The 71,674-nt window shown below is 47.8% G+C and overlaps 3 protein-coding genes across 4 annotated transcripts in view; 1 reads left to right on the top strand and 2 right to left on the bottom strand.

The window, feature by feature from the left end:
* The window catches only part of zdhhc3a (zDHHC palmitoyltransferase 3a), a 10,139-nt gene extending 111 nt beyond the window's left edge, over positions 1–10,028 (bottom strand). The window contains exons 1-7 of one of the 2 annotated variants that reach the window (XM_084444371.1): positions 9,862–10,028; positions 8,934–9,311; positions 8,561–8,685; positions 6,961–7,057; positions 6,586–6,667; positions 4,770–4,900; positions 1–1,084 (exon numbers count right to left, since the gene is read on the bottom strand). The exon at positions 1–1,084 is cut by the window's left edge and continues 111 nt beyond it. In XM_084444371.1, the coding sequence (XP_084300497.1) occupies positions 875–1,084; positions 4,770–4,900; positions 6,586–6,667; positions 6,961–7,057; positions 8,561–8,685; positions 8,934–9,263 (975 nt within the window). In that variant the 5' untranslated portion in view covers positions 9,264–9,311; positions 9,862–10,028 and the 3' untranslated portion in view covers positions 1–874. Of the gene's footprint in view, positions 1,085–3,485; positions 3,651–4,769; positions 4,901–6,585; positions 6,668–6,960; positions 7,058–8,560; positions 8,686–8,933; positions 9,312–9,861 lie in introns of those variants that run through there. The other variant, XM_084444372.1, reaches the window with a different exon arrangement.
* Positions 10,029–18,901: 8,873 nt separating this feature from the next.
* Positions 18,902–19,834, top strand: mc2r (melanocortin 2 receptor; the record flags this gene model as incomplete). Its single annotated transcript, XM_084444516.1, has 1 exon — positions 18,902–19,834. One exon carries the CDS (start codon positions 18,902–18,904, stop codon positions 19,832–19,834), a length of 933 nt encoding a protein of 310 aa, XP_084300642.1.
* Positions 19,835–37,857: 18,023 nt separating this feature from the next.
* Positions 37,858–60,363, bottom strand: LOC311314181 (IgGFc-binding protein-like; the record flags this gene model as incomplete). The annotated part of the gene is made up of 27 exons (XM_084444517.1): positions 37,858–38,246; positions 39,742–40,101; positions 40,377–40,950; positions 41,151–41,761; positions 41,884–42,457; positions 42,561–42,901; positions 44,079–44,438; positions 44,710–45,283; positions 45,482–46,092; positions 46,215–46,788; positions 46,892–47,232; positions 48,410–48,769; positions 49,021–49,594; positions 49,793–50,403; positions 50,526–51,099; positions 51,203–51,543; positions 52,721–53,080; positions 53,372–53,945; positions 54,144–54,754; positions 54,877–55,450; positions 55,554–55,894; positions 57,072–57,431; positions 57,713–58,286; positions 58,485–59,095; positions 59,218–59,791; positions 59,895–60,235; positions 60,318–60,363. 27 exons carry the CDS (start codon positions 60,361–60,363, stop codon positions 37,858–37,860), a joined length of 12,735 nt encoding a protein of 4,244 aa, XP_084300643.1.
* Between the last annotated feature and the right edge of the window lie 11,311 nt (positions 60,364–71,674).

A 71,674-nucleotide genomic window follows, 5' to 3' on the forward strand; every position in this document is an offset into this window, starting at 1 on the left:
GTCCTCACTCATTCCTCCTTCATTAACTATGCAATCAAAAAGTGTCAACTAAATATTGCAGATTTAGTCGAGGATAACTGACGTAAAAGAATGTACGTCTTCTTCACAATGGAATAGTATTAAACCCAGCTGTTTCAGATGCACTTAAAAAAAAGTACCTGGGTGCCATTCCCTGTGATTATTCATTAAAAGAACAAGCACAAATTCGCAATAGCTGTGAAGTACATACAAGCATGTACAGTCAGACCCAATTTTTGAGGACCAAACAGACAGAGCAAGCTACAGAGCTGCTGCTGCCCCCCCCCCAAAAAAAAACAACAACATAAAAACTGTTCAGTTTCATTTGTATGCAAGTTCCCAGCTTGGTTGTTAAGGCAATTAGTGAGTAATAATAGACTTCCATCTCAACTCAAACACAACAAAGACACGACGTAATCATCCAAATATATCATTACACACAGCTTCCACATGTTTCCATGTGATGCTCCTGAATTAGACTGCTGGGGGGTGAGGAGGGGTCAGTCAACTCATCCTCTCTTTGACTTAAGAGGCTTTTGGTCGTGGTAGCTGTAGCAATGCCTGTGTACAGACAAACAACACCCTATCAACCTCAGCTCCTCTCACATGTGTATGAGGATGTCTAGTTTGGTATATGACATGCGCCATGATCAACCTCCAGGTCTGAGTGGAATGTTCTCCTTCTTGCTTTCTATATACAGGTACGGTATATCCAATCAGATGGTCCAGGTCTCATGGCTGACGCTCAGACCTATGTGGTACACAGTGAGTCAAGAGTCTGTTGCTTGAGCTAGACGAGGTCAAGAGGTTGGCTGACGGGGATGTGATTTGGGACTGAAGGTTTCTGTCGCCCAAGCTAGTTAAGTGGGATCTCGATGACGTCCTCCTCAATGATCTCTCCTTGTGGGACCGCCATGCCGTGGTCAGACGGGCGGTCCTTGCAGCTGAGGTCAGAGAAGGGGCTGAGCCAGCCGAGGGAGAGCGGCCCCCCGAATGCTGCTTTCATGGCCTCCCAGCAGGTGGTCTTCTCCCAGGTCACACTCTCCCCCTTCAACCGCTCGATACCCTGGGGACACAGTGACAAGTCAGCTGCATAAGGACAAAACCTGACCTGTGTTAGACAAGAATCAGGCCTGGGTGAAATACTGCAATTTGTTTATCCTGTCAGATACTTGGGGTGCATTTGGTTAACCTAGTCCAATGAAACTTATGGAACACTACCAAAAACACTGATCAATGAAATGCACCTCAAATACTCTATTAAGTTGACCCAGGTCTGTTATCAATAAAGGCAATGACTAAGTTCAAGAAACAGAAATGCACTGAGACCAGATCATGCACCCCAGGTAAAATATGAGAAGACAATTATCATACGCCTACTGAAGCAGAATGTAAACCAAAAACAGGCTTGGAACAGGCATGCCTCATGCTTTGTTTTTACGGAACCCCTTCATGCCTCAATCACATTTGGTTAAGTAGATACAAACGCCAAGGAATAAAAAAAAGCTTTGATAAATTACTTTTGGTAGATCAGCTTTGGCCTTCTAGCTCTGCATGCTTATGAAATGTGTTATGATATAATGAAACTGCTACTCATCATTCCTGCAGCAAGCTTACCTCAGTCCAATACCAAAGCAGCAAAGTCTAGCTCAAGTCTTAAGAGAGATAGTTAACAGCTTCAGTAAAAGCACTCGGCACATTCAGATATCAACCAAAGCTAATGGAAAGTACTGCATAGGAAAGGTATCGGAAAGCCAACAGCAATAGAACGTTAAGAGAATGAAACCTGAAAGAGAATGAAGTGGGATACAGACCCACCATCACACAAAGGACCTCTGCACTTACTTTGAGATAACCTCATTTAAACCAATACAGGCCAACACAGAATAATAGTCCATTGAAACGTGTAGACCACTTATAGAAACGTGTCCACCTCACACTGCTTTGTATAAACATTCTCTCTCACACACACACTCTCTCTTTCTCACACACGCGCACACACAGTACAAAAACAGTAAGATAACTGAGAAATATTTATTTTCTCTGCACCATAGTATTAATAAAGACAAAACATGTCAGTAAAAAAACTAAAACTCAATAGCCAGCTCATTCAAATCATTATCACGTATGTTATCCTTCAATTGTCCCGTCCAATCAAATAAAATAGGATCCAAAATAATGTAAACACAGTATAGAAAGAGAAAAATTGCATTGCTTCCTAAAGAGCACGAAACAAGTTACAGATGATGGTGATTAAAACAAGGTTAATTAAACCTTATATATACTGTATATATATATTCATATTTTAAGTGCATATAAGTCAAGTCAACAACTATGAATAGATGACTGAGAAGTTTGTTACAAGCTTGACATGTCATCAACAGGGTTGCAGTTGATTGTTTGAGTCTTTAAAGGCCCCTGAAATGAAAATGTTTTCCTTCTACTTATATGCCATCACCCACATCTGTTATCTAACAGTCCTCCCTTTTATGTTACTTACCTTAAAGAGATAACTCACCCATTTTACTAAAGTGTCATTGTTTCACACCACCAATGTGGTACATGTTCCTGATATGGTTCTTTAGCTTTGCTCTCCTGGCTGGATGCTAGTACCTTCACATCAGCATATGCATACTAGCATTTCCACCCTGCTAACTTCCAAAAAATGACCTTTTTATAATAAATAAATAAATAAATGGGTAAGCTATCCCTTTGTTTATTAATTTAGCCATTGTCTCTGCAGCTTTCCATCCCTCCTCCAACCAAAAATAATTATTTTTCGGGGAAAATGTTTAAATAAGTGCAAGTAGTCATCAAAAGACCCACTGAATTTGGCACAAACTGACTTCATCATCCATATCCCACTTTATGTACCATGTAGATTTGGGGGGCTGTTGTAATGGTAAGTGTTAATGCAGATAGTACTGCAACTGGAGGGAGGGAAACTACCGCCGGTCCTGAGCCCATTCTTAGAGCAGTGTTAATTTGTGGCCAGGAAACATATCTGTTGACAAACAGAATTAGCCAGTTCCCTATGCTGAGTTAGTCATGTATCAGAGAGGAATCAGGAGGAGGATGAACATGGTTCTGAATGAACAAACCGACAGGAAGACTCAGGAAAGGGGAGGAGTTAACCAAGGTTAAAGAGAGCATACAGCAAATTAAAAACCAGAAATAAACAAATAACACCACAAGATTTTACAGGCAGGTTTCAGACAAGTTGAAAGTAGTTTTTCTTTTTCTCTGCAACACCGAATGGTTCATTCACGGCAACAGAAGTTGAGCAAGTTTGGCAATGTTAAAAAAAATAAAAGACGAAAAAGCTATGGTTAGGGAGTTACAATCACGTTTCCAGCATTGTCAGGGTGGGGGTGGTGGAGTGTAGGAGTTGGTGTTTACACACCTCTGTCTCTCCCTTCCAGTTTGGTTTGACCTGGCGAAAGGGGGGTTTTACTGTGTCTTGCTTCCTCAGCTCAGACCACATATTGGTAGGGGTCTGCTTTCCCCTTGTCAGGCCTGGAGAACGGGCTAAACCACAATATCGAGAAGGGGTGTCCAAATACCGCCCTCATGTTCATCCACTTAGTTTTTTTAGCCCATCTTCGCTCTTCCTTTTTCAACTGCTCTATGCCCTGAAAACGAGAGACAACCAAACTTTAGTGTGTGAACGAATCACAAAACTAGACTAGCTGACTGTCATTTCGCTCAATAGTAATAACCGAACAGACTATTTTCTCCTGTATGGCTTAAATGAAATGACAGACACCAATAGGTAGGGTGCTGTTGTGATGTCAAGTTTGATGTTGTGGATTCAGACTCGGGCCATAAGAACCTAAGGTAGCTACAGTAAGCTACAGCTGTATATGGGATTACTGTGAGGTAAGTCCCTAGTAGAAGTGTCTTGTCTGCTAAGTAGCCTACCATATAGGCCAGCTTATTTTGGACCTATTCTTGCCATGAAAAAGACAACTAAATAACCTTTCCCTGACTCGGTCATCTGCCGTGAAGTTGCAGACAAAAATAAGTTAGCAAGTTTAAGTTAAAGAAAAGGAGTTAGTGTAACGTTTAAGTGGATATCAACACACAAGTGGACAAACATGCATGAAACATACCATAGCCTAGGCCTACAGTGCACACAACAGTATACTACTCCCTACTGTATCAGATGTAGTGTATGGTGTCTAGGTTCACCATACAGAGGACTCTGATTCTGATTCTCAGACTGATACATAGACTAGTTTTGTTCACCTCAGTGCATGTCTGTTTAGTAATGTTCATTCATAATCGCTTACAGAAACCCTGTTAGAAGTGTATATACAGGATGTATGTAGGGATATGCGTATTATTGTCTGTGACCGAGGTCCATTATGGACTTCCTGACACAGCTTTGACAGAGCATGAGTTAGCCATCAGAGACTAATTAAGTAGCCAATCAGTATACCTCTGATGGCACACAAAGAGACAGTGGTTGAGTCACAGGGTAACTTCTTTTGCAGTAGGCACTGAGCAGATGAACAGTCTGTTTCAATATATTCCTGAGCGGTTAAAAGGCTTCACAGTTCAGTGAAATCTGGTGTGCTGCGCAGGCCGACTGCAATGTTAGGGAGTTAGAAAACACATAGAAGCAAGAGATAGAGAGGCTAGGGGAGAGGAGTGTGAGAAAGAAGAGAATAAAGGCAGGAGAGGCAGTAGAAGAGGAGATGGAGGAGGAGGAGAGAGGGAGGACTAGGGTCACTAATTGGGCCACTTACTGTCTCGTCAGTACAGATGGAGTGGACCTGGGTTCCAAACATCACAGAGGTGAAGATGAGGAAGAGGAGGGCCTCAAAGCACAGGAGGATGAGGAGGATGACGGTCGCCGGAGGGGAGAAGGTACTGCACTCTGGGGAAGGAGGTGGGGAGAGGATGAGGTGTATGGGGATGAAAGTGTGAGGAGAGGTGAAAGCAGTTGGGGGAGTAGAGGGGTAGAAAGGGGGGTGGGGCAGGTAGGAGGTGTAGAAGAACAGGGGGTGGGGGAGGAGAGGGAACACGCATTTACACTGGGGAGTCACCATACAAGCAGCACATTCAAAGCTACAGTACATGTACAGTACGGTTGCTCACAGATAAAGATCTGATGCCGGCTGTATTCCAGACAACTGTTAGTCCACGCTAATGCGCTTGAGATGATTATTCTGTCAGATCCAATCTACTACAGTGGTGCACTGAGTTGGAATAGAGCGGTCTGGAATTCATCTGCCCATTGGGTAGGAGGGTGCCAAACATATTGTACATCACATCACGCTCATTAAACTGCCTGGAACATTTATAAAATAACTATAAATCAGTTTTGTTTTTTCTCTTTAGTTTTAAACCATTTGGTTGCTGTGAATAAACTAGGCTAAATAGTCTACTTCTTCCAGCGATGATTAGTACAGAAATGTGCATGAACAATATGCAGCGAACAGTCACATACAGAGAGAGGGTATGCTTACTGCCCAGCAGACTACAGTAGCTAAAGGCTCTGAGTCAGACAAAACTCTCTCTGTACTCACTCTGAGCTCCTGAGTCTTATGACCTCCAGCCCACTACAGAGTCAGTAGACAGCAGGGATGAACGGTGTCAGAAAAGATACAATGTCAACACTCAACGCCAGTGTCTGCTGTGGCCTGACTAGACGCACAGGAAACTAAGGCCTGGATTACACTAATGCATATTTGCTTGGCTACACTACGTATTCAAACAGCAAAAACCATAAGTGATTACGCTGGTGTTTTGGGCATAAACACTGCAACACAGCTCCGGATTTCTAGCCCGAATACGCAGCTCAGGGCATTTTCCAAGGCCTCTGGATTCGAGGGTGTTCGCCGGGGTAGTAACTGCTAGGCGCAAACGGTGGACTTATTCGTCAAATACGCGTTAGTGGAATCCAGGCCTTAAACAGATTCACGACATGTCTGACATCATATTGTAATACGTTTTAAGATCATATATGATTGCTGAAATCAAGTTAGTCATATTTTCATTATTTTAATTAGTTGTTTTCTATCTGTGACTCAATGCTCTATACACATCATGACGTGAGAAAAATGTGTCCTTGATGAACTGAACTCACCCTTACCTGCCTTTTTAATAAGTGATGCACAGATGTGATACATTGCTGCTGTATAAATGTAATTTGAAGGGAGTACTTTTCAGAGATTTTGCATTAACTCTGTGTATTGTCTCTCTCCATGTAAAAATAAAGACTGAGCCAGAAAGAGTGAAGACTGAGTTTTCCTCCACAATGACATGAATGTAACATTTAGTGGACATCTCTACTCAACTTTGTTATTTTCCATTATGGAAAAAAAAGAGCTGAATGAAAAATAATGTTTCTGTATAATGCCCTATTAGAACTTGGTCAAAAACAGAAATTAAATTATACATTTGCAAACTCAGCTGCAAGGTGCAAAAGATTAAAAGAAAATCAGATTCATGAAAAAAAAGAAAGTGTCTAACTGACCCAGGTGTGATCTCCTTTCTTGAGGACCCTTTCTTGATGTTTTGTTAAAAGTAAGTCAGAGCAAGTAAAAGACGACAACTCACTTGTCCAATCGTCTTCGAAACAGTAGAGGAAATGGAAGACAACCATCACCAGAGAGTGGAGAGAGATGAGTGCAATGTACATCTGGAATAGACATGATTCCGTCACTTACAAAGAGCAAGACCAGTTGAAAATTAATCTAGCTCACATTTCATAACAAATTTGACAAATCCTTTAGAGGAATACTTCTCTTTCAGAGCATATGTGTAGTTTTAGTTTCTTCAATTGTTTAGGTTCTATAAGTGAGTGACGAGTTTAAAGATTTCTATCAATAGTTCTTGTCTTGTCTATCTAACAGACTCCTGACAGATCATAGTCTCATCATAATTGATTCACGAGTTCATGTGTTTATCCAATTCAATACTACGGTAACTTACTGTGAAAAGCACAAAGTACTTCTGGTTGTTCTCTCCCACACAGTTATTGACCCAGGGACAGTGGTGGTCCATCTTCCGTATGCAGCGTTTGCACACACTTGTATGGACAGAAAACACAAAGCATGAAAAAGGGGAGGATAGATTTAGGGGTTGGACGATAGGACGCTGGTATCGTCCGTCGACAATGCCATGACAGACGATGTCTAGCCTATTTGAATTTGAATGGCACTCCATAGTAGAGCGAAGTCGGTGAGCGCAAAACAGGGCAGCATGAAGCAGACATACTGAATGCCTATTTGCAAATTTAATCAGCCTATTTCAATAAGTATTGAGAGAAAGCAAGACATCAAGGTACTAGACTCAAACCCAAGAGCATAAAATTGTGTGGAAAAGATGTCTGTTGAACATGTCTTGTGAGATGGCAACTCTGGTATCTATCAAGCTGTTTTAAATTCCCTTGCACTCCCCTTTTGTTGGCCCAGCCTATAGGCTACTCCATGATCAAAGATCAAAGTAGAGTGAGCTGGTCAGTGCACTGCACAACCAAGCAATGTACAGCAGGGTGAAATGCCAAAAGGCCTATTCATATTTACAATAGGCTCGCCTATATAATATAAATGTGGCAGAGTTTACGTTAGCCGTATGCACAGTTTTCACATAATGCGATCACTGAAAATTTAGAAAGGACAGTCTAGTTGGTGCGAATGAAGCCTGAAAAGCCATTTGATATATGCTACCATTGCAAACTAGGTTTGACAGTGTTTAGGCAAGTGCTATTATTTTAATAAAAGACAGTAGCCTGTACAAGCATTTGATGTCCGTGGAAAAGCAGCAGCCTATAGCGAGAAGCTTGGTCTGTGGTTGTCTGTCTTCATAACCGGAAAATAGACTATAGCAGTATGTACTATGTAGGCTATTATTAAACAGAGCTAGGCTATTGCGTCCTAAGAGGTAAACAGGGTTGATGCACTTCAAATGGCTGGTCCTAGTGTGAGAACTGAACTAGGAAAAAAGGCATTTAAATATGCTGCTCCATCGACGTGTAAAAGACTATGAAACCAGTTCTCTTGGTCAGTGCAACTGTGTTTGATTACTTGCCCTACAACAGATTCTTTCTGGGAAAGTATGTCTCTCTGTATTGTCTGTTATGATGTTTTATTGCTGTAACCTTGTTTCTGCTGCCTTCTTGGCCAGATCGCTCTTGAAAAAGAGATTTTAATCTCAATAATGCCTATCTGGTTGAATACAGGATTTGATTGATTGATATGTCACAAATGGAATAAATGCCTATTTCATAATTGTGTCATTCTTCAATGAGTAAAGAAGTACAGGAGAAATGGAAGCAAATAGCCAAAACGCTGGGTGTTTGATAAAAGGTAGAGTAAATCATTTCAAGCAGCCTTTATTATCAAAACTGAATGCCTTAACTGTCCCTTTTATAACAGATACTTTAGCCATTTTAAAGCTCCCAAAATTATCTTACAAATACAATATGTATTTTTATTGTATATCCTGTCTGGACATGACAAGGGGAGGATTGTGTAATTCCAGACATCATCCAACCTTGCTTTTCCAAGTGAACTACACAGGGACCCCTTACCTACAGTGGTGAGCCCTATCAGGCTTGATGCTACAACATTTAGGACACTTGTAGACCACCTGGCCAGGCTTCAGCTGCAGACTCTCGATGTACTCCTTGGTGGCATTCCCTTTTGGCACCGCCCCCTGTTAGAGAATACAATGGAACCTACCTTGATTTACCATGACTCTCGACAACATAAGGCATCAGAAAGTCTTTGCCATTGTAAGACTTATTGACATTTCATCGTGCATTACTGTATAACAAAATTAACTCCCTATGATAGCTTTGATTTAACCCATGCTTTTAGATCTGTCTGAGTTGTCAGGATCCTAGTCTAGTGCATATTAGTAAGGTCTCAGACAAAGACAGACTCATTTTTCCATTTACTCACAGGGTCGGTGCACATGGCCCTGAAATGGGAGGCCAGGGCTAGGAAGGCCAGGCTGTTGAATAGTGTCCCGTTGACAATGCTGTATGTCAGGTTCTTAGAGGGCAGAAGCATGACAAAAAACACCACGAATTCGGCATAGAACACCAGCAGCCAGGTTATGACGGCGCACACAATGCCACAGGCGTCTGTGATGAACCACATGGCCCCAGAGTTCTCCTCAAGGGGGGCAACTTCCCGCTGATGCCCCGGTTGTGGCTGCCCTGGCTGGGATGGCTGCAAGTAGCCAGCTTGCCTCTCCACGTCTCTGCAGTGGTGCACCAGGCTCTTCATCCTCCTACCAACCAGCTGTCCTGACAGCTGACCTGTCCTCACCACATGCTGGATATAAAGAGGAGTGGTGAGGTTAAATAGATGGAGAATAGAATTCCAACACTAGATGGCTTTGTTTGCAAGTTATAGGCGCCTCCAGCTAGTCGTTCTTCCTGCTGTCCTAAACGCACTAGCTAGGTAGCTATATAGCTTTGACAAAACACTGCATGGATGCAGTAGTCTGATTCAGGAGTATCTACCGCTACCAGTCCAGCCAGGTGCTGCCCTCGCTGCGTTGGCTGGCAATGACAACGCGGGGTTGAGGACAGGGGGAAGGTAACGTTAGGGATAGCTGGCTAGAAAACGTTAGCTAGTAATCCAGGTAGGTAGCTACTGCTACTTGACTGCAAAAGCCAGCAATAGTGGCCTTTTTAGCCAGCTAGTGAGTTGGGGGCCACTGACAAACACATTTGCAAATTGTACCTAGCTAGCTATTATCCATGGTTGCTATAGCTAGTGTCGCTAGATGGCTAGCTAAAGACTGGCTAGCTACAGCTAACGTTAGCACCATTTGTTTTAGCAAGGAGCATCCTGCTAGGTAGGAAGCAGTAGGACCTACCTCTTTCTCATCCACGTCAAGCTGTGACTCCTATTTAAAACGCTGACCGTCTAGCTAGTCAGACAGCTAACGTTAGCCAATATTTGGATAAAACATAAATACGAACAGTTTGCTAGCTAGCCAGCTTCTGACAAGGAGGGTCGCTCTTCTCTTCTGTCACCCAGAACTCGAACCACCGCCCCCTGTGTCGTATGACAAATGAGAACGTTTTTTTTTATTTTTTTTTATTTTTTACAACACCTCACAGCTCTAGCCTCGCGTCACCAAGCTCTCGTTTTTATTTTAGAGCCCGACTACTAATTTACATAGATTCTAGAAAACCCAGTTGGGGGCGGGGGGTATGTTGGAGAAGGATGTGTCACTGACACTGGATATTAAAAGTTTCGCTGAATGTGAAAGTAAACGTGATTGATGTTACATACATACATGTCTACATAATAGATTAGGCTACTGTTTAAAACACAGGGTTGAAACTTCAAAACGGCTTTATATCCATAATGGTCATGTTTTCCAGTAGGAGGCACTGTTAGACCGTCTACAGCTTTCCGAGTAGGTCTAAGCATGACATGGCTCCAGGTTATGGACACATTTCTTTGTATTTCCCTTTGCAACTTGCTGTGACTGCAGTTATCCAGACCTCTATAAAGTTGCAATAGTCAAGAATTAGACGTAGACTACCATAACAATTAAAAGAAAATCCATCCACAGAGCTGTTAGAAAGGTGTGGAATAAACATAGGCCATTCCCCCCCCCCATCCCCCCCTGAGATGACTGAGGTTTGGTTCCCACTTTTAACAAGGCTCGTGAGCTATTACAATGTTGGTACCACACGGTATCGGGAGTAGTCTGGGGCCATTAGGGCCATTCGCTCTGCATTTTAGAGCCAATCAAGGTGATGTTGCATCCCCCAGGTGACAGTTTTGGAGTTGCCTAGGTCGGCTGTAGATAGTCTTGGGCCAATTGCTTTGTATTTGACCAGTCTGAAGCGGGTCTAGGGCAAGTTGCATCTGCCGGATGACAGTTTTGGAGTAGGCAGTCTCAAGACAGGATGTGAATCTGATAGTGAATGGAAAACGCGGGTGGGTTCAGCCCCAAAAAAATGTTTCAAAATGTTTATTGAAACTGAAATGGCCTCCAGGACCATAAAACGGCCCAATAAGATCGTGGCTGACCCCTCCCATCCCGGTCATGGTCTCTTTGACCCACTCCCCTCTGGCAGGAGACTGCAGTCCATCTGGACCTGTTTTTGTATTTTATATTTGCACTGTTTTTGTACTGTTTTGCACTGTCATGTCTTTCCTGTCCAGCACCCTGTTTTGTCGTCTGCAACAGCATATGCCTTAAGCCTAGTCAAATTACTACTGTGTGAACCATATACATGGTTAATAAACAGATCTTGAATCTTGAGTGTGTTAAACAACCGCTACATGGCAGCTGAGAAGATATGCCGGGGTTTATACTGTATATCAGTCTGCTGATTGGGTAACACCCCTGACACACCCACCAAACAAGAGAAAATGTACCTCAAAGCCCGTTTCACACTGTTTTGAGGAAACATGTAATTCAACCCGGAAACCGTAGAAAAACGGTGCACACACGTTTTCAGATTGAACTCACCCCAGGCTCTGCTCCTCCGAGGAGAGCCTGGTGATATTAGGTTAGTCGGGAGGCAGCTCAGCTCACAGGCCTTTTTACAGTTGCTGTTGTTTTGTTTTGTTTTGTTTTATGATTAGTCTACATCGAAACCTTGACTTGCACCTTTAAAGTTGATGTTTGACTTTCATGTATGTAGCAAATTATTTCTGGACTTTACTTTTGTGATTTCTTTACATGCTTGGAAATATAGTTACTGGAAAATAACTTGACACGAATACATCCATGGACACGTTCAACACTTATTTTCCCCACTGTATCTTATTCTATTCTATACTGCACAGTTACTGTACATACTGCATAGATGTATATAGTCCATGTTATTCCTCTTTTTATGCTACTATCTCATTATCTAGTGTCTTTTTCATTACTCTGTATCTAGTCTCCTTTTCTTTCCAACCTTGCTGTAATTTCAACTGCTGAAATATCAAATTTCCCCCTGGGGGATCAATAAAGTGTCTATCTGTCTGTCTGTCTGTCTGTCTGTCTGTCTTTCTACCTATCTATCTTACTTATCTCAGGACCCCAGGCCTCATCTTTATGTTCTATTTTTGGTCATCATCACAGATATCAGTATAGAATGTTGGGGATGGGGACTTAGATCTACAGCAAAAGAGGGTTGAAACTAGTCAAATTGTGATGCCTTCAACTTTGTTTAGTACTGAAAGAAGTGCACATGGTGTCACAATTTGGGGCAAGGTGGAACCGTGGACTATTTGACTCAAAGAAGCTGATCAATATGAACACATTAGCCTGGACATTTTGCATTGCATTTTCTTTTTGATTGTTCTACCAAAGTCAAACTTCAAACTAATGTTTATGCCAAATTATGTAATGAAAGGTAAACATTTTCCAACCCAATTTCCCTCCATTGCAGATGGAGGAAGACTGGGCCTTACCCAAGCGCTGTTCATGAATTGTTGTTTTTCCTTGTTGCCACAGGATTTGACCTCTTGACTCTGCCAGCTTAGCAAGATATATTATGATACAATAGTAGCATTTGATTATTTGAGATATCCTTTCACCTAACGAGCACAGGGGAACAGAGGTGTTTCTCAAACATGCTTGTTGTCCCATACTAGCCCATGAGACTATGAAACTTGATATTTAGCTGTTTCCATGCCTCATGTTTCATGTTATGATTTTCTAATGAGTCATGTGCTTCATAAATGTTGATATAAGCACATTATGCTGATGTTAAAATATAATTATGCACACCGACAAGGCTTGTGCATGTTTTAGAACACCACTTCATACCCAATTATGGTTTTGATGAATTCATACAGCACTGAATGACACACCATCATTGATTCTCCGTCTATGTGGAGTAAAGAAGGAATTAGGAGTTAGGTGACACCATCTTTACCAAAGCTTTGAGACCCCTGTGATTAGTTTAGTTTAGTTTTATTAGGATCCCCATTAGTGGTTGCAGGACAACCACTAATCTTCCTGGGGTCCACAAAAATTTAAATAAAATAACATACATACACACATACATGCGTACACATGTACACATAGTCACATAACATAACTGACATCGTATAAAATCACACACAATTACATTACATAGTCACCTAACATGACTGACATCACATACAATCACATACAATCACATCACATGATGCCTACAGCTGAGCTGTGCAGACAGAATCGTGGTACAGGCTTGGGGGCAATCTTCTCCCACTTCCCAAACACTTTCTCCTCAGAACACTGCAGAGTGGCAGCCAAGCTGGAGCGAGATTTGAGTGAAGAGTGTTTTGTGTCCGATGCGATTTAAGACATAAAACATAAGATTTCTGAGCCAGTCAGGGTGTAATGTGACGTCTATGGCCATACGACGGGATGAAAAGGTAGGGCAGCATGGGGAAAGAAGAGGAGTGACGAGGGGAGGAAAAGAGGACTGGTACGTGAAAATTAACGGATACAGGCAAGGGAGCAAGGGGAATGGGGATAGGAGAGGGGGATGAAGAGAGGGGAACAGGGAGAGGAGAGGGGGGATGAAGAGAGGGGAATGGGGATAGGAGAGGGGGATGAAGAGAGGGAAACGGGGAGAGGAGAGGGGAGATGAAGAGAGGGGAACGGGGAGAGGAGAGGGGGATGAAGAGAGGGGAACAGGGAGAGGAGAGGGGGGATGAAGAGGGGAACGGGGAGAGGAGGGGGGGATGAAGAGACGGGAACGGGGAGAGGAGAGGAGAGGGGAGATGAAGACAGGGGAACGTGGAGAGGAGAGGGGAGATGAAGAGAGGGGAACGGGGAGAGGAGAGGGGAGATGAAGACAGGGGAACGGGGAGAGGAGAGGGGGGATGAAGAGAGGGGAACAGGGAGAGGAGAGGGGGGATGAAGAGGGGAACGGGGAGAGGAGGGGGGGATGAAGAGAGGGGAACGGGGAGAGGAGAGGGGAGATGAAGACAGGGGAACGTGGAGAGGAGAGGGGAGATGAAGAGAGGGGAACGGGGAGAGGAGAGGGGAGATGAAGAGAGGGGAACGGGGAGAGGAGAGGGGGATGAAGAGAGGGGAACAGGGAGAGGAGAGGGGGGATGAAGAGGGGAACGGGGAGAGGAGGGGGGGATGAAGAGAGGGGAACGGGGAGAGGAGAGGGGAGATGAAGACAGGGGAACGTGGAGAGGAGAGGGGAGATGAAGAGAGGGGAACGGGGAGAGGAGAGGGGAGATGAAGACAGGGGAACGGAGAGAGGAGAGGGGGGATGAAGAGAGGGGAACAGGGATACAGTAGGAGAGGGGAGATGAAGACGGCAGTAGAAAAGGAACACCGTGGTGATGTTCAACAAGTGAGATTTTTTCACCGTAAGTGAATTCCATTAGAGAAAGAATATCCTTGAACCTACTGACAATTGATCTCCACTTCTCTTCTTGCTTGATTGATACCCGTCGCCACTTTGTGATCTCAGATTAGATTAACAGCAAAATGTGTTCAACAGCTTGAAAAGACAGTAGTGTTCTTATTCAACTAAGGCTGTCTGTTGGAGAAGAAACTGAGAAAGAGAGAAAGACAGATGGAGAGAGAGATCCCCCCCTCCTTAAGGAGCCTTTGTTTCATACTGAACATGACAGACTTAAATTAGATAGATTGATCAAGTTGTACAACAGTGCAATATCTACAGTGTCAATCAAATCAAATAAGGAGTATGTTGATAAATAATACGTGAACGGTAAGCTGTCAACTGTCCTGTCCAAGAAAATGGGCGCCAAAACAAACCGTCTTAGCTCCCTCCAAGCTGGCTCGGTTCCACAGTGGCCTGCCAGTCAGGGAATCCATTGAACACGTGATAGGAAGGACCTACAAAGCGCTCCGTAGAGCACCATGGCTGAATCAGTCTTCCGAGGAAGCTGCTTCTCTGCCCCACCAGAGAGTCATGTAGGGTAGGAGACATTTTCCATGATGGCCCACAATTTGGCCAACATCCTTCTCTCTGCAATTACTGTCACTGACTCCAGACTGAGTAATGTCTAACCGTCATACTCTCGCCTGTGTTGTGTTCAACAGTTGGACCCATGTTAAGGGCTTGCCTAGGGTGAGATTCGAACCCACATTCGACCTGCTCTTCCAATGTGAGGCAAATGCACTGACAGTTGCACAAATAGGGACAGCACTGTCAGCGCTCCTTTGAGAAGTGAGTTTCACCAGCTGCTCCACGTTTCACTCGGTTACACTTACATACATCAAAGGACCTGAGCCTCCTCAGGAAGTACAGTCGACTCTGGCCCTTATTGTACAGTAAATGGCCTCAGTGTTTCCTGCCCATTCCAGCCTGTTGTCCAGGTGCACACCTACTCTAAGTATTTGTATGACTGGACCACATCAATCTCAACCCCCTGAGGCCCCGAATGGAAATGGGGGTCAGCAGAGCCTAGCAGCAGAGTCAGCAGAGCCAAATCCACCACTATCTCCCTGGCCTTCCCCACATTGAGCTGCAGGTGGTTCTACGCACACCACTCAACAAAGCCCTCTACTAGGTATCTGGATTCCCCCTCCTGTTCTCCTTACACATCCAACAATAGCAGAGTCGCCAGAGAACCTTTGCAGGTGAGCCTGTCTCCGAGTTGTAACTGAAGTCCGATGTGTGAAGTGGGAACAGGAAGGGAGACAGGACAGTCCCTTGTGGGGCCCCTATGTTGCAGACCACTCTGACACACAGCTCTGAAGTCTCACATACTGTGGTCTGCCAGTCAACTAGTCCATAGAATTTTAGGTTGAACTTGTCACTCACAAAATGTATATTGTCTGTCCCCACAATTCTAAAAAGATATTAAGGTCACACTTTACAATAAGGGTCACAAAAAACATTAGTTAACTGTTAACTAATGCTTATTTAGGGTTAGGTTAGGTTACTAATGTTAATTAATACCTTAAAGTTAGGATTAGGGTTAGGGTTAGGTGAGTTAACCTTAGTTAACATAAATAACATTAGTAAATGGTTAATAGAGACATTAGTTAACTGTTACTTAAAGCTTAATAATGCATTAACTAATGCTTATTAATGTACCCTTATTGTAAAGTGTTACCGATATTAAATAGAGAGATGCACTCCTGCAGAGAAGGCCTTGTGACACATTACTGGGAAAACAAGAAACAGACAGACAAACAGCCCTTATAGCCTTGGTTGAGCTGCCATTCAAGGGTACAATAACAGCGATGTCTGTCTCTCCCTCCTCCTACCTCTCCACTTGAAGACGTGCAGTTCCACCCTCATATTGGTCAATATTACTGAGATGTTCAGGACGAACTGAAAACTGTCTGAACGCCTATAGCACGCCGCCTCAGCTTTCGGGAGCCGCAAAGGTGAGACTTCCATGGAGCGCCTGTGGGATCTAGTCATTAATGGGCTGGAAGTTTGTATAATGTGAGTGTTTTATGGTTGTGCAGTGCTGCTGGCATGACTACTGATGTATAGCTCTGTATCTTGTGTTTCATACTGCCTGTTGGTGGAGGTCAGGTTACACACTTCTATCATGGAAATGTACAGAATCCCATACCTCTGATGCTAAAAGTATTGGCAACAATTGCATCTAACGTTACTGTATTTGCATTTACTGTATCTGTTATACAGTACCTACCTCTTCAGCAGCCACTACACCACTGGCTATTGGCTACAACATTTATGAACAGATATATTAACTGTATTCCATATTCAGTACAAACAGTTTGGATGTGTAATTGTGCACATGCATAACAAGCATTTACGTTTTCCCTGCAAGACATACTTGATCTTTGGTGTGGATGTACTCTAGGTTAGTGTAGCAAACCGAACCCATTAACTTATTGTCCCTCTCGCATTAGGCCTATGCTGTTTAGCTGTGTGGCCTTTGATGAGGTCTTAGGGGAATGGCTTGAAAGATGAGTTTAGCTGCGTGAGCAGACCCATTGCTCATCATAGGTATCTAAAATCAAACTTAACTGGAAATTCTTAACATCACAGTGTAACGATACAGCCTTCCGACAAATACACTCACAGTTTGCTCTAGTCATTATTTGCTTTCTCTGCGGTTCCAATTTTCTGTGCAGCATAGCTCGGCTGGTCTCGGTCTCCAGCGCAGTATAGCTCGGCTGGTCTCAACACTCCAACGGAATCCAACGGAATCCATTTCCGGAGTCATTTTTCTATCTTAAGGTAATTTCCAAGGTCAAATGTCATTTTCAAGGTCATTTTTTGCAAAAATGTCCATAACTCTGGAACTAATTAAGTAACATAGACTGATCCAGGGCTCTAGACCTGTTTTTAACTGCAAGGAATTCATTTTTCAGTTTATTGAATATGTCACTGTCACGCTAGTGTCAAAAACACCATATGGTGGGCAAAACGCCCACCGTTCTGGCTTTGATGACCATAACTCTGGAACTATGACACATACTGTAGAAATCTTCAGCTCAACCCCATGTGTAAATCATACATTATCAAAATACATTCTTAGTCAATAAATAACAAAATCAAAACATCATGCAACAGCGTATGTATTCAAAAATAATGTTATATCCACACCTGTTATATCCATCCACACAACTGGTGATTTACTCTGGGTTCTTTTCTCATAGCCAACACAAAGACCATGTTAGGCCAAGGGCCACAGAGTTTTCCAGCCTTTTATGAAAAGACATCACACATGACCTACAAAGACTTTCACAAACTCAGTGTAGGATGAATACCATGATTACATGGTTTAAACAGCAAACCAAAACCATTACCAACAGAACCCTAGATTAAGATAAAGAAATAGGTAGCCAGTATTATCACCTATTATTGGATATATAGGCCCTGTAACCATGGCTGACCTACCTACCTTATATAGCAGACCATTTTAAGTAAAACACGTTTTTGATGTTGAGATGAGGTTTTGCCACAACATTTGCATTTTTTCCAAGAAGGTATATAATTTCTATTCAATCCACACAATCAATCCTAGTCACACAGTTTCCAGGATAAGCTATATAGTATATATACTGTGTGTGTATATATACTATATATATACACAGTATAACACCAAGTCAATATGTCAGTTACACTTCTGGGGATATCAATCTATCAAGTTAGGAAGCGTAAACGATTGTGAATCAATTTAATCTGCTTTGGTGCAAATGAAAGAGACAACAAGTGGACAGGACAGGCAACAACAAGACAGCCCCTAAAAAGGAAATGGTTTTTCAAGCAGTGGCCACAGACCATTTCTCTCTCCTTTTCCTTCCTGACTGTTTTTTTTTTCTAGTTTTGCATTTTGCTAATGCCCTTGTCACAAGTAGTCTGTGGCCACCACCTGCAAAACCATTTCCTTTTTGGGTTTTGTCTTGCTGTTGCTTCTCCTGTCCACCTGTTGTCGCTTGAATGGCCACCAAACATGGCCAGCCATTCACCTCCATTCATTTTTTGGTCTCATTCATTGTCAATGGGGGGAATTGAAACATCCATATCTTGAAATGTGAAGGTCACAGGGACATGAGGTTTGGACTAAACAAACATAAAACATGTAGACATGCACAGAACCACAAAATGGATTCATAGGCAGAGGTCTGTACTTTCCAAGCCCCATTTCTAGTTAAAATGTGATCAAAGTGAGTTTATTTATGAATTTATTTTATCATCGTTATGTAAACTGCCTTGCTTCAGTTGCATAACATGCTGTAATTGTTTGCTGTTCCCACAGTTGACTGTCCAGACCTGCCCTTCTGGTTTACTCAACACTGCCATACGGCCAAGGACGCTGATAACTGCGTGGGAATCAAACCAGGGTCACTCCCTGTGCCAACCATTAGATCATCATCATCATCATCATCTCCTCAGAGTACCTGGTTCCAATTCCAAACCACCTGCTCCGCAGCACACATTGGACTCACATACTGTAGCTGCACAGACAGCCTCTGTGTTCTGAGCATTGCTATGGTGGACATTCCCAGCATGGACAATGCCACACATCCCCGTGCCAATTACACGGACTGCCCGGATATAAAGATCCCAGACCAGGTTTTCTTCACCATCGGCCTGGTGAGCCTGGCGGAGAACCTGCTAGTGGTAGTGGCTGTCATCTGCAACAAGAACCTCCACTCGCCCATGTATTGCTTCATCTGCAGCCTGGCGGCCTTCAACACCGTCGCGAGCCTGTCCAAGACCTGGGAGAACCTGATGATGGTGTTCGCAGACGTGGGCCACCTGGACAAGCTTGGCGACACGGAGCTGAAGCTGGACGATGTGATGGACTCCCTGCTGGTCATGTCTCTCATTGGCTCCATGTGCAGCTTCCTGGCCATCGCCCTGGACCGCTACATCACCATATTCTACGCCCTGCGCTACCACAACATCATGACGTTGCGACGCGCCACCGCCATCCTGGCAGGGATCTGGACACTGTGCGGAGTTGCCAGTGTGTTGATGGTGCTCCACTTCCACTACCCTGTCATCATGATCTTCTTCATCGTGTTCTTCCTCATCTCGCTGCTCCTCATCCTCTTCCTCTACATGCTCATGTTCCTGCTGGCCCGCATGCACGCCAGGAAGATTGCCTCGCTCCCAGGGAGCGGGCAGCGAAGGAGACTGAGGGGCGCCTTGACCCTCACCATCCTCTTCGCTGTGTTCGTGGTGTGCTGGGCACCGTTCATCCTGCACCTGCTCATCTTAATGGTGTGCCTCAACGGGGATGACCCTAACCCATACTGTGAGTGCTACCGCTCACTCTTCCAGCTGCACGTCGTCTTGCTGATAAGTCACGCTGTCGTTGACCCTGCCATCTACGCTTTCCGCAGCGCCGAGCTCAGGCATACCTTCGGGAGGATGCTCTTTTGTTCTGACTCGAGGCCCTGTGACAGCTTTCACTGAGGGTCGTTGTCTTTCCATCTCTACCGTATGACTAGCCATCCTTCATGGAATAGCTTTTTCATCTTTGTTTTGACTATTAAGGCAAGCATTCATACGTTTATCTGTCTATCTATCCACCTACGGTATCTGTCATCTACAAGTGCATAGCAGCTGGCTCTATTTTATTTCAATTTACTCAGTGCCCCTCACTGTCTCAGATAGTTGAGCCATCTACAGTATACCCCCATTAAATATACTTCCATCTGTCAGTGCCAGTAGGAGAGAACTAGCAGATATGGGTCATCAATATGTCCAAACAGATCGGCTAAACCATTCATAGGGCTGAATTGAATTGAACATCAATCTATTAACTGTCGTCTTCAACTCTTCTAAAACAACGCCGCCAGAGTCCTCACTGGCTCAAAAAAGTCAGCCAGCCCACTTAACCCCCATACAGTACTTACCCAACTTCACTGGCTCCCAGTCCACTACAGGATCCAATTCAATTCCTCCAGACCAACAAAGCCTTAAATGGCCAAAACCCCAGCTACCTCACTGACCTCATCAGCACCCACAAAACATCTCACTCCCTCTGTTCTAGCCATTCCCCCCTGCTCCACATCCCCCCTACACATCTCCAGACAATGGGAGGCTGAGTCTTCTGCTATCTCTCCCCATGCCTCTGGAACCCTGAAGTCCCTCCCGGACTACCTCAGAATTTCCCCATCTATCGAGATTTTTAAAACGGGCCTTAAAAAACATTTTTATCGTCAGGCCTCCTTTTAAGCCTTCTATAGTGGTCCGCCATTGTTTTAATCCCCCACATGATATTTAGCGCTATTCTTATTTATCTTTTCTTTTCTTTTTTTTTAAAGCTTTTTTTTTCTGTGAAGCGCTTCGAGATCAGTCTCTGCAGATGAAAAGCGCTATATAAACGATAATTGTTATATAATAATAATAATTGTTATTATTATTATTATTATTAACATGTTAGAGAAAAAAAAATCCTATCAATATTCAATAGATTTCATGTCAATATTTTACCCTTGTACAATAAGGTATTATATTTGATACATGTATAAAGCCAGTGCACAATGCAAACATGCACAGGGCAAACATGTTCAACACTGACTTCAATTATATAAGAACTGAAATTCATCAAGTCTTCTGATTTTTTACATACCACCACTTTTAATTCATAGTGTTCATGTATATCAAGGGTGAGAATTACATCAACTGTACATGATACTAAATACTCTAATAAAGTAATGTGTCAAAACCCATGAGTCATGTCAAACAGTTTCTTAATTTCAGTGTGGTATACATATACTGTACACTATATATACAGTATACTGTATATCACCTCTGTGTTTCATAGTCCATATTCAGTAGTTCACCTGGAACTAGTGTTTGCAAGGAGCACAATACTGTAAGTTGTCTGTTTATATATGGATGGTATATAAATGTATTAAGAGGATAATTTCTCACTATTCATACATTCAAAACACAAACACGACTGTGACACATTTTTTCATCATTTGTGGTCCAGGAAAATATCCCAATGTGACAGCATATCTGCATATTTCATAGAACTCCACAATGGAATGAGTGGCCCAGACAGAATAGAACAAGCCATTTTCAACACATTTGCGTTGTCCATAAATCCAATCTATGGCTGTCACGATATAACATTTTCATGATATGATTATCATGCCAAAAAATATCACGATAGCGATATTATCGCAATATCTATAGCAGTCATAAAAAAATGTGATCACTTAAAATGAATCTTGAACTTTATTTTTTGTTTGTTTTCTGAGTTCCAACAGAAGGTTGCAATACAGTACGTCACTAACATCTGATGAAGCACACACGCTTAGAAATACCAGGAGGAAGGCTCCATGAAGAGACAATTACAGTAGATGACATCTATGGATTGTTCAGATTCATTTTACACCCATATTTAGCACTGGCATTACCTACACGCAGACCCCACATGAAAAACATGATTCCATTCTATAGCCATTACCCGCAAAGATCACCCCATCCTCCCGAATTTCCACGTGGAGCTCCCCCCCCACCTCCAACTAGAGCCACCCCATTCATATAATAAAGTTTTTTGTGGGATGTATACCACTCAGCAACAGCAATACACTCAGATCTCCCGTAGATTCAAGCACTGTATCTCTCCATGGGTTTTAATCAAGGGGGTAGAAAAGAACACAAGAGTTTAAAGTGTATCATATCTATAACTTTAACGCTCGCCAACGCTTGGTAAACTACAGATGCTGCAAGGTGCTGCTACAAGAGTTACTGCAGATGTTCCTGAGGCTGTAGCAGCAGATGATCTCCCTGAAGGTTTTCCTCATCTCCTGGCTACGGAAGGCATAGATCAGCGGGTCGATGATGGAGTTACACATGATGAGGATGAGGTACATGTTGAAGTGGGACATGAAGCAGATGCAGTTCAGGTTCCGGGGGCATGAGATCCTGAGGATGAGGTGGAGGAAGAAGGGGGCCCAGCACACAACGAAGATGCCCAGGAGGATGGTGAGGGTGACGGCGCCCTTCATGCTCGCCCTCTGGTGGACAGAGCTGGACCCGGCAAGCGAGGCAATGCGCTTGATGTGGGAGCGTGCCAGCAGAAACATGTGGCTGTAGAGGGAGGCCATGAGCACCAGCATGGCGAGGAACATGAAGACAAGGCACACGATGACGAGCGTGGAGTCCGAGTAGATGATGAAGATGATTCCGCAGCTGGTGCAGAAGGTCCAGATGGTCGCGATGATGGCGGCCGCGCGCCGGACAGTCATGATGCTGTGGTAGCGGAGCGCGTAGAAGATGGTCACGTAGCGGTCCACAGCAATAGCCAGCAGGCTGCACATGGACGCCACCACAGAGATGCAGATCATGGAGTCAAAGACGTTGTCCATCTGACGGATGAAGTGATCATCCACCACCAAGCGTCTGTGGGTTTGAACATTAACAAACATCATCCGATCCAAAATGAGCCAGCAATTACAGTGTTAATCAATAACTATCACTAACCTTCACCAACATTCACCAAAACCTGCAGCTAGCACTCTACAGTATTATAAACTATCCCGTACTTGTTGTTGAGCAGGTAGATGACAATGGTCTCCCAGGCGTTAGATACACCAACCAGCATGTCAGCGACAGCAAGGCTGCAGACGAAGAAGTACATGGGCGAGTGGAGGTTTTTGTTCTTCACAATGGCTGTGATCACCAGGACGTTCTCCATCAGGCTAATGATGCCCAGGATGAGGAAGACCTCGACAGCGACGTGGACCTGTTCACAGGCTGTAGGCTTGGCCTTGTCTGGAGCCAGGCTAAGGCTCAGGTTCTGGTTCTGCTGGTAGTCTCCCAGGGTGGATTTGGAGAACAGCGCCTCTTGTTGGTAGGGCCATTCAGATGCATTCATCTTGTGTGTGGGTTCCGGCCGGAACAACTGGCTTCCTGGCTCACAGCTCCACTCTGCATTGTGGAAGGTCCCTCTAGCTTAAGGAAGGAAATGGGGGAGAAAGCAAAACAACTGGAACCTTTATGCGTGAGTCATTTATTTCATCAAAACATAGGAGGACCCTTTATAAATGAGTTACTCACAATCAAATGTGGTAATTTAACCAGGTCAGATTAAACTGAACATAACTGATTCTTCATATCAAGGATTCAGTTATATTCAAATATAATTAGCCACTTGTTTCAGCATGTCAGTAGTGAAACAAGGCTTTTACGAATAGGTTGATAATAAACATTTTATAAAGACCATGGCAACCTAGAACAAGTAGCTACAGGTAAATGGATTTGGCGAGCAAATCAGTCTCATTAGGCCGACTTGTCTTTGAAATCGAGAGTTTAACATGTTTTTGAATGATTTTTCACGGTGTCCACCCACATCCATTGTATGGTGGTAGAGCAATTATCAGACTCTCTCAAAAGTGCTAGTTTTGTCAACTTTTTGATCTGAACCATTGTATATGATCATAAGTAACCTTAAAACAGGGCTAAACATGATTTTCCCCTTTACTACTCCTTTAATAATAAAAACAGCCCTGATGGGAAAACAATGTGGGTGTGTGAAGCTGCAAAGTCACAAAGAAGAGCCCTCCCCCTTGGATCCTTGATCGTTTTGGGAAAAGGTCGATTTCAACATCCTTCCCACAATTCTTACACTTTTCAAATGTAAACATTGCTGTTGGGTGACCTCCAGTATAAAACACCACACTGTTGATGGAAAACTTGCTCTCTTAATTAAAAATACTTTTGCTCGAAACCTAGTTAAGCAGAAAAGGTGTCAAGTTGTTGTTTTCCCCCCAATGCTTTACACTGTTTTATTATGCAAATATACAGAATGAACTGGACCAATGACAATGAAAGCTTGTTAATGAAAGTACAGTATACATCAATAACATGTAGGCTACAGTAAGACAATCTATCACCAACAGTCTCAAAAAAGTGGAAGTTTACTTCAAGGTAAAAACACTTTCTTTTTACAGAGCATGTTTTTTGAACGGAGGCCGAAGACCCAGGAGTCTTAGGAAAGCATGGAACACACTCCAACATTTTCTCTCTACTAGTGGTGCAAAGTCTTAGGACCATAGAAATTACTTTCTCTGCGTTCACTAGTACACCATGTTCGTCAGCATCTCTTTTCATAGCAACACCATCAATAATGGACAATTCACTGAGCACCAGCTAGGAGATGAGGAATGAATGGAGATAACCTGGGGCTGCAGCTATCACATTGACCTGTCATGTTCAATCTTGATTAGTTGTGCTTCCTTGAGTTCCTCCGGACACTCTGTAGGCATTCATTCTGTAGTCGTTCTGACGGGAACTTGATTAAGGCAAATTCTGAAACGTTCTCTTGACTATCATTACAAAGCACTTTGTGTTACCTGAGTGATCAAAGCTGAGGCCCAAAGTGGATCTATTGTAAATGGATGAAGAAAGCTCTGCTGCCCTGCTAGAATTGCTGAAAATCTGCTCTTCTGCTCTTTGAAAGGTTGGTTGTAGGAGCGAGGGAGGGAGGGGGGGGGGGGTGTTCTGTTGCCCATTCTATTGGTTATCTCTGAGTCATGTACAATTGAAAATTGACCTATTTAACATAACAACCCATAGATTTAAAGAAGTAGTTTGATATTAAGCATCATAAGCCCTGTTATAAGGTTATTTTCCATCATATATGGTCCATATAAATATTTTGACAGACTGTGCCCTCTTGAGATATTAGTGCAGCTCATTGCTCATGTCACAGCTAAGTACAATGGATCTCTGGGCATAGAGATCCATTCTGTATTTGGCTGTGACATGAGCAATGAGCACTCATACTGTATCTCAAGAGTGCACAGTCTGTCAACATTTTTTTCTACAATGGAAGTCAATGGGGCATACGTAAATGCATTGGAAAAACTGTGATAAAGTGGTTTTCTGAGATGGCAAACAGTGTGTAACCAGTGTGTAATCAGTCTCAGTATGCTCTCCCGTGAAATGTATCGCAATCCGAATATTTTTACATGTTTGGCATGGCTTGGGCATAAGCATTCCCCTGGTGCTTGTTTTCACTGCTCCCATGGAGGACGATGTGCAAGTCATGCCAAACACCGAAAAATATTCAGATCGTGATACACTTCATAGGGGAGCATATTGAAACTGGTAAGTTTACACCATGTGCTTCCCGTCTCAGAAAAGCACATTAATCATAGTTATTCAACGCATTTACGTATGCCCCATTGACTTCCATTGTAGCCCAGTGAGAGCCTGCATAAAAACTGCAAATAGCTCAATACTGGAACAATCAGTAAAATGATGGTCTCTGTTTCAGGTCTATGGTAGATAGACCACAAATAGGGCTAAATGTCCAAAATAGCACACTACCCCTTTAACAACATCAACAGATTTCGCTTGTAGAATTATTTTACAGTAGGCTATATAAACATGCAGTTAAGACCCATTCCAATAGGCTACTTGCCATGTTTGTCTACACACTATATATTATGACAAAAGAGATAAGACATGATTATTTAAAAAGTAATAAGTTATGATGAAAGTTTACTAACCCTTTGGAGTACACAGTCATCCGTCAACAGTATCTGCATATACAATAATAGATGTTATGTTAGCAGCTGAGGGAATTGCGAATTGCATAAGAAACAATGTAACGCACTGTTATGTTGATGACATTGCATAGGATCATATTGTACTTGCCCCATTGCTTTTTGCACTATTATATGTTGCACTGTCCTGTCTTGTCCTTGCACCTTGTCTATTGTTGTCTATTTAGTGTCATGCACCAACAGTCCAAAACAAATTCCCAGTAGCCTATGTGTGAAAACCTACCTGGCTAAATAAATCTGATTCTGATTCTGATCATATTTACACTGTAAACAAAAACATTTCCGTCTTCCTATCCTTCCTGGAAAAAAGTTCATACTGTCTTTTATATCTCCTCCATTGCTTTTCTTGGTCTCCTATAACTTTGAGGTCTTTCTCTTTCAGAACTAGCGGGGTGGAGAGCGCTATGTGATGGATAAGCCGATAGACTACATCTTTAAAGTAGTGTTCAAGGAGTGAGAATTTTGGAACTGTATGAAACTATTAGATGATGATTAGGTTAAAATATGATCTCTTACCCTCGAATCAGGACAGCTTTCTCGGGATCGACTGTTTAGAGAATCTTGCCGTTTTTTTTTTTTTTTTTACTGTAGCCTATTACCGCACTACAAGATGTTCAGTAGCCTAGTCAGCGGATGTAGGAACTGCTGAGGCTACGGACGGGGTTCTGCGAGGGGGACTCAGCTCCACCTCCGTCTGCCAGTGTGAGCGAGACACCTACGGGTTGCTTATGATCTCTCAAATATCAAAGCAAAGCTGGAAATAGTAATACATTGTTTCCAAACACACAAGCCCTGGGTGGTATTGTAGCCTACTGTAGGTCGTGCCAGGCCGAGTCGAGAATGAATTATGACAGTTAACAGTTGCATATTCTGGCTTACACCCATCCCTCTTCATTTGTCAGGCCATTTGTATTCCCTGAACTCATAAATGCCTCTATTCGGCCCTGGGGATGGGGAGAAAAGAAATTGGCTGCTGGTTCTTCCATTTCGTTACTGCGCTGTTGCTGCAAGAAGAGGAAGGAGGACTTGGCATGTTTGTGGAATTTAAGGATATTAAGAGGGATTCACTCAGAATTAGAACATATATATTATAAGAAAGGTGAATTGCAAGGTTGTTGCCATGGTTTTGAATTGGTCAGTCAAGAGCTGTAGCCTGTATGGTTCTGGGTCAAGGTTTTGCTTTCCTGCACACCACGCTTACTGTGGGCCCTATAAAATGTAGTGTCCTGTGATCATGTAGCTTACATTTTTGTCTGTGTATGTGTGTGCGTGTGAAAGCAAGACAGAGAGAGTGAGAGAGAAAGAGAGAGAGAGAGTGAGAGAGAGAGGGAGGGAGAAATGGATTAAGTGAGTGTCAATGAGAATGTAGGCTATAGTTCAAAATAATAGTTGTGTAGTGGGCACAATCCTGTGGCAGCACTGTCTGTAATAAATCCTGGTATTGGGCTTTAGTGTGTTATCGCGAGATTGATTTATTTTGATCAAGGAGCCAAAGTCGTGTCTTTGTGGAAAAGTGAGAAAGGTTTAAAAAAAAATATTTAAAAAAATACGAGGGTGACAGCCTTTGAAGAGAAGGCCAAGGTAAAGAGAAAATAGTGTTGTGCCTATTTTATTTGTGTGAGCGTTTCTGAGAATTCAGCATTCAAGATCTGTTTATTTGCCATGTACATGATTTACACATTTCAGGAATTTGACTAGGGTAACTGGCATATGCTGATGAAGACAACATAGGATGGGAAGCAGGACAGGACAGGACAGTGCAAAGACATGACAGTGTAAACACAATACAAAAACAGTGCACATACAAAATACAATATAGCCAATAAAAAGAAAGGCAAGTGGTGCAAACCACTTTGCAAGTGGTGCAAAGGGTAGAGTCAGTGGGGGGAAGGGTGTCTTGGGGGGACACGAGCCTTGTTAATGAGTCTGATGGCAGTGGGAAATAAGCTGTTTTTGTGGCGAGTGGACCCGGTCCCGATGGACCGCAGTCTCCTTCCAGAAGGGAGTGAGTCAAAGAGACCATGACCGGGATGGAAGGGGTCGGCCACAATCTTTCTGGCCCATTTTAGGGCCCTGGAGACGTGCAGGTCCTGTAGGCATGTCAGTCTACAGCCGATCACCCTCTCAGCGGAGTGGAAGATGCACTGCAGTCTGGCCTTGTCTTTATCTGTTGCGGCGGAGAACCAGATGGTGATGGAGGAGGTGAGGATGGACTTGATGATGGAGGTGTAGAAGAGTACCATAATTTCCTTTGGCATGTTGAATTTCTTCACCTGCCTCAGGAAGTACATCCTCTGCTGTGCTTTTTTGGTGAGGGAGCTGATGTTCAGCTCCCACTTGAGGTCCCGGGAGATGGTATCCAGGAAGCGGAAGGAGTCAACAGTGGCCACTGGGATGTTATTGAGTGTGATGGGGGGGGGGGGACTGGTTTCTCTTAAGTCTACAACCATCTCCACTGTCTTGAGAGCGTTTAGCTCCAGGTTGTTTTGGCCGTACCAGGACAGCACCTGGTCGTAGACCCGTCACCCTCAGAGATGAGTCCGATGAGGGTGGTGACGTCCGCAAGCTTCAGGAGCTTGACAGACTGGTGGTTGGAGGTGCAGCTGTTCGTGTACAGGGAGAAGAGTAGAGGGGAAAGAACACAGCCTTCTGGAGCCTGTGCTAATGGTCCTGGAATCAGAGACATGCTTGCCCAGTTTCACGTGTTGCTTCCTGTCAGACAGGAAGTCTGTGATCCACCTGCGGGTGGAGTCGGACATGAGCAGCTGGGAGAGCACGCCCTCCAGAAGGGGCGGGAGGATGGTGTTGAAAACACATAGGTGCCTGCGGACTCCAGGTGCTGGAGAATGAAGTGTAGGGCCATGTTTACTGCATCGTCCACTGACCTGTTGGCTCTGTAGGAAAACTGCAGGGGGTCCAGGAGAGGATCTTTGATGGATTTGACATGCCGCAGAACAAGGTGCTTAAAAAATTTCATTACAGAGGTCATGGTGACAGGTCTATAGTCATTGAGGCCAGTGATCCTTGCTTTCTTGGGGACAGGGATGATGGTGGAGGTCTTGAATCAGGCTGGTACATGGCATGTCTCTAGTGAGGTGTTGAAGATGTCAGTGTACACCAGGGACAACTGATCAGCACAGTGCTTCAGCATGGACGGGGAGACAAAGTCTGGTCTGGCTGCTTTCCGGGGGTTCTGTCTCTTGAACAGACTGTTCACGTCCTTCTCTGGGATGGTGAGAGGCTGTGTTGCAGTGGGGGGGTGGGGGGAGTGGGGGGGGGGGCAACAGTGGGGAGGACCAAGCCCCTGCTAGGGCATGCAGAATCTGGTTTGAATTAACACGGCTGGAGATTCGCTTCATTGCCCTTACCCTACGGCAATGTTGTGTCTTGAACTTTAATGGCTTCTATTTTCAAAATGTCAGTCCTTCTTTACCTTGAAAGGTCACTATCAACCTGCCTTCACATGCAATCATGCTAGTGGTTTGTTGACCACCAGTACAACATCAGCAAGTGAACTTAAAGGATGGTCTTTGGTTTTATGTTTTAACTCAGTGCCCATGAACACCACAACCATAATATGATGCTTTCAGACCATATTTTCTAAGGGATGCATTTGTTTCTTGGCTTACCCATTGTCCTGCCATACTTCTCCTAGATGTCGCTGTTGTTTAGGTTTCTGTCAGCAGACCAGACCATCTGATCAACATCTGATCTGATCTTCTGATCTGATTCTGATCACTCATGGATGTAGACCAGGGTGTAGTTCGTTCTACAGCTCATTTACGATCTGACTGCTTTCTTCTCCTTTTTGCCTACTCTGTGTTAAATTGGAGTCATGAGACTCTCTGCGGGGCTTGTTAAAGTAAAAAAAAAAAAGATAAAAAAAGTTAGTAAAGTATAAAATCAAGTGAGATATAACTTTTTTTATATGAAGTGCCTTGAAAAGTAGGATGTAAAAATAAATCTTACATTTCAAATTTTTTGTAATAATTCCTATTCCCTGAATAGTTTTTCTTATTCCCCGAATATATATTACATATAGGAGATGGAGTTCAAAAGAATAAAAAAGAGCAGATGGAGAAATGGAGGTAGACAAAGCAGAGAGATCCAGAATAAAAAATATGCACATATCTGTCAGAGACTCATGCTGGCATGTGGGTTCCCGATGTTGTTCTTCTTCAGGGTCCAGCCAAAGGAAGGAGCTGTCTTTGTAATCAATCAGTCAGCTCTATAGCCTCAGTAGCATCCAGGAACACATACTGCAAGATTGGCCTGACAGCCAAGACCTCCGAGCTGATCAAAGCAGTGCTGGCCATTCCTGTCACAACAACCTGATACGATTAAGAGATTCGATGTGGAGCATTATGTTATAAAGATGAAAGGTTGGATGTGTTGTAGTTACATGACATGGCAAATGAATGTGCTGGAACAGACTGTGACTACAATAGCACTACAATGTGACAGACTGTGGAAGTTTGATAGGAATTAAGTAATAAGGAATAAGGAAGGAAGTGGTAATCTCAAAAATTTCAGTTTAGTTATTTTTGTCTATGCTTTTTCCACATACTGTACAAAGAAATGTACGTAAGAAAGGATGTAATCCATAGTTTAGACTTTTGAAAAATCTAATTTTTGGGACCATTCTATTTTTGGATTCACATACTATTGCAGATGCTAAAATTGGTCTACAGAATAACAACATCAATTGAGAGGTCTATAGGGTTTGCTCTGTCTGCCAGAGCGTGTCCTGCCTACTGTATCCTCTCTGGTGGTATAATTCATCACTACCTGTAGGCAGAACTCTTAGAACTGCAGTGGAAAGGTTTGTATGAATGGAGGTGAGGCTATATCATTATTGTGTTACCTCAATCCGTTATTGATAAAACTGATATTTTTTTATATGAAAAAGTTTGAGGTGACCACTTGTCTGCTGTGCTGTCTCTTGTCTTCCTCTCAGGTTTGTGGCGCTCCTCCCCAACGAGCTGAGCTGAAGACGAGATGTAGGAATCAGTTTGTCTATGATGAGAATTGTCATACCGAACGCTCGTGGCTCACCCGTAGAACACTTTAGGGTCCAAAGATGCCTTTCAATGATAATGACCTCTGTGAGAAGAGAGAAGTTGGAGAGAAAAAGATACTGTGTGGGTGCTGTGATGCCCTTGCTAGAGATGAACCCAGAGGAACCATCTTCCTCTTCTGGTAGAAGTGTGAATGAAATGTTGAAATAGACACTCAAAGTGATGTGGCTTGTGTGGGAGAGGCGTACATGGTAACTTGATTCTCTCTCTCTTTCTCTTTCTCTCTCTTATTTTGACCACACTGAGGAACTGTTTTGAGTTTCTATTTTAGTCTGGGTTCTAGTGTGTTTAGTTAATACATGTGAAAGGAGAACACTAGGTCTATGTAAAAGTTACATTTCGAAGAGACGACCTCCATACACAACCGTCACAAAATCACTGACACATAGGCATTACTGACATTACATGTGTCACTTTTGGGAAGAGGTGTATTTGGGGGCGTATTGACAGGAAACATGCCTCAGTAGCCCGTCAGCATCTCTCAAGGCCTCCCTCTAAGGGAATTCTACACTGATGTCTTCATGCAGCTGTTGACTCAACACAACTGTGTTTTGACCCTCAGCTGTCTCAGGGCATATAGCCTCAAGTGCTAAGTATAACCACCCACCATGTTGTAGCTGGCAAAGTCCAAAGTCCTGCTTGTACACTTTGCCAAAAGGAAATGTCTATTTGTTTTAACAATGTCTTGCAACATCCGGTGGCTAGTAGCTACAGTATCTAATGTTAGATTTCCCCATACACTGAGATGGTGGACAAACATTAAACGGGCCATTAAATAGGCCATCTCTTGACATTACATTAGTAAAATCAACTCCGTGACAACATGCGGGACATGGACAGACAGTTGGCATATTCATTAAAGACATTCACACACCCTGATATTTATACACAATCAGTCAAACTTGTAGTCAAAACAATAGATAAATATGAACTTTAATAATCCTCGTAGGAGAAAATCTGGTGTTTCAGGAAATTACAGCAAAGGTTGGAAATGCAGAATATACATTGTATTGAATACGCATAAAAAAGAATAAGAAAAATACTGTATACATCCATACATACTGCATGTATAGAATATGTACATACAGTACAGGTGCATCTCAGAAAATTTGAATATTGTGAAAAAGTCCATTATTTTCCGTAATTCAATTAAAACAGTGAAACTTCCATGTATTCTAGCCATCCATCCATTACACAAAGTGAAATATTTCATTTATACACTCAATACTTGGTGGGGGCTACTTTTGCACAAATTACTGCATCAACATGGAGCGTGGCATGTAGGCCATCTGCCTTGAAATATTTCGCTACATGTGTAATGAATCTATAATATATGAAAGTTTCACTTTTTTAATTAAATTATGGAAAATAATGAACTTTCCACAATATTCAAATTTTCTGAGATGCACCTGTACATCCATACTGTATAGATAGTAATAGTAATACTCATATACAGACATACAAACATGCATACATACAGTACATGCACACCTCCACCACACTCAGGAACACTCAGGCACTGTTATATAATCTGATGGCTGCTGACACAAAGAGCACCTGAGCTGCTCTGTTTTGCACCAGGGTGGGATGAGCCTGTGGCTGAAGGTGCTCCCCATCTGCCAGAGCTCATCATAGAGGGTATGGGAGTGGTTGTCCAGGATAGACTTCAGTTTGTCCCTCATCCTCCTCTCCACCACAGCCTCCAGGTTGTCCAGTTGTTGCCCATGACAGAGCTGGCCTACTCACCAGCTTGTTCAGTTTGTTTGCCTCCCCAGACCCCGTGTTGCCTCCCCAGTCAGCAACGGCAAAGAAAAGTGTGCTGGCTACCACAGACTGGTAGAACATCCTCAGCAGCCTGCTACACACATCGAAGGACCTGAACCTCCTAAGGAAGAACAGTCTGCTCTGTCCTTCCCTGTAGAGGACCACAGTCAGTCCAATCTAGTTTGTTGTTCAGGCGCACTCCCAGGAACTTGAATGAGTCCACATACTCAATTTACTCCCCCTGGATGGTAATAGGGGTTGGGGGCCTCTTGTTGCTCCTAAAGTTCACTACCAGCTCCTTAGTCTTGCTGATGTTGAGTTGGAGCTGGTTGTCCTCAGACCATTCAACAAATCTTCCGACCACATCCCTGTACTCCACGTCATTGTCTGCACTGTTGCAGCCTACAATTGAGGAGTCCACCAAGAACTTTTGGAGATGGCACGCTCCAGAGTTGTGGCTGAAGTCGGAGGTGTAGAGGGTGAGGGTAAACAGGAAACGTGACAGAACTGATAAGCGGTGTTGCTTATCACCACATCGGACAGGCAGCCCTGCAGTCTGACATACTGTGGCCAGCCGGTGAGGTAGTCTGTAATCCAGGCCACCATGTCGTGGTCTACCCGCATTACTGGGAGCTTTTCTGCAAGCTGGTGGGGGAAAGTAAAAAAACATTTCTCTTACTGTACTTCCTGGCTTCTCCAGGTGAGTAAGCTCTATGGAATACTGTAGGTAGATAATGGAATCATCCACGCTGATTTGGGCCTGGTACACAAACTGAAGGGGGTCCAGGAAGTCACTCACCGTGGGCTTCAGGTGCTGCAGAACCAGTCTCTCGAATACCTTCATAACATGTGCGGTCAATGCCACTGGACTGTAGTCGTTGAGGACACTGGGATGTGCTTTTTTGGGCACCGGAACAATACAGGTCTTCCACAGCCCTGGCACCTTCTTCAGCCTCAGGGAGAGGTTGAATAGGTGTTAGAATTTGCCCTCCAGCTGTCCTGCACATTCCTTGAGCACCCTGGGGATGATTCCATCTGGGCCAGCAGTTTGATTCAAAGCCTTTGAAGTTCACCCCCTCACAGGGGTGGGGCTGTAGGCTGAGTCGAACCTGTTGAAGAATTGGTTTAGCTCGTCAGCATGTTCTTAGTCTCGCGATGCCAGACTTTCAAAATCTCCGCCACTGAAAGTCTGGAGACATCTCTATTGAGAATCTGGGCTAGAATGAGTGCCTGCTACCAATGCTACCAAACAGAATTACTCACTATCTCCAATAGGGAGAAAGACCCACCTTACTGGAAATTATGTCCAAGCTATTGGCTTGCTTACAGTATGTAGCCTAACAGATTCCTTGCGTTGGATATCAGCCCAAGATCCGATGACAAAGTCCCAGGTGGATGGTCATCTGCCCTTGTTTTGATTTGACTATTTACCACAGGAAACACCGGCATAAATTCACCTCTGCAAACTAGCCAGCTAACATGACTGTGTTTAAAGCTGCCTAGTGCTGGTACTGCTAAGTGTAGCCGTCTTTTGGCATAACTAGTTTAGTGCTACATAGCTAGCTAACATTAACTTGCTCTGCTGGCTATCACTAGGTTAGGAATCTCTTACAACAAATATTCATGCCTGTTTGAGTTTTTCAATTTGATCCCTCTTGATTTGTGCTAGTAGCCATGTGAACACATTTGCAGATCATCCGATGACAGCTTTGTGTTAACGTTAGCCATCTGAGCCAGGGCCAGCAGATAGCAAGCGGATCTGGGCCATATACAGGCCAGATCTGGCCCTTGTGGCTTAGTTACGGCCCATATATGGCCCAGAATTATTACACATCCGCTTGCTATTTGGGCGTTTATTTTAAGAGTAGCTACTGTTTGGCAAGTCACCCGCTCGTTGTTATTCATGAAAAAAATGGTGAGGTCTAGATAGACTTTTACTAGCTAGCACCCACTAGGATGAGCTAACTTTACCGAGCTAATCATTAGCGCATTGTTACTATAGCCCGGCAGAGGCTATTCACTGTGTTGGAAAACACATGGTGACACTTTGTTGCAGAAGCATACACGTCTTTCTCATGGTCATGTAAACACTTTTATTGCATTACCAATCATTACCAACCAGGCACCTGTAAACAAGAATGTGCAAGCATTGTCCAGCCTCAATTATACATGACATGTCAGGCCAGATGGACGAATCCTGTCCTAATAAAAGATTGTGTCTGTTTTTAATAGATGAATGTGGTTCGACAATAAGGTAACACTGTAAAATCTTTTAAGTTGTTGTTTTTTTTACTCAAATTGTTTCCACCCACTTTTAAGCCAGAAATCAGGATGTATGTCTTCAGTCTCTGGTTGAGCGCAGCGTTTAGAGACTAACGGGCCGCTCACACGCTTGCGTTTGATGCGTCAACATTGACGGATGCCATTCACTTTCAATGGCTGCATTCTGGTTCCGTTGTTGTCCCGGTGCGTTGCGTTGCCTGCGTTGCTAGCGTCGAAAGTTGAGAAATGTTCAACTTTCAGATGCGTTGCTGGAGCTGCCGACCAATCAGATGTCTTGACGGAGAAAGACATCATCGCAAGACGGGATTTTCACATTTTTCGATACCAAGATGGAGGACAATCGCTGTTTGTTTGCAGGATAGGATGTACCCAATACCTGCGGGCACCATGTTCACGTTGCCTCAACCACAATGCATAGACAATCGCCACATGTTCGACCAGATTAGCATCCATGACAGCTAACTAAACGAAAAGCCGGGTGCCGGGACAGCACTAAACGAAAAGCGCTAGCAGGTTCGGAGAATCTACTGGCTGTTAAGAGCGCAGTTTCGGACAATGTGATTGGTTGCTGTTGCGTGCGGCAGACAAATGTGAATAGATGGACAGAGAGTTTGGACAGAGACTTGCTCTTTATTGTGTAGGATGTATAGCTTACATTGGTCAAATTGTTTTTCATCCACAGTGAATAATAGATTTACTTTGGATTGTTTATCATCTTTGAAATGGTATCCTTGAAGAGTTTTCAAAAGATGCAAACAACCATTCCCTTTTGGGAAAATTTTTATGATTTAGGATCCTCTTCGCTGGAGGACTAGGAGAGGATGTCCTGGAGGGAGAGGAGTGGGTCAGAGAACCCCCAATTCCATCTCAATCGTCATCTCTCTGTTGCTGATGTGCAGTCATTGCTTTAGCACCTATCAGCAGCCAGGCATCAACCAGGTAGAAGCTGGAAATATTGGTTGCGGACAACTTTGGCAGGCTGTTAGGCTTATCCAAGGAGAAGAAACAGTTTGGAGGGAGCAAATATGTTTTTCATTACTCTACTGTGGACACCTTGCTAGCCTTGTGAGATCATACTGAGCTCACATTCTGTTTCTCTCCAACCATTTGACATGTCACGGACTTCAGGAAGGGAATAAACTGTGCTTCGGCTTTGCTGCTTGCCTCAGCGAAATGCAGTAAATTGAAGACTAGCCTAATATGATTGCATTTAATCCATATTTTACTTACAGCATATTAATCTCCTATTTATGTTAATGATCCATTTATTACCATTTCCATTTAGTGAGCCTGTTATCCCCATGGATTTCAGTCTGTAGTCTACTGACTGCTATGTGGGTATCAAAACACTTGAAACATATTTCCAAACCATAATTTGAAGATGTCTTAAAGTGTAAAATCTCTGTCACACTATTTGTGGGTTGCTTTCGTTTCACATATTTGTAGAGTTTGGGGTCTTTTATCGGCTGGAAAATAAGGGGAAAGGAGGAGGATACCTCTCTCTCAAGGAGCCCCCCCCTCCCCCACAGTATTTGGTAGTCTTCTGCGTGTTTTGTTTGTGTATTCTGCTGGAAAATGATATACATTTCATGTTTGCAGAATTCTGTGCTACTTGAGACAGGTGTCTTGCTACCAGACAAGGGTGAGTTTCAAATCCTTGCACTATGTGGAGGAGGATGAGCCCAATGGCACTGACCTATACTGTAACCTACAAACAAGAGACAACACATCACACACTGCTGAAAGATTTTTATTATTGCTGAAAGTTAACAGAAAAACAGATGCTATGTGTTTAAATGACGTGTTATATTTGATAGTGTAGACAGAAGAATAGAGGCCCATAATCATTTCAAACTACCTCCAATACATTGGGACATACAGTACAGTATGTTTCAGAGAGGCTAACCATTTATAGAATCATACAATTTCTTGTCATCTGTCATTTTTAACCCTCACCCCTATAAACAGCACCTTGTGGTGGAACTGTTGAACCCTTGACTCGGAACTGCTGAACCCTTACAGTGTGTGTGTGTGTGTGTGTGTGTGTGTTTGTGTGTGCATGTGTGTTTACTCACGACACTTGGTTATGGTCCTCCACTGTGGGGACATTTTGATTCCTGCCTGTTGACATTCTGCTATGTAATTGGTCAGCACCTCACACAGCACTGCCTTCGTGCCGTTGTTCTGACACAAGTCAAAGACACAGTCTGCCAGGAACTTCTTCGTTGGCACATTCTCATGGCAGGAAGCGAAGGGGCCGGCTCTGTCCACTAACACGCCGCAGTATTGTGGCTCGCTGTAGAGGGCGTGATCAGCCTGTGAACACCGGGGGCACTCTCCTTCACACGAGCGATGGCAGAACTGGTCGCCATCGGCAATACTCCAGGAGCGCGCCCACACCGTGACGTTGGTTGAGACCCCGGAGGGCGTGGTGAAGTCGTCATCGGCATTACCGTTGTAGTTGCCACATAGGCCTTGGAGGTTGCCGTAGTAGCTGCTGCTGACAGTGACCATGAGGAGGGTGGACCAGTCGAAGGTGACCTCTAACCCCACAGCTGATTGGAGGGTTGCTCTAATGCCTTTCTCTGTGATATTGATGCTTCCAAACTCCAGAGTGACTGGTAGGTTAGTGTTTACACCATCCACCTGAAAGAAAGAAAGAAAGAAAGAAAGAAAGAAAGAAAGAAAGAAAGAAAGAAAGAAAGAAAGAAAGAAAGAAAGAAAGAAAGAAAGAAAGAAAGAAAAAAAAAGACATTACTGTGAGAATATCACTGCGAGCCAATTACACCCTTCCACTCGACAGGACTGACTCTGTGGCTCTCTGATTGGCTAACAGACCCACCTCCACAGTTCCCCTCTGGCCATGCAGGATGGAGATACGGTGGCCCAGGAGGTCCAGAGTAGCGTAGCTGAGGTAGGAGCCCGGCGAGTCCCTATGCAGCTCATTCTTAGTCAGGATGGAGAACTGTGTCAGAGTGGGGTCCAAGCCGGTGGTGTTGACCAGGTTGTAGGAGCAGGTGCCCTGGAAGGAGAACGGCCGGCCATCGAAAGTGGTGTATCGGGGGTCTCCGAAGACCCAGCACTGAGCCTTAGACTGGGCCACACATCGGCCCTGGCCCTCCTCCACAACACAGCGCTCCATCTCCCTGCACCTCACCTCAGCACACGGGCCTGGCCACACGACACACAACACAAGCAGGGGTGAGCGGGATATGAGGAAAAACCTGGAGTGAATCGGAATACTTGCTGCTTAATACTACAGTGTGCTTACTGTACAGTATAGTATGTGTGCAGGGTGGTTTGCAACAATCGACATACAGTACGTTCTGCTTCGACTTTCTGCTCTGGAAAAAGTAACCAACAGATGCACAGGAGAAGCCTCTCCCAATTTTTTTTATCCGTTGAAACAGCCTGATGCTGTTGAAATCTGGGAATGAAGCAACACTGCCATCAATACTGCATATTTTGCCCATTTATGGTGCGCCAAGCAGAAGCTTGGACACCACCAGGCAAAAGACAACCTGGGGGGCCCAGAACCGCCTGGCGCAGAACTGTGACACAGGAGCTGGAAAAGATGAACCTGTCACGGGGAGAGGCGCAGCCTGCTGCCAAGGACCGAGCGCAATGGAGAGAGCTCATTGAAGCCTTATGTCCCATAGGGGATGAAGAGGAGTAAGTAAGTAGACGCTTTATATGCTACCAAGTACACTTCGCCTGGTTGTTTTAGCGGCCCTTGGGGAATTTAAAACTCTCGCTCCAAGTTCTGTTACTGAGGAGTGTTTTTATAGGCTGGATCTGCTATCCTGATGTATTGTTGTGTATCTGTCTTTGCTATTACTGTATGTTTTGCGTTGTATGGTTTGCTCTGTTTTATTGATTAACTGCTGCCTTCTTGACCAGGTCACCCTTGTAAAAGAGACTCTGGGTTTCTTTTCCTGGTGAAAAAATGGTGATTATATCAATACAATTCTGTTTTCACATATTATACAACCTTCTAGTCTTGCATGAACTAATTACCTATGGGTCTGTCCCAATTCAAAGATTGCATCCTACCTAGGCCGGATTTAAAGGCTGCTACGTCACAGCGGGGCGACAAGTGCTGTCCCAATTCATTCAGCCTACGAAGAGTCCTCCGAATGCAGCTCACAAAATGCGGCCTACTTTTGACGAATTTGAAGGATACTGTACAACTGATGGATCCTTCGCGGCCTGCCTTCGCGGCCTCCCTCCCAGAATGCGTTTCGGTCCGGATGAATTCCTGTACCAGCTGCCATTGCTCAGATTTTAAAACGGCTTTTAAACCGTTTTGATGTTATTATTATTCCGTTTTAATAAAATTTCATGCCTGATAGTACCACCACAGAATCCCAAAATGTGGAAACTTTATCCAAATTACGCCTGTATCTAGAGTTTAGATAGACGATTTAGATAGGCATTTTGTGTGGTGTTGAAATGACAAGTTGGGAATGGCTAGACCGTCCCATTTCACAAAACGTTTACATCTGGCATACCTGGCCTGAAGGACGCGACCTACGTCGAACGCGTAGGCTGCGACCTAGGTAGGATGCAACCCTTGAATTGGGACAGAGCTTATGTTTGATGTACTCATCTTTCACCTTTACTCCTGAGGTCAGAGGGTAGAACATGGCTGCCTATTGGCTGTTACCTGTAATGTAGCAGCCCAGGATTCCGCCCTTCACCCTGCACTCCTCCCCTTCGCCACAAGTGAACGCATCATCACACTCCACAGCTCCGTCGGCGGTACACACGCAGCGGGGGCTGCAGCGCCCCCCGGTGGCGTTGGGGAAAAAGACCTGCCCGCTGGTGTAGTACCGGCCCAGGTGCACGCAGCCACACTCTGCCACGGGAACACACACGCTGTCGCTGAGCAGGAAGCCGTCGTCGCACACGCATCCCTCACTGCAGGGGGCGCTCTCGCAGGCCTCTGGCTCAATCAGCTGGCTGCAGGTCTGCGGGCAGCCTGGAGCGCACACTTCGTGGTGGCTGTTGGCCGGGCATGACGGCGCTGAAACACAGGTAATACACACACCGAATATAGACACACACTCAGAATGTATACTGTATATAGTATATATATACACATAGAATAAAAACACACGCGCACACACATTCACAGAATAAGGTGGGAGTTTTCAGAAAGGGACTGTTCATTCAAGATAAATATCAGCATTATATGGCTGTGAGTCGATGCCTGTGTGTGTGTGTGTGTGTGTGTGTGTGTGTGTGTGTGTGTGTGTGTGTGTGTGTGTGTGTGTGTGCGTGTGCGTCTGTCTAACTTACGGCAGAATTGGTCTGATCTCCAGCTCTCCACGGTGGCTCCTGCGTCTTGGCAGGCAGTGGTGTAGGAGGTGAGGGCGTCACACAAGGCCGAGGCGAGGCCTTCGTACACACAGAGGTCAAACCCACAGTCCTCCACGTACTCCTGTGGGTTTACCCTGGCATGGCACTGTCTGAACGGACCTGCTCTGTCTGCTATCAGGCCACAGAACTCCCTCGACTGGTACCTTCTCCTCTGGCCCGGGTCGCATTGCGGGCAACCCCCCGGACAATCATTGGTGCATCCCTCGGTTCCGCCCACCTGCCAGCTGGACCCAAAGGCGGTGGCGTTGGGGGCGAGGCTGCGGTCCGGTTTGAGGAAGTCGTCGCCCCCTCGGCTGTTCCAGTTCCCGCAGAGGCCGCTAATGTGGCCGGAGTAGGAGCTGGGCAAGGTCAGGGTTACGTGGCTCCTCCAGTTGAACTTCAGAGTGAGGCCGAAGCTGGTCCTCACCACACCAAAGTGACCACCTCTCATCACAGATAGATGGCTGGCCCCAGATTCAGCTTCAAACGGCAGGTTGACAAACTGGCCGTCTATCTGGAGACAGAGAGGCATGAAACAAGAGGAAAGTCTTTTTTAAGATGAGAACGTGTGTATGTGTGTGTGTGTGTGTGACAAATCCAATTACGTGTTGGAAAATGGCTAATAAAATTATCTTCTCTTCTGTCTGTGTGTATCTGCGTGTGTCTGTTACCAGGCCAGGCCTTAAAACGGCAGCCATGTTTCCTGGAGCCTACCAGAACTTTCTCCGGGGTGTCGCTGCTCATGGTCAGGTTGTGGTTCAGGACGAAAACAGAGACGGTCTTGGTGTAGGCCACCGCCTTGTTCCTGCCTCGGTGGTCATTCTGGACGAAGACCAAGAACGGCACCAGCCTCGGATCCATCTCGCCTCTGCCCGCCAGCATGGACAGGAGGTAGGTGCACGTGCCCTGGAAGTCGAACCTCCGGCCGTCGAAGGTGCGGTAGTGGGGGTCGCCTCTGGCCTGGCACGTGGCGAATGACGATGGGTAGCAGCCCCTGACCCCACGGCGGAGCCCGCACACCTCCGACCTCTCGCACTCGGCCGGCGCGCACCGGGCGTCCGCCTTTCCCGGGACGCAGCTGCACCTCACGCTGCAGCGGTCGTCCGCCCAGAACCGCGCGCCCGCGGGGTAGTAACGGCCGCGGTGTTGGCAGCCGCAGGACTCCCTGTGCATGCAGCGCTCCCCGCTGAGGACGAAGCCCTGGTCGCACTGGCAGCTCTCCACGCAGGGGCCGTCGCACTCGGCCGGGGCGCCGGGGTCGCTGCAGGTGGCGGGGCAGGACGGACCGCAGGCGTTGTAGTGGCTGTTGGCCGGACACTCCAGAGCTGAGAGGAGGAGGAGACGGGAGGTATGGGTTCTGGTTTAAGGGGTGAAGACAAATGAGAAGAGAACGGAACGGAGTAGGGGAGAGGAGGGTAGGGGCGGGGGACAGAAAAACAAAACTTACGACACTTGGCGACCGTCCTCCACTGCCGGCTGGCGTTGACTCCTTCGGCCAGACAGGCGTCGGTGTAGCTCTTAAAGTTATCGCACAGCAGCTGCCTGGCGCCTCTGTTGATGCACACGTCAAAGATACAGTTCTCCAGGAATATGCCGGGCTCCAGGGCCTCGTGGCAGCTGGCGAAGGGCCCGTGCGTCTTGGTCAGGAGGCCACAGAAGCTCTCGTTCCCGTACTTCTCCCTGAGCTGCGGGCTGCAGGCTAGGCAGCCTCCTCTGCAGTCGTCGCTGCAGTAGCGGTCTCCGTCCTCCGTCTTCCAGCTCTTGGCGAACGCCAGCACCGTGGAGAGGACGGTACCCGAGGGGTCGGCCAGGTCGTCGCTGCGGTTACCGTTGTAGTTCCCGCACAGGCCTCCCAGGAGGCGGAAGTAGCTGCTGGGAGCCATGATGTAGAGGCGCATGTTCCAGTCGTACTTCACCACCAGGCCAAAGTCTGTGGTCAGGACGGCGTAGGAACCGCTCAGCGCCACCTTCAGCTTCCCTCCCGCCAGGCTGACTGGCAGGTAGACCAGCTCTCCATTCACCTGGGGAGGAAGGAGGGTGGGTTAATACCACTCACCGGCCATCATCTTCAAATACCATACACCCACTTAATGTTCATGCGTGTGTGAACAGGCGACCTCTCACCTGCACCCGGCCCCTGTGCCTGCCGATGACCACTGTGTGATTGTGGACGGTCACGGTGACCGTCCTTACGAGGGAGACGCGCCGGCTCCCCCGGTGGTCGTTCTTGGTCAGTACCGTGAACGGGGCCAGTTCTCCGTGTCGCTCGGTAACCGTTGCCATGGTGTAGGTGCAGGTCCCCTGGAAGTCGAACCGACGGCCGTCGAAGGTCTGGTAGTGGGGGTCCCCGACCGCCTGGCAGGTTGCCGTGGAGACGGGAACGCACACGCCCCGCCTGCATTCCTCCCTCTCCCCGCACATGATGTTGTCACAGGGGTCTGGTGGCGGGGTGGGGGGCAGGGAGCCTGAAGGGAGGGGTGGCAACGTTCATGTCCTGCTTTTAGACTGACCCCTGCACGTGAGTGCGTGCGCCCGTCACACATGTACCAGAGCCCACCACCTGGGGGCGCTCGCCACAATTAATGTTTCCCATTGCTGAGTACATTTTGCTTTGTACATAAAAAATACTTGTCTATTCTACTCAGGAACCCGTCTACTTTCTAAATCCACAGAGCTCAGAGCTTGAGTTGTTTAGGTGGTTGTTTTCAAAATTCATAGTGCACAGGAAGTGTTAGGAGTGCACAGGGAGTGTTTGTTTGCGCCACTGGACACATTTGTACAGCTGAGTCAATATTTTCCATTTGGTCCAAAAGAATCAGTGTTCAATAGTCTGATTAATCTCTTCTCTACGGAAGAGCATTAGGGCCAACAGCATTTTTTTTAAGCTTCTGAATTTAAAGTCAGAAATTCTGATTTTTTTTCTCAGAAATTCTGACTTTAATCTCAGAAATTCTGACTTTAAAGTCAGAAATTCTGAGTTCATTTCTCAGAAATTCTGACTTTAATCTCAGAAATTATGAGTTTATTTCTCAGACATTCTGACTTTAATCTCAGAAGTTATTTCTGACTTTTTTCTCAGAAATTCTGACTTTAAACTCAGAAATTCTGACTTTAATCTCAGAAATTCTGACTTTAATCTCAGAAGTTACTTCTGACTTTTTTCTCAGAAATTCTGACTTTTTTCTCAGAAATTCGGAATTTAAACTCAGAAGCTTAAAAAAAGAATAAACTCACGTTGTTGGCCCTAATGCTCTTCCGTACCTCTCTGCCCTTTGGCGCCCCTTGGGGAATTTAAGACTCTCGCTCCAAGATCTGTTACTGAGGAGTGTTTTTAAAGGCTGGATCTGCTATCCTGATGTATTGTTGTGTATCTGTCTTTGCTATTACTGTATGTTTTGCGTTGTATGGTTTGCTCTGTTTTATTGATTAACTGCTGCCTTCTTGACCAGGTCACCCTTGTAAAAGAGACTCTGGGTATCTTTTCCTGGTGAAAAAACGGTTATTATATCAATAAAATGCTGTTTTCACATATTATACAACCTTCTAGTCTTGCATGAACTAATTGCCTATGTGTGATGTACTCATCTTTCACCTTTACCCCTGAGGTCAGAGGGTAGAACATGGCTGCCTATTGGCTGTTACCTGTAATGTAGCAGCCCAGGATTCCGCCCTTCACCCTGCACTCCTCCCCTTCGCCACAAGTGAACGCATCATCACACTCCACAGCTCCGTCAGCGGTACACACGCAGCGGGGGCTGCAGCGCCCCCCGGTGGCATTGGGGAAAAAGACCTGCCCGCTGGTGTAGTACCGGCCCAGGTGCACGCAGCCACACTCTGCCACGGGAACACACACGCTGTCGCTGAGCAGGAAGCCGTCGTCGCACACGCATCCCTCACTGCAGGGGGCGCTCTCGCAGGCCTCTGGCTCAATCAGCTGGCTACAGGTCTGCGGGCAGCCTGGAGCGCACACTTCGTGGTGGCTGTTGGCCGGGCATGACGGCGCTGAAACACAGGTAATACACACACCGAATATAGACACACACTCAGAATGTATACTGTATATAGTATATATATACACATAGAATAAAAACACACGCGCACACACATTCACAGAATAAGGTGGGAGTTTTCAGAAAGGGACTGTTCATTCAAGATAAATATCAGCATTATATGGCTGTGAGTCGATGCCTGTGTGTGTGTGTGTGTGTGTGTGTGTGTGTGTGTGTGTGTGTGTGTGTGTGTGTGTGTGTGTGTGTGCGTGTGTCTAACTTACGGCAGAATTGGTCTGATCTCCAGGTCTCCACGGTGGCTCCTGCGTCTTGGCAGGCAGTGGTGTAGGAGGTGAGGGCGTCACACAAGGCTGAGGCGAGGCCTTCGTACACACAGAGGTCAAACCCACAGTCCTCCACGTACTCCTGTGGGTTTACCCTGGCATGGCACTGTCTGAACGGACCTGCTCTGTCTGCTATCAGGCCACAGAACTCCCTCGACTGGTACCTTCTCCTCTGGCCCGGGTCGCATTGCGGGCAACCCCCCGGACAATCATTGGTGCATCCCTCGGTTCCGCCCACCTGCCAGCTGGACCCAAAGGCGGTGGCGTTGGGGGCGAGGCTGCGGTCCGGTTTGAGGAAGTCGTCGCCCCCTCGGCTGTTCCAGTTCCCGCAGAGGCCGCTAATGTGGCCGGAGTAGGAGCTGGGCAAGGTCAGGGTTACGTGGCTCCTCCAGTTGAACTTCAGAGTGAGGCCGAAGCTGGTCCTCACCACACCAAAGTGACCACCTCTCATCACAGATAGATGGCTGGCCCCAGATTCAGCTTCAAACGGCAGGTTGACAAACTGGCCGTCTATCTGGAGACAGAGAGGCATGAAACAAGAGGAAAGTCTTTTTTAAGATGAGAACGTGTGTATGTGTGTGTGTGTGTGACAAATCCAATTACGTGGTGGGAAATGGCTAATAAAATTATCTTCTCTTCTGTCTGTGTGTATCTGCGTGTGTCTGTTACCAGGCCAGGCCTTAAAACGGCAGCCATGTTTCCAGGAGCCTACCAGAACTTTCTCCGGGGTGTCGCTGCTCATGGTCAGGTTGTGGTTCAGGACGAAAACAGAGACGGTCTTGGTGTAGGCCACCGCCTTGTTCCTGCCTCGGTGGTCATTCTGGACGAAGACCAAGAACGGCACCAGCCTCGGATCCATCTCGCCTCTGCCCGCCAGCATGGACAGGAGGTAGGTGCACGTGCCCTGGAAGTCGAACCTCCGGCCGTCGAAGGTGCGGTAGTGGGGGTCGCCTCTGGCCTGGCACGTGGCGAATGACGATGGGTAGCAGCCCCTGACCCCACGGCGGAGCCCGCACACCTCCGACCTCTCGCACTCGGCCGGCGCGCACCGGGCGTCCGCCTTTCCCGGGACGCAGCTGCACCTCACGCTGCAGCGGTCGTCCGCCCAGAACCGCGCGCCCGCGGGGTAGTAACGGCCGCGGTGTTGGCAGCCGCAGGACTCCCTGTGCATGCAGCGCTCCCCGCTGAGGACGAAGCCCTGGTCGCACTGGCAGCTCTCCACGCAGGGGCCGTCGCACTCGGCCGGGGCGCCGGGGTCGCTGCAGGTGGCGGGGCAGGACGGACCGCAGGCGTTGTAGTGGCTGTTGGCCGGACACTCCAGAGCTGAGAGGAGGAGGAGACGGGAGGTATGGGTTCTGGTTTAAGGGGTGAAGACAAATGAGAAGAGAACGGAACGGAGTAGGGGAGAGGAGGGTAGGGGCGGGGGACAGAAAAACAAAACTTACGACACTTGGCGACCGTCCTCCACTGCCGGCTGGCGTTGACTCCTTCGGCCAGACAGGCGTCGGTGTAGCTCTTAAAGTTATCGCACAGCAGCTGCCTGGCGCCTCTGTTGATGCACACGTCAAAGATACAGTTCTCCAGGAATATGCCGGGCTCCAGGGCCTCGTGGCAGCTGGCGAAGGGCCCGTGCGTCTTGGTCAGGAGGCCACAGAAGCTCTCGTTCCCGTACTTCTCCCTGAGCTGCGGGCTGCAGGCTAGGCAGCCTCCTCTGCAGTCGTCGCTGCAGTAGCGGTCTCCGTCCTCCGTCTTCCAGCTCTTGGCGAACGCCAGCACCGTGGAGAGGACGGTACCCGAGGGGTCGGCCAGGTCGTCGCTGCGGTTACCGTTGTAGTTCCCGCACAGGCCTCCCAGGAGGCGGAAGTAGCTGCTGGGAGCCATGATGTAGAGGCGCATGTTCCAGTCGTACTTCACCACCAGGCCAAAGTCTGTGGTCAGGACGGCGTAGGAACCGCTCAGCGCCACCTTCAGCTTCCCTCCCGCCAGGCTGACTGGCAGGTAGACCAGCTCTCCATTCACCTGGGGAGGAAGGAGGGTGGGTTAATACCACTCACCGGCCATCATCTTCAAATACCATACACCCACTTAATGTTCATGCGTGTGTGAACAGGCGACCTCTCACCTGCACCCGGCCCCTGTGCCTGCCGATGACCACTGTGTGATTGTGGACGGTCACGGTGACCGTCCTTACGAGGGAGACGCGCCGGCTCCCCCGGTGGTCGTTCTTGGTCAGTACCGTGAACGGGGCCAGTTCTCCGTGTCGCTCGGTAACCGTTGCCATGGTGTAGGTGCAGGTCCCCTGGAAGTCGAACCGACGGCCGTCGAAGGTCTGGTAGTGGGGGTCCCCGACCGCCTGGCAGGTTGCCGTGGAGACGGGAACGCACACGCCCCGCCTGCATTCCTCCCTCTCCCCGCACATGATGTTGTCACAGGGGTCTGGTGGCGGGGTGGGGGGCAGGGAGCCTGAAGGGAGGGGTGGCAACGTTCATGTCCTGCTTTTAGACTGACCCCTGCACGTGAGTGCGTGCGCCCGTCACACATGTACCAGAGCCCACCACCTGGGGGCGCTCGCCACAATTAATGTTTCCCATTGCTGAGTACATTTTGCTTTGTACATAAAAAATACTTGTCTATTCTACTCAGGAACCCGTCTACTTTCTAAATCCACAGAGCTCAGAGCTTGAGTTGTTTAGGTGGTTGTTTTCAAAATTCATAGTGCACAGGAAGTGTTAGGAGTGCACAGGGAGTGTTTGTTTGCGCCACTGGACACATTTGTACAGCTGAGTCAATATTTTCCATTTGGTCCAAAAGAATCAGTGTTCAATAGTCTGATTAATCTCTTCTCTACGGAAGAGCATTAGGGCCAACAGCATTTTTTTTAAGCTTCTGAATTTAAAGTCAGAAATTCTGATTTTTTTTCTCAGAAATTCTGACTTTAATCTCAGAAATTCTGACTTTAAAGTCAGAAATTCTGAGTTCATTTCTCAGAAATTCTGACTTTAATCTCAGAAATTATGAGTTTATTTCTCAGACATTCTGACTTTAATCTCAGAAGTTATTTCTGACTTTTTTCTCAGACATTCTAACTTTAAACTCAGAAATTCTGACTTTAATCTCAGAAATTCTGACTTTAATCTCAGAAGTTACTTCTGACTTTTTTCTCAGAAATTCTGACTTTTTTCTCAGAAATTCGGAATTTAAACTCAGAAGCTTAAAAAAAGAATAAACTCACGTTGTTGGCCCTAATGCTCTTCCGTACCTCTCTGCCCTTTGGCGCCCCTTGGGGAATTTAAGACTCTCGCTCCAAGATCTGTTACTGAGGAGTGTTTTTAAAGGCTGGATCTGCTATCCTGATGTATTGTTGTGTATCTGTCTTTGCTATTACTGTATGTTTTGCGTTGTATGGTTTGCTCTGTTTTATTGATTAACTGCTGCCTTCTTGACCAGGTCACCCTTGTAAAAGAGACTCTGGGTATCTTTTCCTGGTGAAAAAACGGTTATTATATCAATAAAATGCTGTTTTCACATATTATACAACCTTCTAGTCTTGCATGAACTAATTGCCTATGTGTGATGTACTCATCTTTCACCTTTACCCCTGAGGTCAGAGGGTAGAACATGGCTGCCTATTGGCTGTTACCTGTAATGTAGCAGCCCAGGATTCCGCCCTTCACCCTGCACTCCTCCCCTTCGCCACAAGTGAACGCATCATCACACTCCACAGCTCCGTCAGCGGTACACACGCAGCGGGGGCTGCAGCGCCCCCCGGTGGCATTGGGGAAAAAGACCTGCCCGCTGGTGTAGTACCGGCCCAGGTGCACGCAGCCACACTCTGCCACGGGAACACACACGCTGTCGCTGAGCAGGAAGCCGTCGTCGCACACGCATCCCTCACTGCAGGGGGCGCTCTCGCAGGCCTCTGGCTCAATCAGCTGGCTACAGGTCTGCGGGCAGCCTGGAGCGCACACTTCGTGGTGGCTGTTGGCCGGGCATGACGGCGCTGAAACACAGGTAATACACACACCGAATATAGACACACACTCAGAATGTATACTGTATATAGTATATATATACACATAGAATAAAAACACACGCGCACACACATTCACAGAATAAGGTGGGAGTTTTCAGAAAGGGACTGTTCATTCAAGATAAATATCAGCATTATATGGCTGTGAGTCGATGCCTGTGTGTGTGTGTGTGTGTGTGTGTGTGTGTGTGTGTGTGTGTGTGTGCGTGTGCGTAACTTACGGCAGAATTGGTCTGATCTCCAGGTCTCCACGGTGGCTCCTGCGTCTTGGCAGGCAGTGGTGTAGGAGGTGAGGGCGTCACACAAGGCTGAGGCGAGGCCTTCGTACACACAGAGGTCAAACCCACAGTCCTCCACGTACTCCTGTGGGTTTACCCTGGCATGGCACTGTCTGAACGGACCTGCTCTGTCTGCTATCAGGCCACAGAACTCCCTCGACTGGTACCTTCTCCTCTGGCCCGGGTCGCATTGCGGGCAACCCCCCGGACAATCATTGGTGCATCCCTCGGTTCCGCCCACCTGCCAGCTGGACCCAAAGGCGGTGGCGTTGGGGGCGAGGCTGCGGTCCGGTTTGAGGAAGTCGTCGCCCCCTCGGCTGTTCCAGTTCCCGCAGAGGCCGCTAATGTGGCCGGAGTAGGAGCTGGGCAAGGTCAGGGTTACGTGGCTCCTCCAGTTGAACTTCAGAGTGAGGCCGAAGCTGGTCCTCACCACACCAAAGTGACCACCTCTCATCACAGATAGATGGCTGGCCCCAGATTCAGCTTCATACGGCAGGTTGACAAACTGGCCGTCTATCTGGAGACAGAGAGGCATGAAACAAGAGGAAAGTCTTTTTTAAGATGAGAACGTGTGTATGTGTGTGTGTGTGTGACAAATCCAATTACGTGGTGGGAAATGGCTAATAAAATTATCTTCTCTTCTGTCTGTGTGTATCTGCGTGTGTCTGTTACCAGGCCAGGCCTTAAAACGGCAGCCATGTTTCCAGGAGCCTACCAGAACTTTCTCCGGGGTGTCGCTGCTCATGGTCAGGTTGTGGTTCAGGACGAAAACAGAGACGGTCTTGGTGTAGGCCACCGCCTTGTTCCTGCCTCGGTGGTCATTCTGGACGAAGACCAAGAACGGCACCAGCCTCGGATCCATCTCGCCTCTGCCCGCCAGCATGGACAGGAGGTAGGTGCACGTGCCCTGGAAGTCGAACCTCCGGCCGTCGAAGGTGCGGTAGTGGGGGTCGCCTCTGGCCTGGCACGTGGCGAATGACGATGGGTAGCAGCCCCTGACCCCACGGCGGAGCCCGCACACCTCCGACCTCTCGCACTCGGCCGGCGCGCACCGGGCGTCCGCCTTTCCCGGGACGCAGCTGCACCTCACGCTGCAGCGGTCGTCCGCCCAGAACCGCGCGCCCGCGGGGTAGTAACGGCCGCGGTGTTGGCAGCCGCAGGACTCCCTGTGCATGCAGCGCTCCCCGCTGAGGACGAAGCCCTGGTCGCACTGGCAGCTCTCCACGCAGGGGCCGTCGCACTCGGCCGGGGCGCCGGGGTCGCTGCAGGTGGCGGGGCAGGACGGACCGCAGGCGTTGTAGTGGCTGTTGGCCGGACACTCCAGAGCTGAGAGGAGGAGGAGACGGGAGGTATGGGTTCTGGTTTAAGGGGTGAAGACAAATGAGAAGAGAACGGAACGGAGTAGGGGAGAGGAGGGTAGGGGCGGGGGACAGAAAAACAAAACTTACGACACTTGGCGACCGTCCTCCACTGCCGGCTGGCGTTGACTCCTTCGGCCAGACAGGCGTCGGTGTAGCTCTTAAAGTTATCGCACAGCAGCTGCCTGGCGCCTCTGTTGATGCACACGTCAAAGATACAGTTCTCCAGGAATATGCCGGGCTCCAGGGCCTCGTGGCAGCTGGCGAAGGGCCCGTGCGTCTTGGTCAGGAGGCCACAGAAGCTCTCGTTCCCGTACTTCTCCCTGAGCTGCGGGCTGCAGGCTAGGCAGCCTCCTCTGCAGTCGTCGTTGCAGTAGCGGTCTCCGTCCTCCGTCTTCCAGCTCTTGGCGAACGCCAGCACCGTGGAGAGGACGGTACCCGAGGGGTCGGCCAGGTCGTCGCTGCGGTTACCGTTGTAGTTCCCGCACAGGCCTCCCAGGAGGCGGAAGTAGCTGCTGGGAGCCATGATGTAGAGGCGCATGTTCCAGTCGTACTTCACCACCAGGCCAAAGTCTGCGGTCAGGACGGCGTAGGAACCGCTCAGCGCCACCTTCAGCTTCCCTCCCGCCAGGCTGACTGGCAGGTAGACCAGCTCTCCATTCACCTGGGGAGGAAGGAGGGTGGGTTAATACCACTCACCGGCCATCATCTTCAAATACCATACACCCACTTTATGTTCATGCGTGTGTGAACAGGCGACCTCTCACCTGCACCCGGCCCCTGTGCCTGCCGATGACCACTGTGTGATTGTGGACGGTCACGGTGACCGTCCTTACGAGGGAGACGCGCCGGCTCCCCCGGTGGTCGTTCTTGGTCAGTACCGTGAACGGGGCCAGTTCTCCGTGTCGCTCGGTAACCGTTGCCATGGTGTAGGTGCAGGTCCCCTGGAAGTCGAACCGACGGCCGTCGAAGGTCTGGTAGTGGGGGTCCCCGACCGCCTGGCAGGTTGCCGTGGAGACGGGAACGCACACGCCCCGCCTGCATTCCTCCCTCTCCCCGCACATGATGTTGTCACAGGGGTCTGGTGGCGGGGTGGGGGGCAGGGAGCCTGAAGGGAGGGGTGGCAACGTTCATGTCCTGCTTTTAGACTGACCCCTGCACGTGAGTGCGTGCGCCCGTCACACATGTACCAGAGCCCACCACCTGGGGGCGCTCGCCACAATTAATGTTTCCCATTGCTGAGTACATTTTGCTTTGTACATAAAAAATACTTGTCTATTCTACTCAGGAACCCGTCTACTTTCTAAATCCACAGAGCTCAGAGCTTGAGTTGTTTAGGTGGTTGTTTTCAAAATTCATAGTGCACAGGAAGTGTTAGGAGTGCACAGGGAGTGTTTGTTTGCGCCACTGGACACATTTGTACAGCTGAGTCAATATTTTCCATTTGGTCCAAAAGAATCAGTGTTCAATAGTCTGATTAATCTCTTCTCTACGGAAGAGCATTAGGGCCAACAGCATTTTTTTTAAGCTTCTGAATTTAAAGTCAGAAATTCTGATTTTTTTTCTCAGAAATTCTGACTTTAATCTCAGAAATTCTGACTTTAAAGTCAGAAATTCTGAGTTCATTTCTCAGAAATTCTGACTTTAATCTCAGAAATTATGAGTTTATTTCTCAGACATTCTGACTTTAATCTCAGAAGTTATTTCTGACTTTTTTCTCAGAAATTCTGACTTTAAACTCAGAAATTCTGACTTTAATCTCAGAAATTCTGACTTTAATCTCAGAAGTTACTTCTGACTTTTTTCTCAGAAATTCTGACTTTTTTCTCAGAAATTCGGAATTTAAACTCAGAAGCTTAAAAAAAGAATAAACTCACGTTGTTGGCCCTAATGCTCTTCCGTACCTCTCTGCCCTTTGGCGCCCCTTGGGGAATTTAAGACTCTCGCTCCAAGATCTGTTACTGAGGAGTGTTTTTAAAGGCTGGATCTGCTATCCTGATGTATTGTTGTGTATCTGTCTTTGCTATTACTGTATGTTTTGCGTTGTATGGTTTGCTCTGTTTTATTGATTAACTGCTGCCTTCTTGACCAGGTCACCCTTGTAAAAGAGACTCTGGGTATCTTTTCCTGGTGAAAAAACGGTTATTATATCAATAAAATGCTGTTTTCACATATTATACAACCTTCTAGTCTTGCATGAACTAATTGCCTATGTGTGATGTACTCATCTTTCACCTTTACCCCTGAGGTCAGAGGGTAGAACATGGCTGCCTATTGGCTGTTACCTGTAATGTAGCAGCCCAGGATTCCGCCCTTCACCCTGCACTCCTCCCCTTCGCCACAAGTGAACGCATCATCACACTCCACAGCTCCGTCGGCGGTACACACGCAGCGGGGGCTGCAGCGCCCCCCAGTGGCGTTGGGGAAAAAGACCTGCCCGCTGGTGTAGTACCGGCCCAGGTGCACGCAGCCACACTCTGCCACGGGAACACACACGCTGTCGCTGAGCAGGAAGCCGTCATCGCACACGCATCCCTCACTGCAGGGGGCGCTCTCGCAGGCCTCTGGCTCAATCAGCTGGCTGCAGGTCTGCGGGCAGCCTGGAGCGCACACTTCGTGGTGGCTGTTGGCCGGGCATGACGGCGCTGAAACACAGGTAATACACACACCGAATATAGACACACACTCAGAATGTATACTGTATATAGTATATATATACACATAGAATAAAAACACACGCGCACACACATTCACAGAATAAGGTGGGAGTTTTCAGAAAGGGACTGTTCATTCAAGATAAATATCAGCATTATATGGCTGTGAGTCGATGCCTGTGTGTGTGTGTGTGTGTGTGTGTGTGTGTGTGTGTGTGTGTGTGTGTGTGTGTGTGTGTGTGTGTGTGTGTGTGTGTGTGCGTGTGCGTGTGTCTAACTTACGGCAGAATTGGTCTGATCTCCAGGTCTCCACGGTGGCTCCTGCGTCTTGGCAGGCAGTGGTGTAGGAGGTGAGGGCGTCACACAAGGCCGAGGCGAGGCCTTCGTACACACAGAGGTCAAACCCACAGTCCTCCACGTACTCCTGTGGGTTTACCCTGGCATGGCACTGTCTGAACGGACCTGCTCTGTCTGCTATCAGGCCACAGAACTCCCTCGACTGGTACCTTCTCCTCTGGCCCGGGTCGCATTGCGGGCAACCCCCCGGACAATCATTGGTGCATCCCTCGGTTCCGCCCACCTGCCAGCTGGACCCAAAGGCGGTGGCGTTGGGGGCGAGGCTGCGGTCCGGTTTGAGGAAGTCGTCGCCCCCTCGGCTGTTCCAGTTCCCGCAGAGGCCGCTAATGTGGCCGGAGTAGGAGCTGGGCAAGGTCAGGGTTACGTGGCTCCTCCAGTTGAACTTCAGAGTGAGGCCGAAGCTGGTCCTCACCACACCAAAGTGACCACCTCTCATCACAGATAGATGGCTGGCCCCAGATTCAGCTTCAAACGGCAGGTTGACAAACTGGCCGTCTATCTGGAGATAGAGAGGCATGAAACAAGAGGAAAGTCTTTTTTAAGATGAGAACGTGTGTATGTGTGTGTGTGTGTGACAAATCCAATTACGTGGTGGGAAATGGCTAATAAAATTATCTTCTCTTCTGTCTGTGTGTATCTGCGTGTGTCTGTTACCAGGCCAGGCCTTAAAACGGCAGCCATGTTTCCAGGAGCCTACCAGAACTTTCTCCGGGGTGTCGCTGCTCATGGTCAGGTTGTGGTTCAGGACGAAAACAGAGACGGTCTTGGTGTAGGCCACCGCCTTGTTCCTGCCTCGGTGGTCATTCTGGACGAAGACCAAGAACGGCACCAGCCTCGGATCCATCTCGCCTCTGCCCGCCAGCATGGACAGGAGGTAGGTGCACGTGCCCTGGAAGTCGAACCTCCGGCCGTCGAAGGTGCGGTAGTGGGGGTCGCCTCTGGCCTGGCACGTGGCGAATGACGATGGGTAGCAGCCCCTGACCCCACGGCGGAGCCCGCACACCTCCGACCTCTCGCACTCGGCCGGCGCGCACCGGGCGTCCGCCTTTCCCGGGACGCAGCTGCACCTCACGCTGCAGCGGTCGTCCGCCCAGAACCGCGCGCCCGCGGGGTAGTAACGGCCGCGGTGTTGGCAGCCGCAGGACTCCCTGTGCATGCAGCGCTCCCCGCTGAGGACGAAGCCCTGGTCGCACTGGCAGCTCTCCACGCAGGGGCCGTCGCACTCGGCCGGGGCGCCGGGGTCGCTGCAGGTGGCGGGGCAGGACGGACCGCAGGCGTTGTAGTGGCTGTTGGCCGGACACTCCAGAGCTGAGAGGAGGAGGAGACGGGAGGTATGGGTTCTGGTTTAAGGGGTGAAGACAAATGAGAAGAGAACGGAACGGAGTAGGGGAGAGGAGGGTAGGGGCGGGGGACAGAAAAACAAAACTTACGACACTTGGCGACCGTCCTCCACTGCCGGCTGGCGTTGACTCCTTCGGCCAGACAGGCGTCGGTGTAGCTCTTAAAGTTATCGCACAGCAGCTGCCTGGCGCCTCTGTTGATGCACACGTCAAAGATACAGTTCTCCAGGAATATGCCGGGCTCCAGGGCCTCGTGGCAGCTGGCGAAGGGCCCGTGCGTCTTGGTCAGGAGGCCACAGAAGCTCTCGTTCCCGTACTTCTCCCTGAGCTGCGGGCTGCAGGCTAGGCAGCCTCCTCTGCAGTCGTCGCTGCAGTAGCGGTCTCCGTCCTCCGTCTTCCAGCTCTTGGCGAACGCCAGCACCGTGGAGAGGACGGTACCCGAGGGGTCGGCCAGGTCGTCGCTGCGGTTACCGTTGTAGTTCCCGCACAGGCCTCCCAGGAGGCGGAAGTAGCTGCTGGGAGCCAAGATGTAGAGGCGCATGTTCCAGTCGTACTTCACCACCAGGCCAAAGTCTGCGGTCAGGACGGCGTAGGAACCGCTCAGCGCCACCTTCAGCTTCCCTCCCGCCAGGCTGACTGGCAGGTAGACCAGCTCTCCATTCACCTGGGGAGGAAGGAGGGTGGGTTAATACCACTCACCGGCCATCATCTTCAAATACCATACACCCACTTTATGTTCATGCGTGTGTGAACAGGCGACCTCTCACCTGCACCCGGCCCCTGTGCCTGCCGATGACCACTGTGTGATTGTGGACGGTCACGGTGACCGTCCTTACGAGGGAGACGCGCCGGCTCCCCCGGTGGTCGTTCTTGGTCAGTACCGTGAACGGGGCCAGTTCTCCGTGTCGCTCGGTAACCGTTGCCATGGTGTAGGTGCAGGTCCCCTGGAAGTCGAACCGACGGCCGTCGAAGGTCTGGTAGTGGGGGTCGCCGACCGCCTGGCAGGTTGCCGTGGAGACAGGAACGCACACGCCCCGCCTGCATTCCTCCCTCTCCCCGCACATGATGTTGTCACAGGGGTCTGGTGGCGGGGTGGGGGGCAGGGAGCCTGAAGGGAGGGGTGGCAACGTTCATGTCCTGCTTTTAGACTGACCCCTGCACGTGAGTGCGTGCGCCCGTCACACATGTACCAGAGCCCACCACCTGGGGGCGCTCGCCACAATTAATGTTTCCCATTGCTGAGTACATTTTGCTTTGTACATAAAAAATACTTGTCTATTCTACTCAGGAACCCGTCTACTTTCTAAATCCACAGAGCTCAGAGCTTGAGTTGTTTAGGTGGTTGTTTTCAAAATTCATAGTGCACAGGAAGTGTTAGGAGTGCACAGGGGGTGTTTGTTTGCGCCACTGGACACATTTGTACAGCTGAGTCAATATTTTCCATTTGGTCCAAAAGAATCAGTGTTCAATAGTCTGATTAATCTCTTCTCTACGGAAGAGCATTAGGGCCAACAGCATTTTTTTTAAGCTTCTGAATTTAAAGTCAGAAATTCTGATTTTTTTTCTCAGAAATTCTGACTTTAATCTCAGAAATTCTGACTTTAAAGTCAGAAATTCTGAGTTCATTTCTCAGAAATTCTGACTTTAATCTCAGAAATTATGAGTTTATTTCTCAGACATTCTGACTTTAATCTCAGAAGTTATTTCTGACTTTTTTCTCAGAAATTCTGACTTTAAACTCAGAAATTCTGACTTTAATCTCAGAAATTCTGACTTTAATCTCAGAAGTTACTTCTGACTTTTTTCTCAGAAATTCTGACTTTTTTCTCAGAAATTCGGAATTTAAACTCAGAAGCTTAAAAAAAGAATAAACTCACGTTGTTGGCCCTAATGCTCTTCCGTACCTCTCTGCCCTTTGGCGCCCCTTGGGGAATTTAAGACTCTCGCTCCAAGATCTGTTACTGAGGAGTGTTTTTAAAGGCTGGATCTGCTATCCTGATGTATTGTTGTGTATCTGTCTTTGCTATTACTGTATGTTTTGCGTTGTATGGTTTGCTCTGTTTTATTGATTAACTGCTGCCTTCTTGACCAGGTCACCCTTGTAAAAGAGACTCTGGGTATCTTTTCCTGGTGAAAAAACGGTTATTATATCAATAAAATGCTGTTTTCACATATTATACAACCTTCTAGTCTTGCATGAACTAATTGCCTATGTGTGATGTACTCATCTTTCACCTTTACCCCTGAGGTCAGAGGGTAGAACATGGCTGCCTATTGGCTGTTACCTGTAATGTAGCAGCCCAGGATTCCGCCCTTCACCCTGCACTCCTCCCCTTCGCCACAAGTGAACGCATCATCACACTCCACAGCTCCGTCGGCGGTACACACGCAGCGGGGGCTGCAGCGCCCCCCAGTGGCGTTGGGGAAAAAGACCTGCCCGCTGGTGTAGTACCGGCCCAGGTGCACGCAGCCACACTCTGCCACGGGAACACACACGCTGTCGCTGAGCAGGAAGCCGTCATCGCACACGCATCCCTCACTGCAGGGGGCGCTCTCGCAGGCCTCTGGCTCAATCAGCTGGCTGCAGGTCTGCGGGCAGCCTGGAGCGCACACTTCGTGGTGGCTGTTGGCCGGGCATGACGGCGCTGAAACACAGGTAATACACACACCGAATATAGACACACACTCAGAATGTATACTGTATATAGTATATATATACACATAGAATAAAAACACACGCGCACACACATTCACAGAATAAGGTGGGAGTTTTCAGAAAGGGACTGTTCATTCAAGATAAATATCAGCATTATATGGCTGTGAGTCGATGCCTGTGTGTGTGTGTGTGTGTGTGTGTGTGTGTGTGTGTGTGTGTGTGTGTGTGTGTGTGTGTGTGTGTGTGTGCGTGTGCGTGTGTCTAACTTACGGCAGAATTGGTCTGATCTCCAGGTCTCCACGGTGGCTCCTGCGTCTTGGCAGGCAGTGGTGTAGGAGGTGAGGGCGTCACACAAGGCCGAGGCGAGGCCTTCGTACACACAGAGGTCAAACCCACAGTCCTCCACGTACTCCTGTGGGTTTACCCTGGCATGGCACTGTCTGAACGGACCTGCTCTGTCTGCTATCAGGCCACAGAACTCCCTCGACTGGTACCTTCTCCTCTGGCCCGGGTCGCATTGCGGGCAACCCCCCGGACAATCATTGGTGCATCCCTCGGTTCCGCCCACCTGCCAGCTGGACCCAAAGGCGGTGGCGTTGGGGGCGAGGCTGCGGTCCGGTTTGAGGAAGTCGTCGCCCCCTCGGCTGTTCCAGTTCCCGCAGAGGCCGCTAATGTGGCCGGAGTAGGAGCTGGGCAAGGTCAGGGTTACGTGGCTCCTCCAGTTGAACTTCAGAGTGAGGCCGAAGCTGGTCCTCACCACACCAAAGTGACCACCTCTCATCACAGATAGATGGCTGGCCCCAGATTCAGCTTCAAACGGCAGGTTGACAAACTGGCCGTCTATCTGGAGATAGAGAGGCATGAAACAAGAGGAAAGTCTTTTTTAAGATGAGAACGTGTGTATGTGTGTGTGTGTGTGACAAATCCAATTACGTGGTGGGAAATGGCTAATAAAATTATCTTCTCTTCTGTCTGTGTGTATCTGCGTGTGTCTGTTACCAGGCCAGGCCTTAAAACGGCAGCCATGTTTCCAGGAGCCTACCAGAACTTTCTCCGGGGTGTCGCTGCTCATGGTCAGGTTGTGGTTCAGGACGAAAACAGAGACGGTCTTGGTGTAGGCCACCGCCTTGTTCCTGCCTCGGTGGTCATTCTGGACGAAGACCAAGAACGGCACCAGCCTCGGATCCATCTCGCCTCTGCCCGCCAGCATGGACAGGAGGTAGGTGCACGTGCCCTGGAAGTCGAACCTCCGGCCGTCGAAGGTGCGGTAGTGGGGGTCGCCTCTGGCCTGGCACGTGGCGAATGACGATGGGTAGCAGCCCCTGACCCCACGGCGGAGCCCGCACACCTCCGACCTCTCGCACTCGGCCGGCGCGCACCGGGCGTCCGCCTTTCCCGGGACGCAGCTGCACCTCACGCTGCAGCGGTCGTCCGCCCAGAACCGCGCGCCCGCGGGGTAGTAACGGCCGCGGTGTTGGCAGCCGCAGGACTCCCTGTGCATGCAGCGCTCCCCGCTGAGGACGAAGCCCTGGTCGCACTGGCAGCTCTCCACGCAGGGGCCGTCGCACTCGGCCGGGGCGCCGGGGTCGCTGCAGGTGGCGGGGCAGGACGGACCGCAGGCGTTGTAGTGGCTGTTGGCCGGACACTCCAGAGCTGAGAGGAGGAGGAGACGGGAGGTATGGGTTCTGGTTTAAGGGGTGAAGACAAATGAGAAGAGAACGGAACGGAGTAGGGGAGAGGAGGGTAGGGGCGGGGGACAGAAAAACAAAACTTACGACACTTGGCGACCGTCCTCCACTGCCGGCTGGCGTTGACTCCTTCGGCCAGACAGGCGTCGGTGTAGCTCTTAAAGTTATCGCACAGCAGCTGCCTGGCGCCTCTGTTGATGCACACGTCAAAGATACAGTTCTCCAGGAATATGCCGGGCTCCAGGGCCTCGTGGCAGCTGGCGAAGGGCCCGTGCGTCTTGGTCAGGAGGCCACAGAAGCTCTCGTTCCCGTACTTCTCCCTGAGCTGCGGGCTGCAGGCTAGGCAGCCTCCTCTGCAGTCGTCGCTGCAGTAGCGGTCTCCGTCCTCCGTCTTCCAGCTCTTGGCGAACGCCAGCACTGTGGAGAGGACGGTACCCGAGGGGTCGGCCAGGTCGTCGCTGCGGTTACCGTTGTAGTTCCCGCACAGGCCTCCCAGGAGGCGGAAGTAGCTGCTGGGAGCCAAGATGTAGAGGCGCATGTTCCAGTCGTACTTCACCACCAGGCCAAAGTCTGCGGTCAGGACGGCGTAGGAACCGCTCAGCGCCACCTTCAGCTTCCCTCCCGCCAGGCTGACTGGCAGGTAGACCAGCTCTCCATTCACCTGGGGAGGAAGGAGGGTGGGTTAATACCACTCACCGGCCATCATCTTCAAATACCATACACCCACTTTATGTTCATGCGTGTGTGAACAGGCGACCTCTCACCTGCACCCGGCCCCTGTGCCTGCCGATGACCACTGTGTGATTGTGGACGGTCACGGTGACCGTCCTTACGAGGGAGACGCGCCGGCTCCCCCGGTGGTCGTTCTTGGTCAGTACCGTGAACGGGGCCAGTTCTCCGTGTCGCTCGGTAACCGTTGCCATGGTGTAGGTGCAGGTCCCCTGGAAGTCGAACCGACGGCCGTCGAAGGTCTGGTAGTGGGGGTCGCCGACCGCCTGGCAGGTTGCCGTGGAGACAGGAACGCACACGCCCCGCCTGCATTCCTCCCTCTCCCCGCACATGATGTTGTCACAGGGGTCTGGTGGCGGGGTGGGGGGCAGGGAGCCTGAAGGGAGGGGTGGCAACGTTCATGTCCTGCTTTTAGACTGACCCCTGCACGTGAGTGCGTGCGCCCGTCACACATGTACCAGAGCCCACCACCTGGGGGCGCTCGCCACAATTAATGTTTCCCATTGCTGAGTACATTTTGCTTTGTACATAAAAAATACTTGTCTATTCTACTCAGGAACCCGTCTACTTTCTAAATCCACAGAGCTCAGAGCTTGAGTTGTTTAGGTGGTTGTTTTCAAAATTCATAGTGCACAGGAAGTGTTAGGAGTGCACAGGGGGTGTTTGTTTGCGCCACTGGACACATTTGTACAGCTGAGTCAATATTTTCCATTTGGTCCAAAAGAATCAGTGTTCAATAGTCTGATTAATCTCTTCTCTACGGAAGAGCATTAGGGCCAACAGCATTTTTTTTAAGCTTCTGAATTTAAAGTCAGAAATTCTGATTTTTTTTCTCAGAAATTCTGACTTTAATCTCAGAAATTCTGACTTTAAAGTCAGAAATTCTGAGTTCATTTCTCAGAAATTCTGACTTTAATCTCAGAAATTATGAGTTTATTTCTCAGACATTCTGACTTTAATCTCAGAAGTTATTTCTGACTTTTTTCTCAGAAATTCTGACTTTAAACTCAGAAATTCTGACTTTAATCTCAGAAATTCTGACTTTAATCTCAGAAGTTACTTCTGACTTTTTTCTCAGAAATTCTGACTTTTTTCTCAGAAATTCGGAATTTAAACTCAGAAGCTTAAAAAAAGAATAAACTCACGTTGTTGGCCCTAATGCTCTTCCGTACCTCTCTGCCCTTTGGCGCCCCTTGGGGAATTTAAGACTCTCGCTCCAAGATCTGTTACTGAGGAGTGTTTTTAAAGGCTGGATCTGCTATCCTGATGTATTGTTGTGTATCTGTCTTTGCTATTACTGTATGTTTTGCGTTGTATGGTTTGCTCTGTTTTATTGATTAACTGCTGCCTTCTTGACCAGGTCACCCTTGTAAAAGAGACTCTGGGTATCTTTTCCTGGTGAAAAAACGGTTATTATATCAATAAAATGCTGTTTTCACATATTATACAACCTTCTAGTCTTGCATGAACTAATTGCCTATGTGTGATGTACTCATCTTTCACCTTTACCCCTGAGGTCAGAGGGTAGAACATGGCTGCCTATTGGCTGTTACCTGTAATGTAGCAGCCCAGGATTCCGCCCTTCACCCTGCACTCCTCCCCTTCGCCACAAGTGAACGCATCATCACACTCCACAGCTCCGTCGGCGGTACACACGCAGCGGGGGCTGCAGCGCCCCCCAGTGGCGTTGGGGAAAAAGACCTGCCCGCTGGTGTAGTACCGGCCCAGGTGCACGCAGCCACACTCTGCCACGGGAACACACACGCTGTCGCTGAGCAGGAAGCCGTCATCGCACACGCATCCCTCACTGCAGGGGGCGCTCTCGCAGGCCTCTGGCTCAATCAGCTGGCTGCAGGTCTGCGGGCAGCCTGGAGCGCACACTTCGTGGTGGCTGTTGGCCGGGCATGACGGCGCTGAAACACAGGTAATACACACACCGAATATAGACACACACTCAGAATGTATACTGTATATAGTATATATATACACATAGAATAAAAACACACGCGCACACACATTCACAGAATAAGGTGGGAGTTTTCAGAAAGGGACTGTTCATTCAAGATAAATATCAGCATTATATGGCTGTGAGTCGATGCCTGTGTGTGTGTGTGTGTGTGTGTGTGTGTGTGTGTGTGTGTGTGTGTGTGTGTGTGTGTGTGTGTGTGTGTGTGTGTGTGTGTGTGCGTGTGCGTGTGTCTAACTTACGGCAGAATTGGTCTGATCTCCAGGTCTCCACGGTGGCTCCTGCGTCTTGGCAGGCAGTGGTGTAGGAGGTGAGGGCGTCACACAAGGCCGAGGCGAGGCCTTCGTACACACAGAGGTCAAACCCACAGTCCTCCACGTACTCCTGTGGGTTTACCCTGGCATGGCACTGTCTGAACGGACCTGCTCTGTCTGCTATCAGGCCACAGAACTCCCTCGACTGGTACCTTCTCCTCTGGCCCGGGTCGCATTGCGGGCAACCCCCCGGACAATCATTGGTGCATCCCTCGGTTCCGCCCACCTGCCAGCTGGACCCAAAGGCGGTGGCGTTGGGGGCGAGGCTGCGGTCCGGTTTGAGGAAGTCGTCGCCCCCTCGGCTGTTCCAGTTCCCGCAGAGGCCGCTAATGTGGCCGGAGTAGGAGCTGGGCAAGGTCAGGGTTACGTGGCTCCTCCAGTTGAACTTCAGAGTGAGGCCGAAGCTGGTCCTCACCACACCAAAGTGACCACCTCTCATCACAGATAGATGGCTGGCCCCAGATTCAGCTTCAAACGGCAGGTTGACAAACTGGCCGTCTATCTGGAGATAGAGAGGCATGAAACAAGAGGAAAGTCTTTTTTAAGATGAGAACGTGTGTATGTGTGTGTGTGTGTGACAAATCCAATTACGTGGTGGGAAATGGCTAATAAAATTATCTTCTCTTCTGTCTGTGTGTATCTGCGTGTGTCTGTTACCAGGCCAGGCCTTAAAACGGCAGCCATGTTTCCAGGAGCCTACCAGAACTTTCTCCGGGGTGTCGCTGCTCATGGTCAGGTTGTGGTTCAGGACGAAAACAGAGACGGTCTTGGTGTAGGCCACCGCCTTGTTCCTGCCTCGGTGGTCATTCTGGACGAAGACCAAGAACGGCACCAGCCTCGGATCCATCTCGCCTCTGCCCGCCAGCATGGACAGGAGGTAGGTGCACGTGCCCTGGAAGTCGAACCTCCGGCCGTCGAAGGTGCGGTAGTGGGGGTCGCCTCTGGCCTGGCACGTGGCGAATGACGATGGGTAGCAGCCCCTGACCCCACGGCGGAGCCCGCACACCTCCGACCTCTCGCACTCGGCCGGCGCGCACCGGGCGTCCGCCTTTCCCGGGACGCAGCTGCACCTCACGCTGCAGCGGTCGTCCGCCCAGAACCGCGCGCCCGCGGGGTAGTAACGGCCGCGGTGTTGGCAGCCGCAGGACTCCCTGTGCATGCAGCGCTCCCCGCTGAGGACGAAGCCCTGGTCGCACTGGCAGCTCTCCACGCAGGGGCCGTCGCACTCGGCCGGGGCGCCGGGGTCGCTGCAGGTGGCGGGGCAGGACGGACCGCAGGCGTTGTAGTGGCTGTTGGCCGGACACTCCAGAGCTGAGAGGAGGAGGAGACGGGAGGTATGGGTTCTGGTTTAAGGGGTGAAGACAAATGAGAAGAGAACGGAACGGAGTAGGGGAGAGGAGGGTAGGGGCGGGGGACAGAAAAACAAAACTTACGACACTTGGCGACCGTCCTCCACTGCCGGCTGGCGTTGACTCCTTCGGCCAGACAGGCGTCGGTGTAGCTCTTAAAGTTATCGCACAGCAGCTGCCTGGCGCCTCTGTTGATGCACACGTCAAAGATACAGTTCTCCAGGAATATGCCGGGCTCCAGGGCCTCGTGGCAGCTGGCGAAGGGCCCGTGCGTCTTGGTCAGGAGGCCACAGAAGCTCTCGTTCCCGTACTTCTCCCTGAGCTGCGGGCTGCAGGCTAGGCAGCCTCCTCTGCAGTCGTCGCTGCAGTAGCGGTCTCCGTCCTCCGTCTTCCAGCTCTTGGCGAACGCCAGCACTGTGGAGAGGACGGTACCCGAGGGGTCGGCCAGGTCGTCGCTGCGGTTACCGTTGTAGTTCCCGCACAGGCCTCCCAGGAGGCGGAAGTAGCTGCTGGGAGCCAAGATGTAGAGGCGCATGTTCCAGTCGTACTTCACCACCAGGCCAAAGTCTGCGGTCAGGACGGCGTAGGAACCGCTCAGCGCCACCTTCAGCTTCCCTCCCGCCAGGCTGACTGGCAGGTAGACCAGCTCTCCATTCACCTGGGGAGGAAGGAGGGTGGGTTAATACCACTCACCGGCCATCATCTTCAAATACCATACACCCACTTTATGTTCATGCGTGTGTGAACAGGCGACCTCTCACCTGCACCCGGCCCCTGTGCCTGCCGATGACCACTGTGTGATTGTGGACGGTCACGGTGACCGTCCTTACGAGGGAGACGCGCCGGCTCCCCCGGTGGTCGTTCTTGGTCAGTACCGTGAACGGGGCCAGTTCTCCGTGTCGCTCGGTAACCGTTGCCATGGTGTAGGTGCAGGTCCCCTGGAAGTCGAACCGACGGCCGTCGAAGGTCTGGTAGTGGGGGTCGCCGACCGCCTGGCAGGTTGCCGTGGAGACAGGAACGCACACGCCCCGCCTGCATTCCTCCCTCTCCCCGCACATGATGTTGTCACAGGGGTCTGGCAGCGGGGTGGGGGGCAGGGAGCCTGAAGGGAGGGGTGGCAACCATAGACATTATAAAGAAGGTCTTAACAGGGTCTTTATTTACTGAGCTGCCCCAGGCCTTTATTGGAGTTAGGCCTATATTAGAGGCAGGCCTTTATTTCTTAAAATTAAACTCTCATGGACATAATCCCTTAATTTCAGAACTTTTATTGCAAAAACGTTGCACAAATCAAAAAATATACTGTGTCATCCAACAAAACAAATCAAAGTGGCCTACCGGTATGTAAACAGAAAGTGAAGGTTTAGTGGAAGTGGCTACGTTAAAGGACAATGGTCGTTTTTGACAATGTAATGGCGGTGGTCGGGGCACTTAGAATGCAGTTTCTAAAAATCTATTTTCTGCCGCGAAACGGTTGTTTTCATCAATCTGTCTTGATGAATCGCTAGTTGTGCTTACATAGAGAGCATAGGCCTGTTGTGGTATTTCACATGCCTCTGTAATATGATCTGTGGTTTTCACATGCCATGATCTTTAGAAACGTCTTTAGACACGAAATAGCTTCCTCACTTGCTCCAGCACGCATGCGCACAGCGTGCTGGAGCAACGATTGTGCGCTGTGCCATTAGTGCTGGAGCAAGTGAGGAAGCTATTTCGTTTCGAAAGACGTTTCTAAAGATCATGGCATGTGAAAACCACAACAGGCCTATGCTCTATGTAAGTACAACTAGCGATTCATCAAGACAGATTAATGAAAACAACCGTTTCGCGGCAGAAAATAGATTTTTAGAAACTGCATTCTAAGTGCCCCGACCACCGCCATTACATGGATATACTGGCTCGCGCTGGATTTTAAATTTCTTCTACATGCCTCCGAACTACACCAAAGTGATCTCGGTGAGTCAAACGTCTTATAATATGTCGTAAATAAGGTCCAGGTTGTCAAAAACGAGCATTGTCCTTTAACGCACACTCTGAGGCGACAACGCCACAAAAACTGTAAATGTATATAACCAGACAACGTTTGGTGATAACAATTTAGCTTTCTTTGTAGCTCAAAGTGTCCTCTAAACAATTCCTGTTTTCAAATCTAGCGGCGATAGGTCGGTTTTAAACTGGGTTGCTAATTTGGACGATAGCGCTGCAATTTGGAATCCTGGAGGGGGGCTATGTTAACTCCCATTCCACCAACTATGGACAGTAGGCTAACGTTGGTACAGTAATATGGAATTCTAATACAATGACGAGGCATCGCCAAGCAATATTTTCAGGGAGACACTTCACATAATTCATAGTGATGATTTGTGGTATTTTTTATATAACTAAATATGCGCATAACAAGCAGAAAATATGAAGGTACACTCTCTATGATATGTCACTGTAGGAAAGTCGGTTACTTTTCCGTTGCAGTTGAAAATGTCGCGAGCACAAGCCCAGAAATCACTCTTGTCACTGCATTTGGGCGTTACGACCACTCCCCGAGTGCGGCCGTTATGACCACCTTATACTTCTAGCTCCAAGCTAACTTTCTTCCGCCCACCACCAGCTAGCCGTGCTCTTTTCTTGTCAGCTAAGTGCAGTTCATCCTTCTGCTTTCTCGATGCAGACGTTCAGCCAGCACCGGGAGCTGAAGCTGCAGCCGTGCGTAATGTCTCAGCCATGGCTCTTCTTTTGGGCGAGCGCAGTAGGCTACCCAGTCGCTCCTGCTATTGGCAACATGGACATGGAGGTTGAGAACTTTGTACGCGACATGCCCCCACAACTGGATACAAATCCGGAAGACTGGTGGAACGTTAACGCCACGAGATTCCCCAGATTGACACAGTTAGCACGCCAGTACCTCTGCATCCCGCGACATCAGTGCCATCGGAGAGGGCATTTTCTAACACTGGACTGCTTGTTACCAGGCTCCACTCCCGACCATGGATGTATTAATAGAACTCACACCCGAACACGTCTGATCTTCCTTAAAGGCAAGACAAATATCATTTAAATCAGAAATCATGACATTGTCAACTTCAATCTGAGTGGGTAAGGAACTGGTGTTTTTGTTTTTCATTACATTAACTGTGTTCCAAAAGGCTTTGGGGTTCGAGTGAGAGCTAGTAACGAAATCAAGGTATTATTCAGATTTAGCTTTCCTTACTGCTGCCGTGCATTTATTTCTGAGCTGTCTAAAGGAGAGCCAATGTTGCGGTTCTCCTGAGCGCCTAGCACTAGACCAGACACTATTCCTGTCTGTGTGAGCAGGGGTGAGAGTTCCTGTGTGAACCAAGGTGCAACTCTGTCTTTGATTCTAAATTCTAAAGGTGCATGGTTATTAACACATGATATAAAAATATTAGTAAAACGATCTAGCGCCCCCTGGGTATCTGAGATCCCGGATACACTGTGCAATTTGCTGTGCAAAATATCATTTAAAAAAGCGTGCTCATCAAAATGCTTAAGGTTTCTTTTCATAACCAGACGTTGCCTTGCCTTTGGTAATTTCATTTGTCTTACACATGCCGTGGGACATATCACTAATACCCAAGTCAAACACACCACTGGCCACAATTCTATCTTCTCTATTTGTAAATATTAGATCAATTAACGATCCTTTCGAGAAGTCATTCATGTTAGGTCTAGTGGGCTTGGATATTAGCCGAGTTGGATAGAGACTAGAAGTAATTTCTTTAAAATGGTCAGAAGCATTGCCTAGCCAATTTAAGTTGAAATCACCCACAGCTAACACTTCTGAGTCTGAGTGATGTGAAATTAAATTCCCTAACAATTTAATGGACTCTGGGTCAGCAGATGGGGGTCTATACACACTAATAAAAACAATTGACGAGGGCCCTAGGTGGATCTTTAGAGCAATAAATTCAAAACATTTTGGTCTAGAGACTGTATCCAGAACAGACACCGACAAACTTGATTTTACATAAACAACAACCCCGCCCCCCCTCCCAGCTCTATCAACTCTAAATGTGTTAAAACCCGGTATGGCTATATCAGAGTCAGTGATACTATTCTTTAGCCATGATTCACTAAAAGACAAAATGTCAGGATCCGTCTGTATACCCAGAGTTTTTGCATAATCCATTTCCAATCCATAATCCAAGGCTCCGAATATTTAAATGGATTACACCCAGGCCAGCTCTATTCTTGAATGATGCCGGGTTTAATAGTGACTCTGACGTATGGGGTAGGCCTACGCGTTGTGTGATTGACTGGCGGTCCACAATAATCAGATTGATTGTTCATACATTATCCGATTTACACCAAATTGCCCACACTTGATGAAGGTCGCATCCTGAACACATCTGTGCATCAACATTGAGTCATACTTATAGTGCCACCTACTGCTTACAGGAAGTCCTCATAACTCCTACATACATTATCCAATTCACCCCAAATTGCTCATGCTTGATGAAGGTCGCGGCCTGAACACATCTGTAGCTCAGTATTGAGTCATACTTGTAGCGCCGCCTACAGGTCAAGCAGGAAGTCATCATAACTCCTACATACATTGTCCGATTTACACAACATTTCTCACACTTCATCAAGGTACCGTCCTGAACACATTTATGTGTCAGTATTAAGTCACGCTTAGAGCGCCACCTACTGGTGACAGGAAGTTTCTCTCAGTACTGGACACCGAAATAGCACAAACTTTATCGGCGCTGCACCCCGACACGCATGGGGTGCGAGGGCCCGCTCACTGCTGCTCGCAGCCCTAGTGAATCTTAATTTTCCTATTCATAGCCCATCCCTCACACCTTTTTATGACAGTCAAATTCTTAATTAACATTAACCGGTTCACACTCACCCTGACAGATGACCCCAGCGTCTTCTTGATGATCACAGTTGTGGGAGCCGATGCGCGGGTGGCTGCAGTCTGTCAGGGAGGACTCTGAGCCTGAGCACCTGACGTCATCCAGCCAGATGGAACCATTGCCCTGGCCGAATTGGGCAAGGCTGGTAGCAGATACCGCCTGGCCACAACCCAACTGTCTACACACCACCTGGGCATCCCGGAGATCCCAGGCATCGTCACACACCGTCCCCCACTGGCCCTGCTGGTACAGCTCCACTCTGCCAGAGCAGGCGTTGTTGCCATTGACGAGTCTCAGAGTAGGAAGAGCTACGAGATACAGACAGGAGTCCAACATAGAGGTAGTCGCATTAAGATGACATCACAGATTGCATATGGTTAATTCCAGGTTGCGGACATCAATGCTAAGCTGGTTTAACAGATTGATTTCTAAATAAATGAATGAATGAGTGATTATGTGAAGAAATATATGAGTGACTGTGTGAAGGAAGGAATGAGTGAACAAATTAAAGGTACCCAACAAAACGTGAATCAAAACAATCCGTTCCTTGTTTATTTTCGAAATTCCTCGATTATATGGTTCCTTGTAGTCTAATAAACATGTTGAATCACTTGAATGTCTTTCCTACCTTTTAATTTCTTCGCAAAATGATATTTAGCTAATGTTTTGAAAACAACAAAGATGTGTGAAACGTCACTATTATGTGCTCCGCGTATTGACGCAATGATGTAGTACGCGATTTTCGGGGACCACCTACTCCAATTTGCTCTAGAGCGCATACTAGTGGTCAAAAACTACATTGGGTACCTTTAATGAATAACTAGAAACAGTGCTCAGAGAGCACAGACCTTCGCCCATGAATGCATGTCATGGCTCTGTGCGTGTGCAGGTGCATGTAAGCAGGACATATTTGGTATTTCTGCATTCGTTAAGTCGAGAGCCTTATGCCAGTACAAACGGTGCATCTCTATGACCTTCCCAGGTCGAGATATGGCTATTTCAATTCCCACCTTTGACAATGAATGGGGAGAATTTTTCTCTCCAGAGTCAAAGTCCAAAAAATGAATGGAGGTGAATGGCCAGCCGCGTTTAGCGGCTCGTGGACCTGCCCACCGATTCTCATCTACTCCAAAGTGTAAAGAATTCTAAGGTCGCCCATGCTACACCCCTCCACCGAATTTCATGGAAATCGCTCTGGTAGTTTTTGTGCAATCCTGCTAACAAACCAACCAATAAATAAACCAACAATCGCCGCTGAAAACATTACCTCTCACACAGCTATCGCTGGGGCAGGGGTAATAATTAGTGGGTAAATGTTTGAATGTGGCAACTACGAATAAATAAATAAATTGACAATTCAAAAAATATATAACTAACCCATAAGTGATTGCATTTATTAATGAATCTTAATTTTCCTATTCATAGCCCATCCCTCACACCTTTTTATGACAGTCAAATTCTTAATTAACATTAACCGGTTCACACTCACCCTGACAGATGACCCCAGCGTCTTCTTGATGATCACAGTTGTGGGAGCCGATGCCCGGGTGGCTGCAGTCTGTCAGGGAGGACTCTGAGCCTGAGCACCTGACGTCATCCAGCCAGATGGAACCATTGCCCTGGCCGAATTGGGCAAGGCTGGTAGCAGATACCGCCTGGCCACAACCCAACTGTCTACACACCACCTGGGCATCCCGGAGATCCCAGGCATCGTCACACACCGTCCCCCACTGGCCCTGCTGGTACAGCTCCACTCTGCCAGAGCAGGCGTTGCTGCCATTGACGAGTCTCAGAGTAGGAAGAGCTACGAGATACAGACAGGATTCCAACATAGAGGTAGTCGCATTAAGATGACATCACAGATTGCGTATGGTTAATTGCAGGTTGCGGACATCAATGCTAAAGTGGTTTAACAGATTGATTTCTAAATAAATGAATGAATGGGTGATTATGTGAAGAAATGTATGAGTGAATGTGTGAAGGAAGGAATGAGTGAACAAATTAATGAATAACTAGAAACGGTGCTTAGAGAGCACAGACCTTCGCCCATGAATGCATGTCATGGCTCTGTGCGTGCACAGGTGCATGTAAGCAGGACATATTTGGTATTTCTGCATTCGTTAAGTCGAGAGCCTCATGCCAGTACAACCGCTGCATCTCTATGACCTTCCCAGGTCGAGATATGGCTATTTAAATTCCCACCTTTGACAATGAATGGGGAGAATTTTTCTCTCCAGAGTCAAAGTCCAGAAAATGAATGGAGGTGAATGTAAAGAATTTTAAGGTCGCCCATGCTACACCCCTCCACCGAATTTCATGGAAAACGCTCTGGTAGTTTTTGTGCAATCCTGCTAACAAACCAACCAATAAATAAATCAACAATCGCCACCGAAAACATTACCTCTCACACAGCTATCGCTGGGGCAGGGGTAATAATTAGTGGGTAAATGTTTGAATGTGGCAACTACGAATAAATAAATAATTTGACAATTCAAAAAATATATAACTAACCCATAAGTGATTGCATTTATTAATGAATATTAATTTTCCTATTCATAGCCCATCCCTCACACCTTTTTATGACAGTCAAATTCTTAATTAACATTAACAGGTTCACACTCACCCTGACAGATGACCCCAGCGTCTTCTTGATGAACACAGTTGTGGGAGCCGATGCGCGGGTGGCTGCAGTCTGTCAGGGAGGACTCTGAGCCTGAGCACCTGACGTCATCCAGCCAGATGGAACCATTGCCCTGGCCGAATTGGGCAAGGCTGGTAGCAGATACCGCCTGGCCACAACCCAACTGTCTACACACCACCTGGGCATCATGGAGATCCCAGGCATCGTCACACACCGTCCCCCACTGGCCCTGCTGGTACAGCTCCACTCTGCCAGAGCAGGCGTTGCTGCCATTGACGAGTCTCAGAGTAGGAAGAGCTACGAGATACAGACAGGATTCCAACATAGAGGTAGTCGCATTAAGATGACATCACAGATTGCGTATGGTTAATTGCAGGTTGCGGACATCAATGCTGAAGTGGTTTAACAGATTGATTTCTAAATAAATGAATGAATGGGTGATTATGTGAAGAAATGTATGAGTGAATGTGTGAAGGAAGGGATGAGTGAACAAATTAATGAATAACTAGAAACGGTGCTCAGAGAGCACAGACCTTCGCCCATGAATGCATGTCATGGCTCTGTGCGTGCACAGGTGCATGTAAGCAGGACATATTTGGTATTTCTGCATTCGTTAAGTCGAGAGCCTCATGCCAGTACAACCGCTGCATCTCTATGACCTTCCCGGG

The sequence above is a fragment of the Borostomias antarcticus genome (genome assembly GCF_949987555.1).
Source record: "Borostomias antarcticus genome assembly, chromosome: 10".
In the NCBI taxonomy this organism is placed as follows: domain Eukaryota; kingdom Metazoa; phylum Chordata; class Actinopteri; order Stomiiformes; family Stomiidae; genus Borostomias; species Borostomias antarcticus.